At 41.1% G+C, this 72,089-nt stretch overlaps 1 long non-coding RNA gene across 1 annotated transcript; it reads right to left on the bottom strand.

Annotated features, from left to right (window-relative positions):
* Nucleotides 1-11,845: 11,845 nt before the first annotated feature.
* On the bottom strand, nt 11,846-44,476 carry LOC109461069 (uncharacterized). Its single transcript, XR_002139617.3, has 3 exons — nt 44,202-44,476; nt 42,777-42,958; nt 11,846-14,224 (listed from the first exon to the last, which is right to left on the bottom strand). It is a non-coding gene; the product is annotated as an uncharacterized LOC109461069 (long non-coding RNA).
* Between the last annotated feature and the right edge of the window lie 27,613 nt (nt 44,477-72,089).

Here is a 72,089-nt window from a genome sequence, read left to right as displayed (position 1 = left end):
GATAGTTAGATAGATGATAGATAGATAGATAGATAGATAGATAGATAGATAGATAGATAGATAGATAGATAGATAGATAGATGATAGATAGGTAGATATACAGAGATAGATAGATGTAGAAAGACATACATACATACATACATACATACATACATACATACGTGTGTGTGTTTTCTAGTTCTTTTCCCTAAAAATTCCTTGAAAACATAAAATAATAAGCCAGTAAGAAGGAGCCCCCAAACTCACAGGTTGTAGTCTTGAAATGCCATTTCTCACCAAAAGGGACCAAAATTTCTTTTTTTTTTTTTTTTAATTTATTGGGGTGCCTTTTTTTTTTTTTTTAAGTGAATGGACTGGGCTTTATTTACAGTTTTGTTTCCAGAAAAATCAAAGACTGCATCTCAGTTAAGACTGCTTTTAGTATTGTGTTCATTTTTCAGAGAAAGAATGCTGGCATTATGGAACAGATTGGATTTATAACAACTAAAACGATGAAGAAAAGGGAACAAATATTGTGAGACTGAGACAAAAGAACTTGGGATATTTAGTCAAGAAAAGACTTGAGGAGAAAGATGGCTATTTCAAATATTTGAAAGGCTGTCATGTGGGTGATGTGGTAGACTTCATTTGTTGTCACTCTGTCCAGTGGGCAGAACAATAAGTGCGTTGGAAAGTTCCAAGGAAATAGGTTTCCATTCAATGTTAGGAAAGGTTCTGTAAGATTCCCAGCTCTTTAAAGTAGACATGGACTGCTTTGTAAGATAGGAGGCATGTTCAAATGGAAGGTGTAGTCAATCGTTGAGGTTTGATGGTGGACAGAAATCCCGTATTACATGAGATAGATTAAGTATGATGACATCCTGTGTCCTTTGCTTCTATGTTTGGTTTCGACTAGAGGGTCACTTAGGACTTGTTCAATAACAACAGTATGTAACTTTGTAACGTTTAAACAGTGCAGTTCATTCAGGGCATTTCTTTTTCATATGTTATAAATAGTGGCAGAATTTAGAGGAAAAGCTAAAATACAATGTCTTTCAGTATTGTAGATGTTATCCTATAAAAACTATTGATTATGTACCAACGTCATTGGTACAGATGGCATAGCCCCGTGTTAGACCAGTAAGTGTTGTCAAGGTGAGGCTGCCAATCCAAAAATTGCAAACAGGTGGCAAAAGTTCCCTAGGGCACTTGGCATCTGTAAGTAATCAGTTACTGTTAAAGCCCTGGTCAGACTCAAATTAGCTTCATTGCTGATGACATTTTTAATAGTTGAAGGACCTCACAGCTTTATTTAATTAAAATTGTCATATACTATATACATGTAGCTGATCATCTCACAAGTGTTTGGTTCTCTTCTACTTTGTTAGCCTAAGTTGCAATATACCAGACATGTTTCTATAATGCAAAGGGGTCATAAACACGTGATGGAAGACGCACTGTCTATACTGCTCCAGTGTTTCTCTGTTGCTCTTTCTCTGGTTCTCCCATTCATCCATAACCAACCGTTAAAGAGAAATCAAATACATCTGTACTTGGTTTCTGCTCAGTGGAAATTAAATCCCACAAAACCCAAAACGTGGTTTGAACTGAAAATGCTCATTTTTAAAGTATGTTACTAGCCTTTCTTTTTTTTTCCTTCTTTTTTTTTTCTTTTTTATTAAATTTATTGGGGTGACAATTGTTAGTAAAATTACATAGATTTCAGGTGTACAATTCTGTATTACATCATCTATAAATCCCATTGTGTGTTCATCACCCAGAGTCAGTTCTTCTTCCATCACCATATATTTGATCCCCCTTACCTTCATCTCCCACCCCTCTTACCCTCTGGTAACCACTAAACTATTGTCTGTGTCTATGAGTTTCTCTTTCTCATTTGTTTGTCTTGTTCTTTTGTTGTTTTTGGTTTATATACCACATATCAGTGAAATCACATGGTTCTCCGCTTTTTCTGTCTGACTTATTTCACTCAGCATTACACTCTCAAGATCCATCCATGTCGTCACAAATGTTCCTATATCATCTTTTCTTACCGCCGAATAGTATTCCATTATGTATATATAGCACAACTTCTTTATCCATTCATCTATCGAAGAACATTTCAGTTGTTTCCATGTCTTGGCCACCATAAACAAAGCTGCAATGAACATTGGAGCACAAGTGTCTTTATCTATAAATGTTTTCAGATTTTTTTGGGTAGATACCCAGGAGAGGGATTGCTGGGTCATATGGCAATTCTATTCGTAATTTTTTGAGGAACCTCCACACTGCCTTCCATAACGGCTGCAGCAGTCTGCATTCCCACCAACAGTGTATGAGGGTTCCTTTTTCTCCACAGCCTCTCCAACACTTGTTACTATTTGTCTTGTTGATGATAGCCATTCTGACTGGGGTGAGGTGATATCTCATTGTGGTTTTGATTTGCATTTCTCTGATGATTAGTGATGTTGAGCATTTTTTCATATGTCTATTTGCCATTTGTATGTCTTCTTTGAAGAAATATCTCTTCAAGTCCTCTGCCCATTTTTCAATTGGGTTGTTTGTTTTTTTGTTGTTGAGTTGCATGAGTTCCTTGTATATTCTGGATATTAGCCCCTTATTGGAGGCACTGTTTGCAAAAATCTTCTCCCATTCAGTTGGTGGCCTCTTTATTTTGTCGATGGTTTCTTTTGCTGTGCAGAAGCTTTTAAGTTTCATATAGTCCCATTCGTTTATTTTAGTTTTTACTTCCATTGCCTTTGGAGTCAAATTCATAAAATGCTCTTTGAACCCAAGGTCCATAAGTTTAGTACCTATGATTTCTTCTATACAGCTTATTGTGTCAGGTCTTATGCTTAAGTCTTTGATCCATTTTGAATTAACTTTGGTACATGGTGACAAATAGTAGTCCAGTTTCATTCTTTTGCATGTGGCTATCCAATTCTCCCAGCACCATTTATTGAAGAGGCTGTCTTTCCTCCATTGTATGTTTTTTGCTTCTTTGTCAAAAATTATCTGCCCATATTTATGTGGTTTTATTTCTGAGTTCTCAAATCTATTCCATTGGTCTATGTGTCTGTTTTTCTGCGAATACCATGCTGTTTTGATTATTGTAGCCCTGTAGTACAAGCCAAAATCAGGAAGTGTGATACCTCCATTATTGTTCTTTTTTCTTAAGATTGCTTTGGCTATTCGGGGTCTTTTGTGGTTCCAAACAAATCTGATGATTTTTTGTTCTATTTCTTTGAAATATGCCGTTGGGATTTTGATAGGGATTGCATTGAATCTGTATATTGCTTTGGGTAATATGGCCATTTTAACTATGTTGATTCTTCCACTCCATGAGCACGGAATGTCTTTCCATTTCTTTGTGTCTTCTTCAATTTCTTTCAAAAATGTCTTATAGTTTTCAGCATATAAGTCTTTCACATCCTTCGTTAAGTTTATTCATAGGTATTTTATTCTTTTTGCTGCAATTGCGAAAGGAATTGTTTTTTGTATTTCTTTTTCTGAGATTTCATTGTTAGTACATAGGAAAGCAATGGACTTTTGTACATTGATTATGTATATTTTGATCTCTCCTCTAACTTCTTCTTTGACCCAGTCGTTCTTTAAAAGTATGTTGTTTAATCTCCATGTATTTGTGTTTTTTCCTGCTTTCTTTTTGCAGTTAATATCCAATTTCAAAGCCTTGTGATCAGAGAATATGCTTGGTATGATTTCAATCTTCTTAAATTTGCTGAGACTGATTTTATGTCCCAATATATGGTCTATCCTTGAGAATGTTCCATGTACACTAGAAAAGAATGGATAGTCTGATGTTTTCGGATGAAGTGCTCTATAAATATCAATTATGTCCATTTCATCTAATGTGTCATTTAGGGCTGCTATTTCGTTATTTATTTTCTGTTTGGATGATCTATCCATAGCTGTCAATGATATATTTAAGTCCCCTAGTATAATTGTGTTTTGGTCAATTTCTCCCTTTAGTTCTGTTAGTAGTTGCTGGGCTTGGTATATTTCGGTGCTCCTTGATTGGGGGCATAAATATTGATGACTGTTATGTCTTCTTGTTGTACAGTCCCCTTCACCATTATGAAACGTCCATCTTTGTCTCCTGTTATCTTTTTCACCTTGAAGTCTGTTTCATCTGATATCATTATGGCGACACCTGATTTTCTCTGGGTACCATTTGCTTTGAGTGTCAATTTCCACCCTTTCACTTTGAGTCTATGCTTGTCCTTGTAGCTGAGATGTATCTCTTAGAGACAGCATATGGTTAGGTTTAGTTTTTTGATCCAATCTGCTGCTCTGTGCCTTTTTATTGGTGAGTTCAGTCCATTTACATTTAGGGTGATTATTGATATGTGAGGATTTCCTGTCATTCTATCATAGTTTTCTGGTAAGGCTGTGTCTCCATTGTTTCTTTGCCTTTTTGTTGTTGTCTATTATTTCTGTGTGGTGGTATTCTATGATGTTTCCCTCTGTTTCTTCTTTTATTTCAGTATATATTTCAGTTCTGGATTCTTTTTCAGTGGTTACCCTAAGTTTATGTAAAAGAAAGTTTGATATTTAGAGTATTCCATTTTCTTCAGCACGCTTACTTTCTCCATTTCCATATTCCGGTTCAGGCCTTTACTCTCCCCCTTTTTGAGTTTTGGTTGCCACAAATTGTCCCTGTTGATGGTGGTCGAATAGCCTCCTTTAGTATTTCTTGTAGTGCAGGTTGTGTATTAGAAAATTGCCTCAGCTTCTGTATGTCTGGAAAGGTCTTTATTCCTCCTTCATATCTAAAGGATATCTTTGCTGGATATATTAATCTTGGCTCATGATTTCTCTCTTTCAATAGTTTGAATATTTGGTTCCTCTCCCTCCTGGCTTGTAGAGTTTCTGCTGAAAAATCTGATGATAATCTAATGGGCTTTCCTTTGTAAGTTACCGTCTTCTTTTCCCTGACTGCCTTGAGGATTCTTTCTTTGTCGTTGATTTTAGACAGCTTCAATACAATGTGCCGTGGAGAAGGGCTTTTGGATTGATGTAATTAGGTGTTCTATTTGCTTCTTGGGTTCGAGGGTCCAGTTCTGTCCACAAGTTTGGGAAGTTCTCATCAACAATTTATTTGAATATATTCTCTGTTCCCTTCTCTCTTTCTTCTCCTTCTGGTATGCCCATTATTCCTATATTGCTCTTTCTGATGTAGTCAGAAAGTTCTTGTAGAGTTCTTTCATTTCTTTTAAGTTTCAAGTCTCTTTCTTCTTCCATCTGTGTAATTTCCAGGTTTCTATCTTCGATGTCACTGATTCTTTCCTCCATCTGGTCAACTCTACTACCTAAGCTGGTTATTTCATTCTTAATTTCTTCTATTGAATTCTTAATCTCCAGAAATTCTATTTGGTTCTTTTTTAAAACTTCAATCTCTTTCGTAAAATGCTCATGCTGTTCTTTGATTGTGTTTCTGAGTTCATTTAACTGCCTGTGTTTTCTTGCATCTCGTTGAGTTTTTTCAGAACTGCAATCTTGAATTCTCTGTCATTTAAGTCACATATTTCTGTATCTTTAAGTGCCTTTTCTGGAGATTTTTCACTTTCTTTCTGAGCTATCTTGTTGCCTTGGTTATTCATGGCAATTACTGGTTTACTATTTCTCTTCCTAGACATCTACAGGAGTGGCTTCTGCAACAGGTCGATAGGAAGTGGTCTTTCTTTTGTTTTTCAGTACTTTTTGGTAGAATGTTTTATTTGTTCTATGACTGCAGCTTATTTTTCTTCTTCCACACAGTAGTGCTATGTTTTCTCTGCACTATTCCAGCTTCTCACACAATGGGGGGATTCCCTGGGAGATGGGCTTCTCCTCTGTTAATAGTTCGTGTAGGTCACAGGGCGCAGTGTCTCGGTGGGTATGCGGAGAGCTTTTGATGTTCCAAAGCTCTTCCAGCTCTAGATTCAGAACCCGTATGTTTCAGCAGTTCTGTTTACTCCTGCAGGAATCCACCCAGATAGGTGGGGCCAGGGGCAGGGTGAGCTGTGAGAGGTGCCCCAGAGCAATGGCGGCGACCACCACCACAGCCGGTCCTGCTTCCACAGCTCCCTCCCCTTTGCCGTAACTCTAGTTGGGCCGCGAATCTGTGTCTGTGGTCCACAGTTCTCAGAACAACAAATATTCTGCTCTTTTGATCTGACACTGCTACTGTTCTATTTCTAGCACCGGGCAGGTGGGGGGGTGTCGAGCTCTGGGAGGGTAAGGAGGGAGCGGCTAGTCTCAGTGCCTAAGGCTCCATTCTCTGCTCGGCAGTGAGGGCTTAAACCACCGTTTTCAGCCTTCTTCCCTCAGTCTTTTCTCTGAGGTCCCTGCCATGAGCGTTGGGTTCAGCAGTGTTATATGCTGCCCCCTCCGCCCTGTGGGCCACAAGCGGAGCCCTAGCAGTCCAAGTTCTTCCCTCTCCTGCAGCTGCGGTAGTTCCTGGAAGCAGCGAGCTCGGAGCACTGAGCTAGGTCTGCATCCTGCGTCCGGGTGGCTCCATCTCCGCACTTCTCCCTTCCCCCCTCCCCCACTCATGCGAATCTCCCACCTGTAGGTGATTTCAGTCGGTAGTGGGCATCTTCGTCTTGCCTGTCTGCTGTGCAGGGAGTCCTTTATGGAGTTACTGTTGTTCGATTAGTTGTAAATTTCAGGGGAGCTTTACAGAGGCTCACCTCACGCAGCCATTTTTCCTCCCAAAATTTCTTTCAAAATGATTGATTCCAAGTCTGGGGCAGGAAATGTCCAAGGTGTCCTTGAAATATCTTCTTACAGTGGATAATAAGAACTCTATCAAAGACTAGTAGGGTTATGTCTAAACAAATATGAAGTCAACCCAAGTTAAGTTTTATTGGCCCAAAGTGGTACAACTTGATCACTAAAACTAATTTCTGCTATGAATTTAAACATATCAAATATGTGTAAAACTTTAGATTCCAGTATGATACTAAAAGACAAAAACAAACAAACAAAGAAACCTTGGTCACCACTGGAAACTTGAAAATAAAAGGGAAGAATTCAGCATTTTATTACATCTTCCCATATTACTAGGTCATCAGGAAGTAGATGAGGCAAACTTTCTCTTTATAGAAATATTCTAGCTAATGAATAAAAAAAAAATGAAAGAATTAGAACATCATTATTGTGCAACACATACTGAATTCATTTATCTAAGAACTCCTCATTCGCTACTTCTAATATTACAAAAAGTGTCAAGCAAGCATTACATTCATCCTGGTGGAATGTACAAATCTATATGTAAACTAGTCTTGTCCTCACCCAAATCAATCCTGAATCTGCCAAGCCTCCAGATTCAATTTAGCAAAAATATAGATGACAGAACAGTATGTCAAACAACATACTATGTGTTAAACAACAGATGTTAAACAACCATAGTGCTATAATCAGCAAAATTCAGCTTGTGGGAAGCTGTACAGGACAAAATGATCCAGTTTCTTCAACAAACACATTGCAAGGTGGATGGAGAAAGATGGAAAAGAACTTTAAGTCTAAAAAGAGTCAAGAGACATAATGGCAAATTTTAATGTATAGAACTTATTTGAATACTGATTTAAAGAAACTTAATGACATTTATAAGAAAATTGGAATTTTAAACATTGCTTATTATTTTTTGACTTGTGATAGTCATTATTAGACTCTACATTTGTCAATATTCATAGAACTATACACCAAGTAGAGTGAATTTTCCTATATGTAAATTTTAAACTGTTCTAAACAAATGGTAGCAAACCAAATCTAGAAATATAGTGGAGGGAAAATACATCATGCCCAAATAAGTTTATACTATGAATACAAGGCTTTAAACATTAGAAAAATCAACAGTTTAATGTAGAGATTAATAAATGGAGAAAAAAACATGAACACTTCAAGAATATTTCACGGAATTTAACATTCCTGTCAAATTTTTTTTCCAAAATATGAATAGGACTTCCATAGTCTGATAAGGAAATCTATGAAACTCATATAACATACATCACATGTAGTGGTGAAATGTTGAAAGCTCTTTGAGCTCTAGAGCAAGACGAGGATACCCACTTTCACAGATAGAGTCCTCCTGAAAGCAGACACTGAGATAAAATCATAAGGAAAAACATGAAATAGAATAAAATGGAAGTAATAAGACTTTAGATACTTAATGAGGTTAAAAAATATTTCATGAAACTTATGTTTCAATTCTATGTGTGCCTACTATATTATGATGTAAAACCCATTTCTTGTTGCAGTTCACATCATAAAAGTATAAGGACCACCACAGAATATAGAGTCCAAACACCTTTGTAAGTTACAGAAGGCTCTCTTTAACCCTCACTCTACCTACCCCCACCCCCACAATACCCGTTTCACACCTCTTTCTTGCATTATTTAACTACTTGCAGTTTTAAGAATGCACAGTATAATTTCAGGTCCCGTGTGTTTGCAAATGAGAATCCTTCCCTCACTGATCCGCCTAGTGCATTTCTACAAGTGGTTTAATGCCCAGCTCTAGTGCATTCCCTGCAAAGTTGATTCACTTCCACTTCACTGTCCCCAACTCCACTATAATACTTAGCTCAATATGTTTCAGTGATTTGCTACAAGCTTCTTTATCTCTGCCCAGGGTGCTTTTTGAGGGCAGTTGTTGTCCCTCAACCATTGTTTTAACAGGGATAATAGATATTTGAAGAAATCAGGGGAGAAAGGAAGGGAGGGAAGAAGGAACTGAGCCCAGAGTCGCAGAAGAACATTTCCAGCAATGTTCTACTTAGGCTTGAGCAGTATGTGGGTTAGAAGGAGCCTTTGAATGGGGAATTGTCCCAACATTTCCTGTAACTCACTCACTGCCTGCCAAACCCAGTAGCAAACACACTGAGCTGTACTTTCCCACATGGACCCCTGTCACCCCTGTGCTACATACCTCATAGTGACATGCCCCCACAGGGCTACTTTCTTCCATAATGAAAAATGGGCCATAGAAGTATTTTGGCTAACAGGTAGCACTGAACTATCAAATTATCCTCTGCTCTTGGGTAGCAGGAGAAGTCCAGCTTCTGTTGTCATTTGCTTCTCACACCTCTGTTAGCTTTTTAAACTTCATGATGCTACAAAGACCATGATGATGAAAATCCACAGAGACCTGAACTTGAACTCTAGCACTTCCCCACCAAAGGCCCAAAGGGGCTTTGAATGAATTGGAGAAAGAACCTCTTTTTAGGGGATCATAGAAACCACCCTTTCTCTAATAATTGTGAAAACGTTTTCTGAGGACATGTGAGCCCAGAACTTTTCATGTGAGGATACACTGACAAATGAAACACATATCTTATCCTCAAGGAGACTAATGTTCTGGGGATCCATGCTGACCAGTAAAGAAAGAAACATAATAGTGTAAGTATAAAAATAGAGGTCTGATTGTGTGCATCCCACAGTTTAGTGTGCACACAAATTCTCTGGGATACTTTATAAAATGAAGGGTCTGACTCAGTAGGTCTGCAATGGGTCCTGAGATTCTGTGTTTGTAACACGCGCTTGCCTCATGCTGATGCTGCTAGCCCCAGGCACCATCCTTTGAATAACTAGGAGATAGAAACACAGAGAAGTAGAAGTTTATCTCCTCTGATGGTGTGTGAATAAAACAGTCTTCCCAAAGGATCCAAGGCTTGAGCTAAATTTCAACAGCTAAGTCACTGTTTCAGTGATGATCTAAGTGTTACAGGCATTTAGGTAGAGATGCCAGCATGCCAAATTCATTATGTTTAGGTAATTACAGTGGAGTTATGTGGCTGGAGCAGACCCATGAATGAATCAATGGCAGATGATACCAGGGAAGGAAGAGACCAGATGTTAAAGGGCATACTGAGAAGCATAAACTGTCTCTTGTACACATTGAGGAATCATAGAAAATTAAAATATATGAAAATATCTGTGTCTTTTTTATGCTGGGGAAAATGAGTGTTCAGTGTCTCCTGCTGTACCTGTAAAGGAATTTTTGAATAAAATGAAGGAAATGGTAGATTTTGTGTGTGTGTGTGTGTGTGTGTGTGTGTGTGTGTGTGTGTGTGCTAACCTATATGAGGTGTGATAAAAAATATGGTTAATGTTTAAATTAAAAAAAAAAATAGTACAGTAAAAGACACATTGCCATGAAGATCCCTCAAAATATTCCCCCTTGCTTTAAACACACTTATCCCATCATTCTTGCCACTTTCTGAAGCACTTCTGGAAGTTCTCTTTTGTGAATGTCTTAAGTTGCGCTGTTGTGGCTGCCTAGATGCCCTGAATCATTTCAACTTTGGGGAAGAGCCAGAAATCGCAGTGCCAGATCCAGTGAATAAGGTAGATGAGGACACACCATAATGTTTCTATTTGACAGAAATTGCTGCACCAGAAGTGATGTGAGACATGGAGCCTTTCCATTGTGATCAAGAAATATGTTGAATACTACTGCCCAGTGCCATCCAACACAAAGGCAGGCACTGGGAAGTAGTGTGTCAAATCTTAATAGCAGTGTGTGACAAGTTTCAACTTGCTTGGTGCAGTCAGTTGAATGTGAGCTATGGTTGAGAGAAGGTATGTTTTAAAGTGTGCTGTAAATCATTCTCCATCATGACAATGCTCCATGTCCTCCATTGCTTCTGGTACGGCAATTTCTGTCAAATAGAAATATTACAGTGTGTCCTCATCCATCTTAGTCACTGGATCTGGCACCATGCAACTTCTGGCTCTCTCCCAAAGTCAAAATGATTCAGAACATCGAGGTAGTGCAACTAAAGACACCCATGAAAGACGATTTCCAGAACTGCTTCAGAAAGTTGCAAGAATGATGGGATAAGTGTATTGAAGCAAGGGGCAGTATTTTGAGGGTATTAATGGCAATGTGTCTTTTACTGTACTAATTTTCTTTTTAATTTAAACATTTACTGTATTGTTTGACCATGCCTAGTGTACATATGTATGTATATATTTAAATGTTTATATATAATCATGTGTGCAGAATATTTTATGCTTTTCAAAATACTTTAGCCAAAATGGTTACAGAAATAAATAAATTTGGGACTAAAAGTGTCTATGAAGTATGACATGTAAGTTTGCGAACTCATCCTAGAAAAAGTGCTACATACCTCATTGCTGAATATCACTACAGTCACCTTCGAAGTACTCCCCTTAGAAGCTATACACCAATGCCAGCACCTAGTCCACACTTCAAAGCAATTTTGGAACCCTTTTTCTGGAATGGCAATCAGAGCTGTCGTCATATTACACTTGATGTCCTAAATGTCATCAAAATGGCTTCCTTTAATATTTCCTTTATCTTTGGGTAAAGAAAGAAATCAGTGGGGGCCAGATCAGGTGAGTAGGGAGGGTGTTCCAAAATAGTTATCTGTTTACTGGTTTAAAACTCCCTCACAGACAGTGCCCTGTGAGCTGGTGCATGGCCGTGATGCAGGAGCCATGAATTGTTGGTGAAAAGTTTGGATCGTCTAACTTTTTCATGCAGCCTTTTTAGCACTTCCAAATAGTAAACTTGGTTAACTATTTGGCCAATTGGTACAAATTCATAATGAATAATCCCTCTGATATTAAAAAAGGTTAGCAACTTCTTTTTTTTTTTTTTTAGTTTCAGGTGCACAAAACAATGTAATAGTTAGACATTTATCATTTATTTCCTTCACACTGTGTCAACCCCCTTCCCCCCATCCACTATCCCTCTGACATCGCACAGAGCCATTACATTTCCACTGTCTCTATTCCTAATGCTGTACTCTGCTTCTTGTAAGTATATGCATATATATATATATATATATATATATATATATATATATATATATATATATATAAACTTGTAGTCGACATTCATTATTGTTCAGCTTCATCTTCAGGTGTACAGTGTAGTGATCAGGCATCTACATCTTCCTAATGGGCATTTCGGTTGTTTCCATGTCTTGGCTATTGTGTATAGTGCTGCAATAAACATACGGGTAGCAACATTGTTTTGACTCTTGATTTGGACTAATGGAACATTTTTGTTCATGGAGAATTGGCTGACTTCCATCATGCACTTTAATGCTTTGCTCCAGGGTTGTATTGGTACATCCATGTTTCATCACCAGTGATAACTTGGCCCAAAACATTGTCTTGCCTCTCCAAAAGGTCTTGGCAAACTTCCACTTTCCTTTGGTTTTGCTCGTCAGTGAGCTCCTTCAGGACCATTGTTGCACACACCTTTCTCATGCCAAGATTTTCAGTTAAGATTTTCCTGTTTCTCTATTGGCATTTACTTGGTCTGCAATGCTTCTTGCAGTCAGCCGATGATTTTGACGTGCAATTCGACAAAATTTTGCAATGTTTTCACCAGTTCTGCTCATTACTAGCCGCCCTGACCTCTCTTCATCAGTGTTGTGTTCACTCTCCTCAGAAAAACATTTAATCCATTTGTACACTGCCATTTTCTTCATGGCATTAGCCCCATAAACTTGGACTAACATATCCCTGATTTCACTTCCATTCTTGCCAAGTTTAACAAGAAATGTAATGTTTGTTCCTGCTCTAATTCAAGCTCAGACATTCTTATGATGGCACACAAAAACATACAACAACGATAATGAATGCCACTCAGCAAGATACTGCCACAGGTCAACATGAACACAGCTGTGAGACACTGATATATTGAGGTTATGAAACCTTACCGAGCTCTTTGTATAGTGCTACCAATGTAAGCACACGTTCACGAACATAATTGTCAGATCTTGTATGCGGATTGAAGAAAAGGGTGATACTATTGTTGTCTTTTTTAAGTAAAATAAAGTTCATATAACATAAATGTCACCATTTTAATGTGCACTGAAAATTCAGTGGTATTTAGTACATTCACAATGGTTGTGCAACCACCACGTCTATCTAGTTCCAGAACATTATCATTCCAAAAGGAATTCCACACCCATTAATCAGTCATGCCTCATTCCCCCCTCCTCCCAGCTCCTGCCAATCACTAATCTCTTTCTTTCTCTATAGATTTACCTATTTGGGATATTTCATATAAATAGAATCATACAATATGTGACGTTTGTGATTGGCTTCTTTTGCTTACATAATTTGCACTCCATCCATGTTTTAGCATGAATCACTCATTTTTATAATCCGTTGTATATAATAGTTATAAAAAATCCATCCATCGGTTGATGGACATTTGTGTTGTTTCCACATTTTGGCTGCTACTAATCGTGCTACTATGAATATTCACATACCAGTTTTTCTTTGAATGTCTGTTTTTAATTCTTTTAGATATACATCTAGGATGAGAATCGCTGGGTCATATTGTAACTCTGTGTTTAACTTTTTGCACTTCCAGTAGAATGTACAAAAGTTCCAATTTGTCCTCATTCTTGTCAACACTTATTTTCCACTTAAAAAATTGTAGTCATCCTAGTGACACGAAATGGTGTCTCATTATAGTTTTGATTTTATTCCATGAAGAACATTGATGTTGAACATCTTTTCATGTACTTGCAGGACTTTTGTATAACTTTGGAGAAATGTCTATTCAAGACCTTTCCCATTTTTTAACTGGGTTGTTTGGTTTTGGGTTGTTAAGTTGTGTTGTATATTTGTATTTTTCTTTTTTTACATATTCTAGACACTGTACCCTTATCAGATATATAATTTGCGAATATTTTCCCTCATTCTGTAGATTGTCTTTTTACTTACTTGATAATGTCTTTTGAGGAGCAAAAGTTTTAAATTCTAATGAAGTCTAATTTATCTACTTTTTATTTTGTTGTCTGTGCTTTTGATGTCATATATAGGAATTCATTGTTAAATCCAAGATCATGAAGATTTACCGTCTGTTTTATTTTTTTTAATTTTGTTTTTAGTTTTTGCTCTTCTAGTTAGGACTTTTAAACATTTGGAGTTAAATTTGTATATTGTGTAAGATAAGGGTCCACCTTCATTCTTTTGCCAGTTGTCATCTAGCTGTCCCAGCATAATTTATTGAAGAGACTAGTCTTTCCTCTATTGGATAGTCTTGGTAACCTTGTTAAAAATCAGTTGACCATCAATACATGGTTTTATTTCTAAACATTCAGTCTATTCCATTGATCTATATGTCTATCCTAATTCCAATAACACATTGTGTGGATTACTGTAAAATTATAATAAGTTTTGAAACTGGAAAGTATGAGCCTTCCAACTTTGTTGTTCTTTTTCAAGATCAGGACCAACTTTTCCACTTCTGCAAAAAAATAAATAAATAAATAATAATAACAACAATAATAATAGCATTAGGGTATTGTTAGAAATTGCATTGAAACCGTAGATTGCTTTGGAAACTGTTGCTGTTTTAATGAGATAAAATACTATATGATCTCAGTTTGTATGAAGATATTTTGTATGATTTCAATATTTTAAAATTTATTAAAACTTGGTTTGTGGCCTAGCATATGGCACATACTGAAGAATGTTCTATGTGCACTGAAAATGTAAGCATTCTGTTGTTGTTTGGTTAATTTTTCTAGATATATCAGTTATATCTAGTTGATTTATAGTGTTGTTAAAGTTCTTGGTGTCTTAATTGATTTTCAGTCTACATGGTCTATCCCTTATTGAAAGTGTAGTATAGAAGTCAGTGACTATTATTGTGGAACTGTCTAATTCTCCCTTTAATTCTGTCACTTTGGTTTCATATATTTTAAGGTTATGTTATTAGAGGCATATATATATATATATATATATATATATATATATACACAATTGTTACCTCTTTTTGATAGCTTGACCCTTTTATCAATATATAATGTCCATGTCCTTCTTTATTTCTTGAAACATTTTTGAAGTCTGATTTGTCTGATGTTAGTATAGTCATTCCAGCTCTCCTTTGTTTACTATTGGCATACACTATCTTTTCCATCCTTTCACTTTTTTAAAAAAGCAAGTGTCTTGTAGACCAAATATAGTTAGATGACTTTTTTTTTTTAATCCATTCTGCTGATCTATGATTTTTAATTGGAGAGTTTAAGCCATTTGCATAGACTGTAATTACTAATAAAAGACTTATTCTGTCATTTTGATATTTGTTTCATTGTGTAATGTCTTTTTTCATTCCTATATTCCTCCATTACTGCATTTCTCAATGCTTTATTGAATTTTCTAGTATTTCATTTTAATTCATTTTTCTTGTTCTGTACAATTTTTTAGTTTTTTCTTAGTGGTTAACATGGGATTACAATTAACATCTAACTTTGAAACAATAAAGTTTGAATTTATATCCAAAATTAGTTTCAGTAGTACACAAAAACTTCATTTATAGCTTTGTTCCTCCTCCCTTTATGCTGTTATTATCCTAGTTAACATCTATATACATTGTATGTCCATACATAGATTTATAATTATTTTTATGCTTTTGTCTTTAAATTATATAGAAGAGGAAAAAAAAGAGGAGATACAAACCAAAAATTCAAAAATACAAGCTTTTAGTTTTACCTTTGCGCTACTAGCTATATTTACCAAAGTCGTTTGTTCAATTGGCTTTGCATTACTGTCTAAAAATGGACATTTCTTGTTGGCATTTCTTATTGGACAGCTTTACTAGTAAGAAATTCCATTTTTTAATTAATCAAGGAATATCTTATTTCTCCTGCATTTATGAAATACTTTTTTCTGGATATAAAACTTTTCATTGAAGTATTTTTTCTTTAAGTACTTTAAATATATCATCCCCTGTCTCCTGGACTGTATGGTTTCTGAAGAGAAATTAACTGTTAACCTTATTAAAATCCCTTACACATAACAAGGTTTTTCTCTTTTGTAGCTTTCAAGACTCTATCTTTGGCTATTGAAAACTTGACTATAATTTATATCATGGTGAAGAGCTTTGAGTTTATCTTATTTGCAGTTCCTTGACCTTCTTGAATATGTACATTCGTGTATTTCATCACATTTTCAGCCAATATTTCTTAAAAGATTCTTTCTGACATTTTTCTCTTTCTATTTTTCTCTGGGACTCTCATTATGCATTTGTTCATATGCTTAATGCTGTCGCATGATCCTGTTAGATTACATTCATTTTTTTTCTCATTCTATTCTTTGCTCCTCCTACTAGATTATCTAAATTGACCTATCATTAAGTTTCTGATTCTATGTTCTTCACAGTCAAATTTGATATGAACCATTTTAGTGAATTTTCAGCTCCAGAATTTTAATTCCTTTTTACAATTTCTACCCAATTATTAATATATTCTACTTGGTGAGACATCATTTACTTGGTTTCCTTTAGTTCTTTACCCATGGTTTTCTTTAGTTCTTTGAACATATTTAATACAATCTTTGTCTAGTAAGTCCAATGTCTGTGCTTTCTCAGGGACCATTTTTATTTATTTTTTTTCCCTGTGACTAGAACATATACTCTCTTTGCATGCTTTATTGTTTCTGTTTAAAACTGGATTTCCTGAATATTGTCCTCTAGAAACTGTAGAAATCATATTTCTTTTCTCTCCTTGAGCTTGTGTTCTTCTTTTGGGTGTTATTGTTTGTTTATGACTGTACTAAACTATTTTTCAAAAGTCTATATTATCTGTCATAAGTGGCCTCTGACAGCTCTGCTAGCTCAGTAGTCAACTAGTGTTTTCTCAGAGTTTCCTTAAATACCTGGAGCCAGAAAGAGAGAAAGAGAGAGACAGCGAGAGAGAGAGAGAGAGGGAAGGAAGGAAGGAAGGAAGGAAGGAAGGAAGGAAGGAAGGAAGGAAGAAAGAAAGAAAGAAAGAAAGAAAGAAAGAAAGAAAGAAAGAAAGAAAGAAAGAAAGAAAGAAAGAAAGAAAGAAAGAAAGAAAGGGAAAGAAAGAATATCTGTCAGTCTTTGTAGATTGGCTCTGTGTTAGGCCAATTCTTCAATGCCAGGCCATTTACAACTCTGCCTTAGCCTTTGCTTCCTGCTTTTCTGGAAGCTGAAGACCAGCCAGAGGTGAAAGCTTAGTCATTTCAGGTCTTTACTGAGAATACATCCATCCATGGGAATGAGTTTGGCCTTATTGCTTCTCCAGTGTATTCAGGAGATTTTTAAAGCTGTTATTCTCTAAACATATTTTGTTTCCCAACCTCTAAACATAATTCTTTCCAAGGAATTTTGGTCTGTCTGTTGCTTGTCCTGACTGTTTGTTCTTGCCCCAGGCTGCTGCTGTCAATACTTTTGCCTTTAAGTGCTTTCGCTAAAAGCTGCCTGGGAAGCCATCCAATCCTGGGAATGCTCCAAGTCATGCAAAACAAATGCCAGCCCTTGTTCCAGTCTTTGAGGGAGCTGTCAGACAGGTCGAAGCTGAAAACCACAATTTTTAATAATAAGGTCTTTATTGCTCCCTATGGTACTTGCAACCTGCACCACGTGTTCAGGCTGCCATTTTCATAGCTTTTGACATTCTGGAATGTGAGAGATGATAGGCAGGTGATTTAAAATGCCATAGCACTCTCTAACCATAGTGCAGCAACTTCTTTCTTCATTAAACTTTCCCCTGATTATTGTGAGCCCTTTACTAGTCTCCAGGATTCTATAAAAGTTAATTCTGACAGTTATTGCACCTTATTATTTATTTTTCTAAGTGGACAGAGTCCTGGAGTTCCCTATTCTACCATATTTATTGAATTCACCATGATATTGCTTTGCAGCCTATGCTTTAATTCATGTGTCTGCCTAATTTGAGCAGAGGAGGAAGTAATGTTGAGTATTAATAATTAAGGAGTATTATGCTACTTCCAGAGTAATCCCTTTTACTTCTGTATCCAAAAGAATTTCTGATCTTCCATCTACTTTGATTATATCTCATCCCGCTGACCTCACAGGAACTCAACAGCTCTGATCCCAGGAGAAAGAAGTCAACTATTGAGTGAGATAAAAGTTACTCTTATATTGATCTTGGCTGCATACATCTGTTGCCTCACCTTTGCCTCCCTCTCTTCCTCTCATATAGGATTTGTTAAAATGTGACTTTTAACATTCTAGATATCTCTGAGAGACCATTTTGGAGGTGGGTCTAGGGTATGCACATCATGTTTTATACCATTCATTCAATATTTAAAACAACTTCACACATAATCTATTTCAGGACAAAGCCAGGAACTGGAGAAACATGGAGGAATAATGTGTGGCCATATCCTCACTTAGCTCATAGGCAGCAGTCATTGGGTTCTAGATCAAAATATTGTATCACTATGTAATTGTGGAAAAGTGATGGACTATAAATCTATAGCTATGACTTCTGTTAAGAAGATAATTTTAGAAATTTCAGCAATATACATTTCTTTTTTTCTTTTTTTTTAATTTTATTAAATTTATTGGGGTGACAATTGTTAGTAAAATTACATAGATTTCAGGTGTACAATTCTGTATTACATAATCTATAAATCCCATTGTGTGTTCATCACCCAGAGTCAGTTCTCCTTCCATCACCATATATTCAATCCCTCTTACCCTCATCTCCCACCCCCCACCCCCCACCCCCCTTACCCTCTGGGTCTTTCTGTCTTCACTCAATAAGCTCATGGAACAATTTTCTAATCTGTGCCCTTAGTAAGTAAAAGCAGGCAACTCTGAAACCCAAATGGATATCTGAAAATCAAAGCAGATCTGTCACTGTATGTGATCAGACCCTCTTCATCCAATGTTTACATGAAAATTAATCACAACACATTATGTTTCTTCTTTTGGAAAAGAGTCGGAACTGTAATAATCCAAGTTCTAGTGATTATGAAATCTTATTTGTAATTAGGAAATGGAAGAAAATAATTAACAATTATTATTTTGTTAGTAAAATTGTTCATGAAATCCATTTGGGGAGATGAGGCTAAAAGGCAAAAGAGTGTATTTAACAAGATTGAGTAAATACCAGATTTACTCTCCTTCTGTAAATAAGTATAAAGTTAAGCAAAATACATATATGAAAAAACCTTCATGTGGTAAGGACAGGACTGTGATCTCTGGTGAAGAGAAACAAGTGAGGTGAGCCCTGCAATCATCACCCCAGATTTCTGAGCCACTTTCCAAAAAAAATAGCTTTCTAGTGAGAATGAAGGAGAGCTCAACCAGAACTGTGGTCTCACTGAGTTGAGGGAAGAGATCAGAATTTATGGAAGAGGCTGATGCAGCTAGAATTTCCAGGGCAGATAGCACAGAGGAAGAAGGCACAGAGAGATAAAGCAACAGGAATTTTCATAAGTTTCCCTTTAAATATTTGTGCATGTATAGGTTGATTCCCCAACAAGGCCAGGCAAAGAATGAACATGGACCTGTAAACTGAGCAATTGTCATAGCTCACACAAGGATAAGAAGCTTTCTAGTTTCAAGCAGCCAGAGTGGAGAGGCCTGATTGAACATAGGGCACGTTCAGTGAATAATCTAGTAGGGAATCTTACTAGTCAGTCTAAACTATTTAAATTCAAACCTGGAAAGATAATATTCAACATTTTTAAACAGTTTATAGAGATATAATTCACATACCACATATTTCACCTATTTTGATTGTGCAATTGGCTGTTCCTCGAAGTGCTAAACATAAGGTTACCATATTCCCAACAATTCCACTCCTATGTATATATCCAAAAGAAAAGAAAACACAAGTCCACAATAACTTGGACACAGGTGTTCATAGAAAATTATTCATAAATACTTAAAAATGGAAACAATCCATAGGCTGATGAATGAATAAACAAAATGTGTTGCATCCATATAATGAAATATTATTTGGCAATAAAAAGGAATGAAGTACTGACACATGCTGCAATATGGGCAACTCTTGAAAGCATGCTAAGTGAAAGAAACCAATCACATAAGACTACATATTGTGTGATTTTGTATATATGAAATGTCAAGAACAGGCAAATATACAAGGATAAAAATTAGTCTCAAGTTGTGGAGGAGCAGGTGGGGAATAGGGAGAGAATGCTAATTTGGGGTGTTATGAAATGTTCTAAAATTAGATTGTTATGTTGGTTGCACAATTCTATGCATATAATAAAAAACAGTGAACTGTTCAATCTAAATGGGTGAATTATATGTTATGTGACTTAAAACTCTATAAAGATGAGGTTTTTCTCTTGAGTTTTAATGGGAATAAAAATTGGATATAATACTTGGTGCTGCATGGATGTACAATAAATGAATTATTAAAGATGGTTAGAGAAATTTGAATATGAAATGGACATTATTGAAACAAAGAATATCAAATCTTGACATAGAAACATGGAAAGGTAGAGATTGCCCTTCCAAAATAATAAAATAAACATAGTAACAACATGGAAAAAACACAGGTTTTTAAAAAAATGTATGCTTTTATCTAATTTTGTTAAATAAAAGACAAATAAAATACAAATTGTGTGTGTATGTGTGTTTGGGTTTTCAATACATATATAAAGATTTGGAAGGACATACAATACAAGAATATAAATTCAATTGTGGTAAACTCAGGGTAGCTGGAATATGATGTTTTCATTGTTTCTTTTCTTTTTTCTTCAAATTTTTTATAGTATACCCCTTTCTTTTTCAATTTTAATTATTTCAATTAAAGTTGGGATTCAACATTATATTAGATTCAAGTGTACACCATCATGGTTAGACATTTATACAACTTATGAAGTGATTCCCCCGACAAGTCCAGCACCCGCTTGGCACCACACATAGCCATCACAATGTTATTGATTCTATTCCCCATGCTGCACTCTACATCCCCTTGACTATTCTGTAACTGCCAACTTGTTCTTCCCTAACGCTTCACCCTCTTCACCCAGCCCTCCAAACACCCTCCCGTCTGGCAACCATCAGTTTGTTCTCTATTCAATGAGTCTGTCTCTGTTCTGTTTGTTTATTTATTTTGTTTTCTAGACCCCACATATAGAGTAATCACATGGTATTTGACTTTTTCTGTCTGAGGTGTCACCCAACACAATACCCTCTAGGTCCATCCTTGTTGTTGCAAATAGCAAGATTTCATTCTTCTTTATGGTTGAGCAATATTCCATTGTATATATACACCAATCCTTTCCATCCAATTGTAGCTTGCTTCCACATCTTGGCTATTGCAAATAATGCTGCAATGAACCTAGGGATGCATATATCTTTTAAAATTAGTGTTTTGGATTTCCTCAGAAAAATGCACAAAAGTGGAATTGTTGGGTCATAAGGTAGTTCTGTTTTTAATTTTTTGAGAAACCTCCATACTGTTTCCCATAGTGGCTGTACCTATTTGCAATCCCACCAATAGTGCATGAGGGTCCGCTTTTTTCCACATCCTCACCAAAACTTGTTGATTGTTGATTTATTGATGATAGCCATCTTGACACATGTGAGGTGATATCTCATTGTGTTTTTAATGTGCATTTCCCTGTTTATTAGTGATGTTGAGCATTTTTCATATGTTTATTGGCCATCTGTATGTTTTCTTTGAGAAAGAATCGTTTTTTAAAAATTGGATTGTTTGGGATTTTTGTTGTTAATTTGTATGAATTCTTTATAAATTTTGGATATTTTCAATTATCAGATATAACATTGGAAAAGATCTTCTCCCAATCGGTAGGTTATCTTTTCATTTTGTTGTTTTCTTTGCTGTACAAAACCTTTTAGTAAGATGTTGTCCCATTTGTTCATTTTTTTTCTTTGCTTTGGGAGATATAGCAAATACATATCAAATATATAATATAATATAATATAATATAATATAATATAATATAATATAATATAATATAATTAATGTATATGTGTGTATATATATATATATATATATGTATATATATATATATATATATATATATATATATATATATATATCTCATATATACAGAGGGTGCCAAATGTATACACATTTTATGAAAGGAAAACTGTATTAAAATTGTAATACTTAATATATACTGATAACAAAAGATGAATACACGTCATGTTTGACTTCAGCAATTACAAGACGTGCTCAAAGTGATTACCATCAGTGTCCAGACACTTCTGAGTATGGCATGAACTATTGCTTGAGCAACACTGACCAAAGTGTCCAGTTGAATACATTTTTTTGGCACCCCCGGTATATATATTACTAAGGGCAATGTCAGAGAGTTTGCTGCTTATGTTTTCTTCCAGGAGTGTTATGGTTTGAGGTCTCATATTTAAGTCTTTAATCCATTTTGAGCTTATTCTCATACTGGATACTTTCTGTTATAAGAAAGTGATCCAGTTTTATTTATTTATTTATTTATTTATTTATTTATTTATTTATTTATGTGCATGTATCTTTCCAATTGTCCCAACAACATTTATTGAAGAGACTGTTTTTACCCCATTGTATATTTTTGCTTACTTTGTCATAGATTAATTGACCGTATAGGTGTGGATTTATTTCTGAGCTCTCTTTTGGTTCCATTGATCTATGTGTCTGTTTTTATGCCAGTACCAAGCCATTTCTATTACTATAGCCTTGTAGTATAATTTGATATCCGGTGGCATGATACCTCCAACATTATTCTTTATTCTCATGATTGCTGTGGCTACTTAAGGTCTTTTGTAGTTTCATGTCAGTTTTAGAAGTATTTGCTCTAATTCTGTGAAAATACCATTGGTATTTTGATAGAGGTTGAATTGAATCTATAGATTCCTTTGGGTAGTATGGACATTTTAATGATGTTAATTCTTCCTATTCATGAGCATGGTGTATGCTCCCATTTATTTGCATTTTCTTCAATTTATTTCTTTAATGTCTTAAAATTTTCCAAGTACAGATCTTTTACCTCCTTGTTTAAATTTATTTCTAGTGTTTTTCTTTTACTGATACAATAGTAAATGGGATTGTTTTCTTAATTTCACGTTCTGATAGTTCTTTATTGGTGTATAAAAATGCAACCAGTTTCTGAACATTAATTTTGTATTCTGCTTTTTAAATTAAATGTATAGACCAGTTATATTAATATTTTTTTGGAATTTTTAGTTTTTTTTTATAGTATGATATCATCTGCAAATAATGACAGTTTTGCTTCTTTCTTTCCAATCTGAATGCCTTTTCTTTCTTTCTTTTTTTTTTTTTTTTTTTTTTGTTTGAATGTGATGGGAAGACCTCAAATATTGTGTTGGATAAAAGTAGTGAAAATGTTCAAACTTGCTTGTTAGTGATCTTAGGCAAAACAATTTTAACTTTTCTCCATTCAGTATGATGTTAGTTGTGGGTTTGTCACGTATGTCCTGTATTATGTTATGTTCCCTCTATTTCCACTTTGCTGAGAGTTTCTATCATAAATGGATCCTGGATTATGTCAAATTATTTTTCTACATCACTGACATGATCGTATGATTTTTATTCTTCATTTTGTTTATGTGGTGTATCATGTTAACTGATTTGTAAATATTGTACCAACACAGCATCCCAGGAATAAATTCCACTTGATCATGGTGTATGATCATTTTTTAAAGAGTTTTATTAAAATATAGCTAACATACAATATTATATTAGTGTCAAGTGTTCACAATATTTATTCAACATTTATATACCTAAAGAAGTGGTCACCCTGATTAGACTAGCAACCATCTGACATCATACTATGCTATCACAATATTATTGACAATATTTCCCAGGCTGTACATTATATCTCCATAACTTACTGGTTTTATACCTGGGAATCTGAACCTCTTATTCCCCTTCACATTTCCCTTCCCTTTAAAAACGTTTCAATTACATTTTTCCTTCAATATTATTTTATATTAATTTCAGGTGTATACCATAGTGGTTAGACATTTATATAATTTAAGAAGTGGTCCCCTTAAATAGTCTAGTACTTACCTGGCACCATATATATATATATATATATATATATATATATATATATATATATATATATATATAGTTACTAACATATTATTGGCTATATTCACTATCCTTTATTTTGTATCCACATGACTATTCTGTAAGTACTTAATCCTTTCACAATTTGCACCTTGCCACCCAAACTCCCTCCCATCTATCACCCAAATAAATCAAGTGCCCATCTGACACCATTCATAACTATTATAATATTCTTGACTATATTCCTCATGCTATACCTTACATACCCATAACTACTATGCAACAACCAATTTGTACCGCTTAACCCCTCCCCCCTTTTCACCCACCCCTAACACCCTCTCCATCTGGCAATCATCAAAATGTTCTCTGTATCTATGAGTTTGTTTCTGTTTTTTGTGTTTATTTTGTTCTTTAGATTCCACATATAAGTGAAATCACATTGCATTTGTCTTTCTCTGTCTGACACTCCACTCAACACAATACCCTCCAGGTCCATCCATGCTGCCGCAGTTTGCAAGAACCCATTCCCGTCCATGGCTGAGCAATATTCCATTGTATATATGTACCACCTCCTCTTTATCCATTCATCCATCAATGGAAATCCAGGTTGCCTTCACATCTTGCTATTGTAAACAATGCTGCAATGAACATATGAATGCACATGTCCACTCAAAGTAGCATTTTGGATTTTTGGATAGATACCTAGAAGTAGGATTATTGGGTCCTTCTTTGCCTCTTGTTATAGCCTTTGTTTTAAAGCCCATTTTGTCTGGTATAAGTACTGTTATACCACCTGCTTTTTTCTTTTTCATTTGCATGAAATGTATTTTTCTTGTCCTTTTACTTCCAGTCTGTGTATGTCTATTTATCTGATGTGAGTCTCTGAAGGCAGTATATGTAATGGTTTTCTTCTCTATTCAGCCACCCTATGTCTTTTGATTAGAGCATTTAATCCATTTACATTTAAAGTAATTGTTGCTAGATATGTAGTTATTGCCATTTTATTCATATTTTGGATCTCTCTCTCTCTCTCTCTCTCTGTCTCTCTGTCTCTCTCTCTGTCTCTCTCTCTCTCTCTCTCTCTTTCTCTCTCTCCATCTTAAAGAAAGCTCTCTAAGATTCCTTGTAATTCTGGTTTGGTGTTGATGATCTCCTTAATCTTTTTCTAGTCTGGAAAGCTCTTTATCTGTCCTTCAATTCTAAATGATAGCTTTGCTAGGTAGAGTAATCTTGGTTGTAGCTCCATGGTTTTCATCATTTTGAATATTTCTTGCCAGCCCCACTGGCCTGCAAACTTTCTGTAGAGAAATCAGCTCACAGTTTTATGGGAGCTCCCTTGTATGTAACTAACTGCTTTTCTATTGTTGCTTTTAAGATTCTCTCTTTGATTTTAACTTTTGGCATTTTAATTATGATGTGGCTTGATGTGGGCCTCTTTGAGTTCAATTTGTTTGGGACTTTCCATGCTTCTTGGGCTTGTATGTCTATTTCCTTCACCAAGTTAAGGAAGTTTTCCATTATTATTTCTTCAAATATATTTTCAATTCCTTGCTTTCTCTTCACCTTCTGTTATTCCTATGATGTGAATGTTGGTATGCATGATGTTGTCCCAGAGGCTCCTTAAACTACCCTCCATTTTTTAAAATTCTTTTTTCTTTTTGCTGTTCCAGTTGGGCATTTTCTACTACCTTATCTTCTAAATCATTAATTCAGTCCTCTGCTTCATCTAATCTACTGTTGATACCCTCTAATGTATTCTTCATTTCAGTTACTGTATTCATTTCTGACTGGTTCTTTTTTATGGTCTTTATCTTCATTTTTTTGGTTTCATATCTCTTTGTTGAGTTCTCTCTGAGATCACTGAGCATCCTTATAACCAGTGTTTTGAACTCTGCATCTGGTAGATTACTTGTCTCCATTTTGTTTTGTTCTTTTTCTGGAGCTGTGTTCTGTTCTTTTATTTGGGACACGTTTCTTTGTCTCCCCAATTTAGCTGCCTCCCTGTGTTTGTTTCTATGTATTAGGTAGGGATGCTATGTCTCCTGGTCTTAATAGAAAGGCCTTATTTAGTAGATATCTTGTGGGGTCCAGTGGCATAGTCTCCCTGATCACCTGAGCTGGGTGTTCCAGGTGTGTCCCTTGTGTGGGTTGTGTGTGCTCTCCTGTTTTAGTTGAGCTTCAGTTGCTGTTTGCACATCAACCTGGATTGACATTCAACCTGATTGGTTGTGAGTACTGGCTGTGACTACAATGGAGGATCTCTTGTGCAGGGGCCTGACTCTATGAGGCAGGATTTGCTTTAGCATATCTGTTGAGCCTTCCAAGTTTACCCTTTGTGTGTGTGGTTCTTGCATGTGGCCAAGTGATGCTCCATCTCAGTCCAGAGCCACCAGGTCAGCCAACCCTAGGGCCTTCTAGGAGGGGCCCAGTCACAAGCCAAGTTGAGCTGCAGCCTGTGCCCTGCCCAGGGCCATCTGTCATGAGCCACAAAGCAATCTGCAGATTGCCTCCACCAGCACTGAGCTTCGAGGTGCCTTAAGAGGCCAAGCTGCAAATTCAGGCCAGCTCTCTTTCATGCCAGATTTAGGGCTGATCAGTCAGTGGTACGGGACATGCCAAAGCCATATGCTGCTTGTTTGGGTTTTATGAACCTTTAAGAGATTTCAGGAAAGTCCACAACATGAGCAAAGAGAGGCCATTTTTATGGAAAAGATGCTGGAAATGGCTAGGGTTGGTCTGCAAGTTGGATGGGACAGGTTCTCAGGGAATCACCAGGACATGGTAAACAAATGGTATTATCCAGGTAATGGAGACTCAAATACAACAGCCACCTATTTCTGCCTGTGAGGAGTGGGGAGGGCTCAACACCAAAAAAAATGTCTTCTGCCAGCTCCTCCATTTGGAAGAAGGCTGCGCCTGCAGCCCTTGCCCTGAAGTCTGACAACTCAGTCCTCCCCGTATATACCTGGTGCCTTTTAAAAAAATTAATTTAATTTTATTATTAGTTTCAGGCGTACAAAACTACATAATGATTAGACATTTATACCCTTTACAAAGTTATAACCCCAACAAGTCTACTACCCCTCTGACATGATATGGTGTCTGACAATTAAGTTCACAAACTCACCCTACAAAAAGTACTACATACCTCATTGCTGAATATCGGTATGGTCACCTTCAAAGTACTCCCCTTGGGAAGCTATGCACCAATTCCGGTGCCTAGTCCATGCTTCAAAGCAATTTTGGAACTCCTTTTCTGGAATGGCCATCAGAGCTCTTGTCATGTTACCCTTGATGTCCTGAATGTCATAAAAATGTCTTCCTTTCAATATTTCCTTTATCTTCAAGTAAATAAAGAAATCATTGGGGGCCAGATCAATGTGTAGGGAAGGTGTTCCAATACAGTTATTTGTTTACTAGCTAAAATCTCGCTCACAGACTGTGCCTTGTGAGCTGGTGCATTGTCGTGATGCAAGAGCCTTGAATTGTTGGCAAAAAGTTCAGGTTACCTAACATTTTTGCACATCCTTTTCAGCACTTCCAAATAGTAAACTTGGTTAACTGTTTGTCCAGTTGGTACAAATTCATAATGAATAATCCCTCTGATGTTAATAAAGATTAGCAACATTGTTGGAATAAGTTCATGAACTTAATTGTCAGACCATTTAAGGCCATTGTTTTCTTGTTGATTTTCTATCTGAATGATCTAGTCACTAATGTCAACAAGGTGTTAAAATCCCCTCCTATGACTACATTCCTGTCAATCTGTCCCTTTAGGTCTACCAATATTTGCTTTAGAAATTTAGGTGTGTTATGTTGGGTGCATAAATGTTTACAAGGGTTATAGCCTGTAGTTGGATTGACCCTTTTATCATTATATAATGTTCTTCTTTGATTCTTGTTATGGCCCTTGTTTTAAAGTTTATTTTGTCTGATATGAGTATTGCTACCCCAGCCTTTAAATTTTTTTCATTTGCATGAAATATCGTTTTCCATCCCTTTAATTTTGGTGTGTGTGTGTCTTTCAATCTGAAGTGGGTCTATTGTAGACAGAGTATGTATGGGTCTTGTTTTTTCTTATCATTCAGTACCCTATTCTTATGTATTTTGATTGGAACATTTAATTCATTTATATTTAAAGTGATTATTGATAGGTACGTAGTTATTGCCATTTTATTATTTACATTTATGGTGTTTTGTTTTGTTTTGTTTTGTTTTGTTTTGTTTTGTTTTGTTTTGTTTTTTTCTTCTTACGAAAATCCCTTTACGATTTCTTGCAGTACTGGTTTGGTAGTGATGAACTCCTTTAGCTTTTTCTTGTTTCTAGCTCTTTATCTGTCCTTCCATTTAAAATAATAACCATGTTCGGTTGAGTAGTCTTGATTGTATGTCCTTGCTTTTCATCACTTTGAATATTTTGTGCCAGTCCCGTCTGGTCTGCAAAGTTTCCGTTGAGAAATCAGCTGACAGTCATATTGTAGCTTCTTGTGGTTAACTGACTCCCTTTCTCTTGCTGCTTTTAATATTCTCCCTTTGTCTTTAATTTTTGGCAATGTAATGATGATGTATCTTGGTGTGGGCCTCTTTTGATTCATCTTGTTTGGGCTTTCTGGATTTGTATATCTATTTCCTTCACCAGGTTAGGGAAATTTTCAGTCATTATTTCTTCAAATAGGTTCTCAGCCCCTTGTTCTCTTTTTTCTTCTTCTGGTAGTCCTATGATACAAATGCTGTTATGCTCAATGTTGACCCAGAAGATCTTTAAGTTACCCTTATTTTTAAAAATTATTTTTCCTTTTTACTGTTTTTATTGGGTATGTTCTGCTGCCTTATCTTCTAAATCACTGATTGATTCTCTGCTTCATCTAATGTGTTACTGAATACTTCTGGTGTATTTTTCATTTTAGTTATTGTATTCTTCATTTCTGACCGGTTCTCATGGTTTCTATGTCCTTTTTTAATGCTTATATCTCTTTGTTGATGTTCTCACTGAGTTCATCTATTCTTTCCCTAAGTTTACTGAACGTCCTTATAACCATTGTTTTGAACTCTGTATTTGGTAGGTTGTTTGCCTCCATATCATTTGTGCCTTTTTCTGGTTTTCTCCTGTTGTTTTATTTGGGTCATGTTTCTTTTTCTCCTCATTTTGGCTACCTCTCTGTGTTTGTTCCAATGTATTAAGTAGATCCGCTTTGTCTCCTAGTGTTGGCAGGGTGGCCTTATATAATAGGTGTCCTGTGGGACCCAGTGGTGCAGTCTCCCTGATAACCTGCACTGGGTGCTCCAGGAGTGTCCCTTATGTGGGTTGTGTGTGCCTTCTTGTTTTAGTTAAGCCTTGACTGATGTTGGCAAGTCACTGGGTGGGGTTAACCCTGAGGCTGACTGGTTATGAGAATTGGTCATGACAACAGTATATGAACTGCTGTGCAAGGGTTGATCCCACAGAGTAGGATTCACCCCAGCATGGCTCTGGTGCCTGCTAAGACCACCCTTTGGGTGTGTTACTTCTGGAGCTAATCACATGGTGCTCTGTTGTGGTCTGAAGCTGGCCAATGGGTTTGTTGGTTTTTAGGAGGGACTCTGGTGTAGGCCAAGATCAGCTGCTATCTCTAACTGACCCAGGACCACATGGTTAGAGCTACATAGAAATCTGCTTTGGGTAGAACCCTGTGTTCAGACTTGAGTAATGTGGGAGAGGGCACTCTGTCACAGGTACCAGTCCTGGAGCCATTCAGCAAAAGGCACAGGGCATCTGGAGGCCAACCACCACCTGCCAGCTGTCTGTAAAGCACACCCAGCTGCTGAAAAATCCTTGGGCAGTAAGTGAGTTGGTTTGGGTGGGGTCTCAGGTAGTCACCAATGTGGAACAAGTGGTGTTTACTAGGTTAATGCATTTTCAGGTTTGGCACCAGTGCCAAGCCTGAGGCTCCACAGCAAGAGGCAAAGGGAACACCAAATCCAGCCTCTGCCTGCCCGGGGCCTGTGGATCCTTGAGAGTTTTTAAGAAAGACTGTATTGTGGATGGAGGCAGGCTGCCTGCCACTGTAAGAGCCTCTGCTGGAGAGTGAATTTGGTGGGACATGCTCTGAAGGAGTCATCAGGGTGGGGGCAATTGGTGTTAACCAGGTTAATGCAGATTTGGATTTGGCACCTGCTTGTGCCTGAAGGACCTGCGGGGGGAGGGTGCAACACAGGAAAGATGGCACCTGCCTGCCTGCTGTATTGGAAGAAGGCTCAACACAGAAACAATGGTGGCTCTCCTTCCAGCTCTCACCCTGCGGCCACACAATTCAAATTTTTTTTATTTTTCCTGTATGACCCAGGTATCTTTAAAGCTGCTGTCCTTTTACCGGAGCCCAGGGTGAGTGTTTGTGAGCAAATGAGTCTCTGCACTGACACTTTAAGAGGACAACTGGGTTTCAGTAGCCTTCCATTGTACCCAGATGGACATAATCACCACTAATTTTCACAGCCAAATGTTGTGGAGGCTCCTCTTCTGGGCACTGGTGCTCTGGACTGGGGAGCCCATTATGGGACTGGGTCCTCTCTCCTTAGAGGGGACCTCTGTATCTGAGATATCCCTCCAGATTCTCAACCACCACACGTGGGTGTGGGACCAACCCATTTCTCATCTCTGCCCCTCCTATCAGTCTTGACGTGGCTTCTTCTTTATATCCTTAGTTATAGGAATTTTGTTCAGTTGCTCTTCATATGGTTCTCCAGGTTGACTGTTTTATAATTTAGTTGTAATTTTGATGTGCTCATGGGAGGTGTCAGCACAGCATTTACCTATTCTGCCATTTTGACTGGAAGCCAGTGTATACACCTTCTTATTTTAAGTTTTATTTTTATTTTTGTGTATTTTGTATATGTGAAACATAAGCAAAGCATAGAGAATAGAGTAAGAAACTTTGATGCACCCATCCTGCTTTTTCAACAATTATCAGCACAGTATATTCTGTTTTTTTTTGTTTTGTTTTGTTTTGTTTTGTTTTGTTTTGTTTTGTTTTTTCTGAATCCTAACAACTGTCTTCTCCCATATGGTCTGTATTATATTTTTTAATTCAAAGATTATTATCAACTTGATACTTAATTAACTTTATATGCATAGAAGGTCTATTAGGATACATACCAAACTGACTGAGAATGGAATAAGAGTATGGTGGAGTGGGTGGATCTTTTATGATGAGAATGTATTTATGTAGAATTTTTTTAAATCATAAAACATAGAAAGATAATTGAAAAAAAAGAAACGTTCCTCCAAATATACTAGAGGCATAAGGTTTTCATCAAATTAGAAAAGGTCCACGTAAAGTAATTGAAGGAGCACTGAATTAGAAATCAAGACATGAGAGATTTACTTCTATTTCTGTCACTATAACCATAATATCTCTGAGTCATTGCTTATAATTGCTTGTAAAGAACAAGCATATCATTCAGTCATCCTAATAATATCTTTGAGCATCTACTCTATGCCCTGTATTGTCCTCATTGCTGGAGACACAGAATGAGTTCACTTCCACATTAGTCAGAACACTTTTGGTTATAAGTAATCACAACTCCAACTCAGACGAGCTAAACCAAAGAGAAGATGCAATGGCTTACACAACCACGGAATGCAGGGATGGACCTGACTTCATATGCACCTGGATTCAGAGGTTAATAGAATTTCTTCAGGACCTAGTCTTCCTATGTCTCCATCGTAGCTCCTCATCACTGCTTTCCTCTGTACGGACTTCCCTTTCATGTAGGGTCTCCCAATATAGTAATCTCTGACAGCTCACTGATTATACCCTCATTGCATCAAGTTCAAGTGTTCTGGGTAATGCCTTTCCTCCTCTAGATCCAGTGTGACCACATATCAGTATTCCGTTGTGTAAAATCCAATCAATGTATACCAAACACAATGTCTGGCAGATTAGTTCTATGTAAATATTTTATCTCCACCTTCTATCTACAAGGTTATATTCCTTATGCTTTCATTTTACTATTTTTTATTTTTAGAATTTTTTTTTATGTTTTTATTTTTATCTATGATTTATTTTTCTGAGGCCACAGTTTGGAAAAGATTCATGGCCCATTTACTCACGAAAATATTCTGGGTTGATTTCCAATTAATCATCATTGAATGCTTCCCCACTGAACCATCAGAGATTCTGCATGAGGTTGCTTTGCCAGTATAACACACATTATTCATACTTACCACTGATGAGAGAAGCTGTGCTTATGTTTTCACTTGAGAAAAACAAAATGCACATGATTCCTACCTCTCTTTTCCAGAATTACTTATAGTTTCCCAATGTGAAGTTGAAACAATACCACAATTCTGTTTTCTAGAGCCAATGTAAATATCTTTCCTCTGTATTTTCTTTCTCCTTACAGTCAATGAGGTCATCCCGAAAGAGCAGAACTTAAGAGTCAGATCCCTCTTGTTATCTGCTTGTTGGGGATTCTTGGAAAGTCACTTGGTCCTTCTAACTCAGTTCTTACAACTATTAAATGGGAATAGCAATAGACCTACCTTGTAATGTAGTTGAGAGGATTATGGGAAATAAAATTTGTAAGATTCTAACATAGTTTCTGAGACAGAGTAGCCATTCAGTAAATACAAGTCACCTTTCCTCCTCCAATGGCATGGCATTTTAATATTTCTTTCTCTAGGTCTCACTTTACTTCCTGTATAACCATTATTTTTCTTATATCCCCTACTCATTCATTATCCCTTGAGCTTATGAATTATGCTTTGTTTCTTTTTATTGCTCATGGAGCTGACACAATGTCTTTTCATGGAGAGGAGCTCTAAAAATGATTCATAGCTATATAAAATATAACTTTGATTGATACTCCTATCCCAAAACTATAGGTAAAAATATGTTGGTGATACAAGCATCTAATTATCCTACTACGGGTCAGACACATTATATGATTTCCATTTATTTTCTCATTTAATCTAACCTTGTGAACATAGGTTTGACTCCTTTCTTATTTTACAAATGAGGACACTGAGGTTTGTAAATGCTAAGAATTTGCTGTAAAATCATTCATCTAATGTGTGTTGGGCTTCATCCTTAAGCCCAGGTTTGGTCCCTATGGACACCCAGTCCCTCTGACCCAATGGGACTGCTGCACATCTTGTACCTTCCAGATAGATAAGTGCCTGGGAAGTTGGCATCTTTCTATTTAGTGCAGTCCTGGCATAATGGAAAGACCAGGCTATGTCTTGAAGAGACTTTAAGAACTCATATCATGATACATGTGGACACCACTGTGGGAGTGGAGACATGAATACTCACAAAGGCAATCTTAGGAGAACCCGGGCTACAAGAATTCCTCTTCAGCCTTAGGCAGTTATGCATAAATAACCTGTTGTCCCCAGGCTCAGGCGTGGTACCCATTCCCAGTTCTGTCTCCTCCTTTAAGAATCCTTTCTATGTCACGGTCCCAGGCTTCACTAGGATTCTCCACAGATACTTTCTTTTGGGCCTCAACTCTGTGCTCCACAAGGACACCTCCTCCTCTACCTCCCAGTTACATTCTAAGGTCTCTGCCCTCTTCTCAGCTTCCACCTTGCCAGATGAACCTGTCAAAGTCTAAGTTGAGGGAACCTGGTTTCCCACCTCTCTTCTGAAAGGTAACATCAGACCTCATTCTTGAGATCTAAGATTTAATAGCATGCAAATTTGTACAACAGGAAGATACCTTAGCTCCCCGTCCACTGGCTTTTTGCTACTTTAAACCTTCAAGCTTTCTCATCTCAGTATCAAATTTGGTAAGCTCAGTGTCATATGGGAGATCCTGCTCGCTGCACCATGTGTTGTGCGGGGCGGCCTGTGGGGTCTCAGCTCCCGCTCCCCACATAAGAATGCAGGATGTGGCTAGGCCAAAAAGGAACACCCACGGAGCTATAGGTAGGGGAGTCATACCACTATAGTCTCACTGGAGGCTGGATTCACACGTGCGACCTGCTGTCTGCTTTTCTGCCTGCCAACTGACAGACTCCCCTTGCTAGCTGCGGTCTACCCTGCTAACTGCAATCCGCACTTGCTAGCTCCGCTACCATCTTCTTGCTAGCCCCCAATTTTCTGCTAGCATAGCCACGGCAGTTAAATTAGTGGCCAATGGCTCACTGGTTACAGCTGACGGCCAACTAGCCACAGCTGATGGCCATCCAATCACAGTTGATGGCCATTTACTACCTGAGCCTGCACCTCTCCACATGAGGCCGAGAGCCTGGAAACTGCACTCCTGGCTCTGTCCCCACACTCAGCCTGGGTACAGATGGGTAGAGCTTGATGTAGGGTTGCAAAACAAGAGTGGACCCCAAAGTGCTGAGTGGAGATGCTAGAACTACCAGGCATTTGTTTATTTGATCCAAATTCAAAAGGAAGCAGGAAAAGTTCTCCTGGAGCCAGCCACCAGGAAATGGTTGTGGAAGGAAATGAAACAGGACACTGAATCTAGATAATCAGGAGAATCAGGTAACAGCATCCTGACTCTGGGAGGCAGTGATGGAGAAAACCTACAGATGTAGGTAAATGGGGTTAGACAAGAAAAGGTCTAGGGTGACATTTAATACTAATGAAAATATTTGCTCTCACCTTATAAATGTCACTTCTATTTCTTTTCCCAAATAGGTCTTTGGTATACATTCTTCTACCCATTTTGAAGATGGGAGATTTGCGATTCAAGGTTAGATAATTTGTCCCACAACCTAGAGCTAATGAGTTGTCTAGATTTGAATACAAATTTATCTGATTCCAGAACTCATGCTGATGTTTTAGGAGACTGCACTCAATATTAATCCTGGAAATCAATATGGTCACCAAACCCAATGAACTGATGTACAGCTCAGTTAGACGTTTTTTGCAATGATATTACTCAAGTGACTTAGGTCCCATATAGCCAAGGCTGGAGTCAATGAGAACCCATGTATGAATAAAAGGGTAGCACTAGTGGTCTTGTCCTGGGCTGAGATGTTCTACTCAGGAAGTCTTACAGCTGACACATAGCTTCACCCTCCTCATTCCCTGCTCATTGACATTTTACTCCACTTGCAGGCTTTCTCTCTCAAGTCCCCATAATATGTCTGCAGTAATTTGAGAAGTCTCATGTGCTTTTCCTTGTCCCTCTAAGCATGCAATTCCACAGGGCATGTTCTAAAAATAAAATAAAGTTATTCTAAAGTAGGAATGTTCATTTATTCGGAGCTAAACTTCTGGGGAGCTCCAGGCAGTCACTGACACATTTGCAGAAACCTACCCCATCTCTTATCAGCACTGAGATCTACTTCCTTAACATGGAAACATTGCAGCCTGGTTTTGTAACTGTGTATGACTGGTGTTGGTTGAGAGAACCAACAGCGTTCATTTCATTAAAGATAAAATATAGATTTAGTGAGGATCAAAGCAGATAATGCTTTGAATAATTTGGGGTGGGGTTGTAGGCTAAATGAGCTGGTAGCACCAGAAATCATGGGCAGAAGTTACAAAGAAGTATATTGTGGTCATATGAGGACATTGTAATAGCCAGAATTGTTGGAAGATAAAATAGACCACTTTGGAAGGTGAATTTCTCATCACTGAGAGTGGAGCTGGAGTAGCACTTAAGATTGTTGGGGAAGGACTCACCCCTGAAAATGTGCCGCCCAAACAGGCTAAGATTTTCATGCAGCACTGCAGCATCAAGAGAGTAGCCAGGCCCAATGGGGACAGGACTCCGGGAAATAGCTAGTTCTGGTGCCTGACTATAAAGAAAACGAGCCATTAGCTCAACAGCATCATCTCCAGGGGGCCATCTCAATCTGGACTGGTGTGGGAGGAGGGTGGTAGTTTCTAGTATCAGGTATCTAGGTAGTGATAGCAATCCACTTTAGCAGGGAACAGATAAATGAGTGAAGCAAAGGAGAAGATTTGCCAAAATCTGAAGGAGTGGGGCCAGCTTGGCATTCTGAAAGGAGTACTAGATCAGGTCATAAACCCAGCCAAAGGGGCTCTAAGGTCCAGGTAGCAATCCGGAACACTGGGAAACCAGGATGACGTTCCTTGGACACAAATGGTGTGGAAGAGGTTAGGAGGAAGTATTGAAGAGCAGGGATAACTTCATTGCTCAGTGTGCCTGCCAGTGGGCATTAGATTGTTATAGAAGGAAGATCAGCATGGCACTGCACAGGAAAAGGCTTGCCTGTGCCAAGTGAGGCAGGGCAAACAGGAGCTGATTCTTCCAGCAGGGTCTGGGTGATTGCTCCTTACACTGCCTTCAACTCTGAGACCGCATGACCTGAGGGAACCTGGGATTCAGCCAGAGTTGTGTTAAATTTGCTCAGTGGTATCAGTCATTGATCTAAAGCTGTGATTCTCAAAGTTTGGCTTATGGTAGAATCACCTGGAGGGCTTTTAAAGCCCCAGGTGGCTGGCCCCACTTCCAGGAGATTTTGATTCAATGAGTTTGGATGGGGCCGAGAATCTGCATTTCTAACAAGTTCCCAGGGATGGTCTAGGGACTACCCTTTGAATAGCTCTGGTCTAAAGTAATGCTAAGTCAAAGAGCACTCAGCAAAATGATGCTCAGCTTTCCTCCATACCTTATTCAAAAACGTAGCACCTTCTTGATTTCAGTTACCATGCCAAGTACTAGAGATATTCCAGTAAACAAGATAGAATCCCTGATGTCAAGTGGCTCACAGTCTAAAGACACAGAAATGAGCAGTTACAAGACAGGGCAAGTGTCAAGACAGGAGTAATTACTCGTGATGACAATTTGTGCATATGTGTACTGAGAAATACTCTTGAGGACACTAGAGGACGTTTCTGGACCATGTGACCTTGAAATTAGAATCTGACTTTAAGGTCAGGATATCCTGAATCAACTCTTGGCTCTGCCACTTGATAACTGGTTGATCTTAGGCAAGTTAATTAAGTTCTTTGAGCCTTAGATTCCTTGTCAGCCAAATGGTCCTGGGTCACTTAATACCATGACCATGGACATGTCCTAGGCACAGGGCCACAGGGTGAATAAGCCTGCTATTCTGTCAGTCTTGTTCCCAAGAAGCTCACACTCTGCTAGTGGCAGTAGGATTGGAGATAGGACATTTCCACGCAGAGGCAGAAATAAAATGAGCTGAAACAAAATAAAAATACAGTGACAAGGAAAGCAGGAGATAGAGTTGGGCAGATGATTTTAGAGAGGATTGTCAGGGAAGGCCTCCTTGAGGAGGTAATATTTGAACTGAGATCTGGGTGAGGAGAAGGAGGCAGTATTTTCTACACAGGGTGAAGATTTGAGTAGATATGTGAGTTAAATAACCGTGATGGTCAATTATCAACTATCAACAAAATAAGCTTATCGTCCTCCTTATTGTACTTATTACTATTATTATAATTATTACAATTATTGTAATACCAGGAAGACAAGTTCATGAGCAAAGTCCAGAGGGGCATGGCCTCCTGGCACATTTGGAAAGGTCATAGGTGAGCAGAACTGAAACACAGAGCCTTTAGGGGTATGGAAATGGCAACACTTGAAAGCCTAGCAACAGATCAGGCTGCGCCCTGGACATTGTCCTCAGGAACCACTAGAGAAATCTGGGGAGCGATGTGATGTGCTAACATTTTTGTTTGAGGAAAAACATGTCATTTCCTTCTTTTCTGCATGCAGCCCGAGGAGTGGGTGGAGGGGAGAAAGACTGAGGGCAAGGGGGAGATGTGGCAGTCTTCACCTGGAGAGAATGATGGGCAGGCGGTGATAAAGATATTTAGGAGGAGCCATGAAGAGAATGCAGCTGTCGATTACATTGGAGGGTGATGGGGCTGGGCAATGGAGGCAGCCCGCCGTGGGGACGGAACGTGCGTCACCCCCACTTCCCTTTGAGCTACAACCCCAGGAAGACAGACCATAGGGGCAGAACTTTGGCAAACTTGCTGTAGGATTAGGGGCCGGGGACTTTGCCATACAGTGCTTCTTTCTCTTTCAAATAAGATATTTTTCTGTTTTACGGAGAAGGGTGCTGTGAAGACTGAGTCAGATGACAGGTATGAAAAGCACTTGGCAATTGTAAAACAGTTTCCAAATGTGAGGTGCTATTTTTATTACCCTTGGTTTCCTTGTACAGAATGTGACCCAGTAACTGGACGAAGGTGTCTGGCTGCTCTGGAAAAAGCAACAAAGTTGGAGATGGCAGACCGGCAGCCTCATCTGCCTGGGTCTCCGGACAAGGCCTGAGTTAGTCCCCTGGGCCCATCCTTTCCGCAATGCCCTTCATGTGTCTCTCATTTAGAATGATCTGCTAGGCTAAGCTGTGGGCATCACGGAGAAAAAAAGGCAGCCTTGGATGATTCAGTGGCTGCGAGGAAGTAATCCCCATCCATGGACTTGAATGGGAGCTAAGACAGCAATGATGAGTGGCCACGCATCCAAAGCTGTGCAGGGCAGCTGGCTGCTGATGGAGGCTCTCCCAGCAGGGGCGTTCCCGGTGCAAAGCATTAACAAGAACCTAGATAAATTCCTCTTCACTGGGCTTTGGAAATGGAAACCTGTTTAGGACAACACTTGGCACACTGCGCCGTAAAAGTCATTTTCTTGTAGCTGGTTTCCTCCTTTCTTTTCCTCTTTTTATTTCTTTCTGCCACTTCTATTTCCTTTCCTCCTCCTGTGACATCAGAAAAGAAACCCTGTGGCATCAGCCCTGATGCATTTGGAGCCCAGCCATTGACCAAGGGGCACGTCCACGGGACCGCTGAACTCCTCCCTGTAGGGGTTCACTATGTGGGTGACGTGAGTGAGAATCATGGGAAGTTGCTTCCGACTTTTGGAATGTGATTGCACAGGTGGACATGTGGCTACTCCTGCCCTTTATGTGTGTCCAACCAGTTATCAAGCATGGCCTCCTGTCCCTTCACCCCAGCCAGGCATCTTGCGGACTTGCTCAGAGTATAGTGACTACTTGCGCTGTGAGTCTCCCCGGGTTCCAAAGGAATCTGCAAACACTGGCAAACGCACTTGCTGTGAAGGGTGTTATATCAAGACTCCTACAAGGGCCAGAGCAAAATAGTTCAATCCCATATTGCGGAAGTACTTGTGGGTCTGTTCAGTGCTCTCTTCTTCTCTCTCCCAGGATGAGCAGTCCTGTCTGTCCAAGCCCAGCTCCTCAAAGCTCTGCTCCCACATTCTCTCAGACTGAAACCTTCAACCTTCTAGGAAGCGATGGATCTCTGTGGGATCAGACCCTGGGCTGGCTCCCCCTTTCTCAGAACTGCTTTGCCCTTCTCCCAGAGCATTGGTTGGAACAGGTTATCACCTCCTCCAGAACATCCATTAAGACAGCAGCCATTTAAGGCTGCACTGATTTGTGCAATAGGGGTCAGTGTTCTTATTTGAGCCTTAGTACACAGCTGACATTTACATTAGTTCAATAAATGTTTACTGATTAGTGTTACTGGGGATACAAATGAAAATAACACATAGCTCTTGCCTGTAAGAAACAGTTTGCGAGAGAGAGCGAGAGAGAGAGAGAGAGAAAGAGAGAGAGAGAGAGAGAGAGAGAGAGAGAGAGAGGTAAACAAATAAGCACAGTAGATTATTTCAAGTGTCCTTTGTAATTTGGAGATGTTTGCATTTATTGATATTTGTTCATCTTTGGAGAAACCAGGGTGGAATAGAGCATCTGACTCATAATTCCTGGGGATCTCATGTTGTTACTAAGATTGGCAGTAATATTACAGCCTTGCCATGATCTCATAGTGTCAATAAGCACTGGCTCCATTATACAGCTGAGGGAACAGAGGCATAAAGCAGTAGGATGACTTGTCCAAGACCGGATATTAGGAAGTGGCAGGGCTATAAACCTACTTGATTCCAAATGTCTCACTCTTTACCCTGCCCTAGGCTCCCTTCCTCTGACGCCCTCCTTTTTGGATCGGGGCTTGCTGCCAGCCTGCAAAATGGTGAAGAGTGATCATTATCCAGCAAAACCATTTTGACATCTGAAACCAGGTCCACATCAGAACATGTGACGAAACAAAGGAACATTTTTCCCCATTCAGAGGATCATTAAAGAAAATGAAAGTTGGTGGATCGTTGTTATGCACGAGGAAATAACATAAATGAGAAAATCTGTAAACAACACATCTGAAAGTCTCTGGAAATTTGCAGCGGAAACGAATGGACCAGAGTGTGAATGAATAATGCCTCACCAATGGGAACCTGGGAACCATGGGGCCAAGCTCAAAGCAAAATGATCCATTCTGTTCAGCATGAAATGAATTCTCTGGCAAAATGGAGGACCAAAATTAAGCACCTGCTCCTCGACTGCAAGATTTATGGATCTTGGTTTTGACTTCTGGAAGATGAAGAAATGCTTAAGCATATTTCTCTGTATTTATAGGCAGATGCTTGGTGGGTTCTTTTGTAGGTGAAGCCCTTTGGCCAGTGCTTAGGGATCAGGGATTGTTCCATATTCCCCAGGTTCTTTCTAAGGTGAGAACTGGGAGCTAAGGCCACCCCAGGGAGTTGGAAATGGCGTCCAGCACAATGCTTCTTAGAGCAAGCCCCTGTCCTTTCCGACAAAGGGACAGTTCCTAGTTGAGTGGGAGGATGTTGATCATCAGGCCCAAGTTTCTATTTTGTCCCTACTTGGGCATATTCTGAATTTCCCCCAAGTCCCCGTCTACTTTGGAATTCCATTCTATTTTTCCTCAGAAAAGTGTCTTCCTCATGAAGAATTGATTGATCCATTAGTGGCCCCTTCTCCTCACAGTCCTTATGCGTCTACTGGCAAGTGTGAAATGTATGCAAAGCACAGTGGAATCTGTTTTTTCCTGCCCAGCACCCATGCTCACTTTGTATAATACCACTGAGCACTTCCAAGAGGAATCTTCTGGACAGATTTATGTTCTCTTCTTAACATTCAGTAAATTTACAGAAGAGAGGCTTTGGAAAACTTCCATGAAATACTATGATTCCATCTCTTTTTAAAAATAAGAATAACGATAATTTAAGCTTTCTTGAATATTTAAGTGCACATACAGTAGTAAGCACTTTTCATATATTATCTCATTTAAATCTCACACATACATCTATGAAGGAAACCATTTTATAGATGCAGAGGCTGAGCATCTAGAACCAGGTATTTGTACCCAGGTGCCTCTGACTTCAAAGTCTATACCCTTGGCCACTATACTCTGTGATGCCTCATACCTTCTTTTTTCAGATTTACAATAAAAATTGGAGGGTTGAATGTTCTGAGATGTACTTGGTAAAGAACCCTATATAGTGTTGTTTAACATTAAACAATACGAAGAGATATGTGAAGCTCTGCAGGTATCATTGCCACAGTTAGCGGGTATATCCCTTCCTGACCTATATGCTCAATAAAGGTCAATTGTGTAGAAGTTGGAAAAGTAATATTGGTGGTGATGGTGGTGATGATGAAGATAGAGATCATGATGATGGTGATCATGATGGTGGTGGTGGTGGTGATAATGACAGCATTTACTGACAGACTATTATGTGCTAGGTGCTCTCCATGTATTATCTCATCTAATCCTTATAATTTTGCTAAAGAGTGAGTGCTATTATTTTCCCTATTCATAAGAGATGAGAGCACTGGAATACTGAGAGCGATCTTGCCAAAAGCCACACTACTAGAAATGGTAGAACAGGGAATTGAATCCAGACCTGCTTGAATTCTCAGCCTCCTAGCATTTGCAACCTATCTTCCCTCATTGGAGGACCAGCTTTCAACCTAGCAGAGCCCCACCCATCCTGATAGCTTAAACTCTAAAAGATCTTGATGATTTTCTTTCAAGCACACCAGAAAGGGCAGGGTCCCTTGTCTATCTGTCCTTTTGCTTTCTAGATTGCAAGACGTTGGAGCCTGTTGAGGCTCTGCTCTCAGCCCGAGAGCTTTCCTGCAGGAGCCTGGCAAGGGTAAGGCAGTCCCACAAGCCTCCTTGTAGCAGCATGGGCATCACGTTATAGGGAACCCTATAGATTAGGAGTAGAGTAGGCTCCAAATGCACGAATTTCAAAATTGAAGCAATAAAGCATATTTTTTTCTCAGCTTGCAATTGCTCCTTAATTGGACCATGAATAGCAATTATACTATAAAACCTAACAGGGATTTGTGAGTAATTAGAGAATATCTTGGGGCTTTGGGTTTTAATGGAAGAACCAGGCTAATCATTGAGTTACTTTCACCTTCTACCAATTGATAAAATCATTATGAAATGCCTATCAATCACTCAGAGAAATTGCAAATGTAATTGTAATTCCTGCTAGTGTAATACTAAGAAGCCTGGAAAATCACCCTACACCTAAGGCTTTGTCTGTATTCTTAAATAGATGGAAGAAGCAGAAGCAAAGGTGTTCCCATCATCTGGAAATTGACAATGTCCTGTCTGTAGCTCCTTTGAATACATTGCTTATTTCAACATTTAGCACAGCTTTGTGGGGAGTATATCTTTACGCCCATTGCACAGATAAAGGCATTGAGGATCAGAGTAATTTATCCAAACTCATATAGCTAGTAAGTGACAGATGCAGAGTTTAAATCCAGATTTTTAATACGGGTCAAGCTCAAAGTTCATGACCTTTCAACTCTATAATTGCTGAACATTAATTGAGCACAACTATGCACATCAGCTTTCCATGCATCATGCAATTTAATACTTTCAACAGCTATGCAAGGCAAGTATTTTTATCACATTTACAAATGAAAAAGTAGAAATCTGACAGCAGTGGCAAGTCTCATCTTGGACTATCACCTTCTCTCACCCTTCTCATCACACACACACACACACACACACACACACACACACACACACCACACTTCTTCAGTCCCTTCATCTCTAAAGCCACACATTTGGGGAGTTCCTTCAAAATTAGGCCATGAGACAATAATGTGAAAGATAAACTAAGAAGCACCACTAGGGGGATGGAGAAATGGCACAAGAAAGTGAAGACAGCCAAAAAAGGATAAGTTAGCAAAGCACCTACCTATGTCAGAGGTGGGGTTTGGCCTCAGAAGGGTGCTGGGAAACAGTATATGCAGCACACACCTTGCCTCACCAAAGAGCAGCAGAGTGGATATTCATCTACCAACTTCATTAGTCTTGACTGGGCAGTCATGGAGGTGGGAGAGTTAATTCTTCCGTACTTCCAGCTTATAGTGAGGACAGCTAAGTGGGTTCCAGAGCAAGAGAAGACCCTCAGTGAAAGAATCCAGGCAGTTACAGGTGGTAAGAATAGGAACAGGGCACCAGTCCAACAGCATAGGAACAAACTGGTCTTCAGTGAACCATGTAGCAAAGGAGAGGCAACAGAAAGCGTGGCTTTGGAACCAGACAGACCTGGCTAGCTATGCTTGCTATGTCATCCCCTGGAATGACTGCCTTGGGCTAATGTGCTTGCCATTTTTTATTCAGTCCAGGTCAACTCACTTGTGAGCCAGGGGGACTGATGTCCACTTCACAGAGTGGGTTGGAAGACTCTAGGGCATAAGACCTGTCAGATCCTGACACTGCATTTACCTGACATACAGTTGCTGTTCAAGATACTAACTCACTTGAACCTGAAAACTGCCTTAAAACCAAACAATAAGAGGCAGTTTCTAGTGTAGCCAAAATATCAAATCATTATATATACAGGTCCTCTAAGGAAGTAAGTTGAATTTGTGACTTCTATCATGAATTCCTTTGAAGCTCTATTAAAATTTCAGCTCCTGTCCCAGAAATACACAGAAGACACACACAAAAAACAGTCTTGCAGAAAACAGAAGAGATACATCCACAATTATCTGGGGGAATCAATATGTAAGCACAGGTATATTTAGTGAATTTGTTGGAGTTTTTTTGCCCAGTGTGAGCATTCCCAAGTCCTAATCCTGGTGGTGATGTAACCAGTGTGGACTCTTAAAAGAAAAGCATTCTGAGTGGTGTCTATGAGTGTCATAAGACCCTTATTTTGTAACCTGGTTCCCAAAAGCATCAGGGCCACATGCTTCAGTAGGGACAAAAGCATTTTGTGATTCATTTGCTCCATTCAGCTTTGGCCCATGGATTTCCCTTCATGTTAGCGTCTTTCTAGAAAATGATTTAGGTCAAGCTCAAGGGTAAATGCTGACCGGTTTACTCTGAGTCCTCAAGTATAAGAAAAGGAGTGGTGGAAAATAGAAGCCAAGAGTGGATGGAGTTACTTAACCTGGCTAAGGGACATCAATCTTTCATTGAGAAAAAGATACCAATCTGCTAACATCTTGGCTCTATCTTGGCTTGCTCCTTTTAGGAAAGGAAACCTCCACATGGGGATGATATGTTTCACTGCATTTTTATAATTAAATGCCTAATTTTTTCTAGCCAAGACTCCTCTACCCTATCAAGCAGCATAGGTCAGAACTCCGCAGCACCAGCCCCCATAGCTTACTTGACATTGTGCACTGTGTCCTCACTTTCTTCTCTTCTTCTCTCCCGCAATATTCCAAGACAGAGAGACCTGTTATGAAACTTCAGAAGAGGAGTCCTACTATTTCTAGTTTGTGCAAAGCGTTCTCCTATGTAAAAATAGACTCTCTTCCACTTGGACGCTGAGTGACCAGAGGGATCACTTAACAGCAAGTTTAATGCAGAGCAATCCCCACGCGAGGCTCCCTTTCCATGGAAGACAATCTGCTACCATTTTTATGTGACAAGACCAAATGGCTAGGGGACTGTTTGAGTCACTGGATAAGTATTTATTCCTCCTTCTAGAATAAAACAGAGGTATATTTTATGTCTTTCCCACATCTTTGCTCTTTCTTTCTTACCTTTATTTGTCCTCCATAAAGTATATAGTTATTAACAGGCCTCTCAAATGTCAGGCAACAAGGGAAAACACTGGCATCACAAAAGTGTCAGAAAAACAGCAAGAGCTTACTCCCTCCTCACACTCCGCAAGCTCCTCATGTGCCTCACTAGAGAGCAGCGTGCTGGAGCTACGGGCATATGTGCTTGGGAGCCAGGGAGCATCGGTCAGAGAGATGAGCCTCAACCTACCTGCTGTGTGACTCTGGGCAAATCCTCTGCGTGTCCATTTCCTCACAGCAAAATGGTGACACTCGCATCTGTTGGGGTTGTGGAGAGAATTGCATGAAATCAGGTATGTGAAATATTAGATGAATTGTAAGTGACCAGTAGATATGAGGGATATTCCTCTTGCTCTGGGTTCCCAGAAGTCTGTATCGCCTTTTCTATGCTACATGTTAAATAAAATCACATTACTACATCTGACAAAAGTAGGAAAATAGACACAATTTTTAAAAGAATGAATACCATAGGAAACATGCCTAGCTTCCCTATACCTTACTGAAACTTATAATAGAGTTGTCAGGTAAAGTACAGAGCATCCAGTTAAGTATGTTTCTAGTTTAATATGTCCAAACATTAAATTGGATATGCTTATACTAAAACAGTATTCATTGTTTACCTGAACTTCAAATTTAACTGGATGTCTTGTATGTTTAGTCACTAATTTCGGCCACCTACTTGTGCATGTATCTCACAAATCTAAGTTGCCTTACTGGGTTGAGGAATGGAAGCGCTCAAGAGCACCAAGTCAAATGTTGTTGCCCTAATCTGGATCCCAAGTCATGATGAGTCTCCTGCACAATCTTGATCATGTGTTAGGCAACTTTGGAAAGACATTAACAAGCTTCAGGCAAGCAGACACACATATATTTTTATGATGTGTAGATTTGCTAAAAGCAATACAATAGCATAATGAAAGCAGAGCAGCTAGAACCAGATAAACCATGTTAACTCCTCATTCAGAGGCATCAGTCCACAAAAAAAAAAAATTAAAATTTTTGTTGTAAGAGTGTGGAGATATACTTTTATATTATGTAGAAGATTTGCCAAGAGCAACATAAAAGCAAAATGAAAACGGAGTGGCTAAAGCCCATAGCATGGCCCCAACCATCTCCTTTATCAAACTCTCACACAACAAGCCAATATTCCCTCTGCCCTAAATCAACCCAGGGAGAGATACTGGACAACTAGGGACTACTCATGTAGCTTAGAGCCCACAAATCATTATTCAAATTGTCTAACCCTAGACTTACTCACCATAGCTACCCTGCCTCGTACGGTCCTTCCTATGAAAACCCCAATAAAGGTTTTGGGTCATTCTCTCCCTTCTCACCCCCTCTCTGACTCTTGACCCCTGACCCTTCCCCATATGGTCCCGCATGCCATGGCGTGTTTCCTGCTTTTAGGGATCTGCGAATATAAACATCTTCTTTCGTGAGAGGCATTTCTGTGTTACCATACAGGATTAAAACAAATCCTGCATACATTATAATACGTCTCCCTTTACATAAGAAATGATCTATATTTGTAGTGAGTAGCATTCTCAGGCTGCTTTCTACCTAAAGAAGATCGGGGGTATAGAGGACTCCTCATTTCCTATTAGTTAGGGTTCAATCACGAAGAAGATCCACTGTAAGTACAGTGGAATAAGGGGCTTTTTACAGTACTTAAGCATTCCACAGTTGTGGGAGGAGGTGGGTAAGTCAAGGTCTAGAAGGGAAAGGTGTATGAGCATAGTAAAGTCACAAACTGGGTGTCCTGGAGACATGAAGAAGGTGGATAATTTGAAACTTGCTGAGAATGTATGTAAACCAGGAAGATGACCTAAAAGAGCCATCTATGGAAAGTTGTTGCTTTTGAGTGGCGGCTGCCTGTGGTGAGACTGCAAACAAGTGTCTGATGATGGCTGAAGACTTGGGACTATTGGTTTGCAGAACTAACATCTGGAAGAAGATCTGGACACAGAACAAATGAACGCAAAGATTGGCTGGAAGCCGCTGGGCACTTCTGTGTCTAACATTCATTTGCCTTCCCTTCAGACATTCAGCTTTCTTTTCTCCTTTGCTAAGGACAGGGATTCTCACAACCTATAACTGGAGACTTAATTTCTCCTTTCCCTGACTCTATGGGCAGAGTTGATTTGTAGAGTCTGAATCACTTACTGTCCCAGCATTATCCAAACCCCACCTTTGCCCTATGGTCCAAGAGAAAAAACCTAACTGAAGGGACTGTCATAGAGTTTAAACCCTGACCTTGCTTGAGCTCATTCTTCCCTTTATCCTTCCTTCTTCCCTCCTTTTCTTCTTGCCATCCTGCCTTTTACCCTTTCCTTTTGCAAGTCCTATGCATTGAGTTCCTATGATGTACCTAATGCTGTATTAAATGGGGCAGATCACAAATGAATAATTGAGTAAAGGTGAGTCTTTATTTACCTGTGCATGCCTACCTTATTCATTCACCTGAGAGTTATAATTTGAGTTAGTATTTGCAGGATTTTGTGCTGGGGTGAGTGAGGCACTTATCTCATTCCCTAGAAGAGGACAGAAGACACAGACACTAATAGGAGGCAAAGTAGTTCCTGAAAATACACAGGGGAGTTAAGACAAACTGCTGAAAGGCATTGAGGTTGAAAAGATACATTAAAGTCAGATTATGGGAGCCTTTCAATGCTCATCTAAGGACTTGGGCGTTTTTCTGAGCTTAATGGAAAGTCATTAAAGATTTTGAACTGGAGAAGGCCAGGGAAGCTTAATGGGAGACGCCGTGGAAAGACTAGAAGGTGGGGAAGACTGGAGTTAGGCACATCAGTTGGGGGCCGAGGAAGGAAGAGCTGTCATTGAGTCATTTATTAAATGAACCTTCCTGGTGCTGGGCCTCCTTGGTTGTGTGCATCGTGCTGGGATGACCACAGACATCTTTGTGCTTTCACAGCTGTGGGTGTTGGGAGGTACTGGAGCACGGTTCTGCCATCCTGGTGGTGGCAGTGGGGTATCAAGATTGTAGAACCAGGATTTAAGGCCCGCAGGAAGGCAGGGTATATGCAGGATTAAGGAGACCAGGATTTAAGGCCTGCAGGAAGGCAGGGTATATGCAGGATTAAGGAGACCAGGATTTAAGGCCTGCAGGAAGGCAGGGTATATGCAGGATTCTGAAGACAAATTCACTTGGTCACACAAAGGTAGTAAACTGTTCTCTTGGCCACGGCCCCTCTGACAAATGAAACTTCTCTTGCGACCAGATCAATAGTCGCTGGGGTAAAGAATTATTGGAGATAATTTTTAACTCAGTGGAGCCTATTTCCTATTAATCATATTTGTTTTCACATCCATTTATTCACTAATATTGGCTAAGCATGTGCTCTGACACCAGGATGTTTAATCCATTGATGGCGATGAAGGTGGGGGCATGTCTGTCCTTTCTCTTATGAACTGATGGTGATGGTACATGGTGATATTTTTCTTTTCTTTCTTTCCTTTTTTAAATAAATAAATAATGTCCTTACTTGTCATGGAAAATACAAGAAACCCAGTTGGTCTCACTACCAGAAAAAATAAAATCCCCCAAATATTAGTGTTGACCCCAAATAGGATACATTGTTGCTTTGTCTGCTTCCTCCTTCAATTTATTGCACCTTTGATGACCAGAGTTGGTCTGGGAGCTCTTGGTAAATCCCCAGTTCTGCAGCCAGTGCGGTGCCTGGCTCCTATTGGGGGAACGGGTGTATGTTGAATTGAATTAAATGGACTCACTACTTCAGTGTTGATTTGTGTCCGGTATGGCAGTTTCTCATAAAATTCTTTTGGGGCCTACTCAGCATAGTTAATCTACAAGTAAGGACTGCCCAGCACACTAAAATCTAAAGATATAAAGATAGGATATTTTATGAAACTATCCCTTCTGCTATTGTTTGACAATAATTGAGGCTCAACAGAGCTGGGCAGAAACAGCAGGGAGCAAGAACCATAGGCTGCTTGTGCAGGTCAGGAAAGGTTTCTCAGAAAAGGCTGTATTTTTGCTGAATTTGCTAGGTGGGCAAGGGCGAAAGGGTTGAGGCAGGATAGAGTGGAGAGCATGGATGGAGCCAAACTGAAAGTGTCAGGGACAAGATGGTTTGAGGAAGCTAAAGATGTGACTCAATATGATGTAAGCACAGCTTATGAGAGAAAGGTGGAACTGACAAGAGACAAAGCTACACAAACAGTTGAGGGATCATGATGGTCTTATAGGGCAGCCTAAGGGGTTATTGACATCCTGCGGTTAGCTGGGCTTCTCAGGGTGGTCTAGTCTGTGGACTATGGAGCCATCTGATGATGTTATTTTCCCATCTTTAACCCACATCTACTTAGATAATCTTTAAGGTATGATGTATCTAAAGAAGCTGCCAAAAAATGACTGATTTCTGGTGTGTTTTCTGCCGTCATTGAGAGGGAGCATCAGTTATCATGTTAAAAAAAATCTTTATTTTCCCTTTTGAAATAAACATTTTCTCTGCTCTCTTTTCCTCTGCCTGTTTCTCTCATTTTGTTAGCAATAAGAATCACAGATTTGACAAATGAGCAGGTGAGCTGCCTTCAGCCTAACAGCAGAGGCAGTTTTAAAAAATTATTATTTTATATTTTAAAATGAGCTTGGCTTCTGCGAGTTTTCCTGTTTTATAAACCTATGAAATTTCAGGTGGGCCTGCATTGTGAAGAGTAAACACTCCAAATTACCCCTTCTCCTAGTAGGAGAAGCGAGACTTAAAGCTGAGACTATGTGTACGTGAGCACCATGTTTTGATAAATACATTTTTTAAAGCAAAGTTCCCTTTGCCTCACATGCATCAGCAGGTATTAAAGCTTCACTGAAAATTGACATCAGACAGTAGGAAGATTGTCCTGAGGCCACCAATATAAAAGGCTTAAGGAACCTGAATGGTTTTAAGAAGATAATTAGAAGCCAAGGCCTGAGTTGAGGATTAGATTTCTTTCTCTTGTCTTTTTCAGTAGAAAACACAATAGAAATAATGATTCTTAAAGCCAGCAGAGCAGAAAAGGATTTTCCAGAAGGGATGAAGGTTTGTGTGGATGTGTGCTGAGTCTGGGGGTGGGGGCTGGGGGGAGGGATGCCAAGCAGAAAATGTATGACTATTTGAATGATAAACACCCCCAGGCTCCTGGCCCACTACACATGCTAAAGGGGAGGGCTGGCTGGTCAGACGGGAGATGGTTTGACATCTTGATGAAGCAGAAATGGAGGTGGAGTCCCTCAGCCAGGTCAGTCTCCAACCATGCTTAAGCCCTGCCAGGCACCAGGCGTATAACACTTTTCGTAAGAAAATGACCCTGCACATAAAATAAGACTGCGTCCTCTCCTTTACATCACCACTGTCCCAGTTCTGGGAGTTCATCACCTCGCTCTCGGGGCCCTACCCTCCTAGGAAGGTTCCCAGCAGCCTCCTGGGCTAACGTGATTGCACACATGGCAATGGGGTCCCACCAGCATTTTCAAGCATCCTCTACCAGCTTTGCTGTGTTGTCTCCTGTTCCTTTCCTTCCCTTCCCACCTCTCCTTTCCAATGGTGACTCTAAACAATTCCAAATAAATGTGATCCTGAGAGCAAATTGCTGTTGACAGTGAAATGACTATGGTGACAAGTACTAGTTATTCAGCAGCCAGTACTACTCCTAGGACTTACCCACGCACAATAAGCAGGCTACTAAATGCTGCAAAACAGGGTCTCCTTTTACCCTCATAAGAAACCTGGGACAAAGCAAGTTCTGATACCCAATATAGCCGCAGCTGAGGAAGCAGAAAGTCCAGGTAACGTGTGAAGTCCCACGGCTAGTGAGTGGTAGAGCTGGGTTTTGGAGCCCCACACGATTGTCACTCTTGAATACTGACAGTGAACGGGTTACAATCCACCCTCCCCACTGATCACTAACCCGCATGAACATAAAACCCAGGTGCCTCTTTGCTGTCCTCTCACCTTAACAGTTCTGACAAGTATGATTTTCTGAATTTAGTTTCTGTGCCTCTTGATGAAAAGCCCCCAGGTGCCCCAAGGCCTTATGGAAACCAGTGAGGATCCCCAGGACTCAAGCACCAGTGAACATGAAATTTGGAAAAATACGGGGGATTTTGCCCGCCTCCCAGAAAAGCTGCTCTTGGGCTGGGTACACGCTCTGAGCGTCCTTACAGAAATAATATCTTCCTCATGGAGCTATGGTGGGGGCTAAATGAAATCTTGTACATAAAAGATTGAGTACAAAACCTTTCACAAAGGATGTACGTAGTGTCCCTGCCCTCGGTCCCTCTCCTCTGTACCTTGTAGGATCCTGCCAGGCAGGGCATAGACAGCAGCAGCCCCACGGCACACGTGAAATGTTTCCCAGCAGGCGGTTTCCAGAGAGACAGGTTGAATATCCCCTTCCTAGAACCTGCACTGATGGCAACAGGGTGAGTCTGGGTGATCATGAAGTTGGGGTGTGAAACAGGCTGGGGGCGACCTAGGTTAAGTCACTTACTTGTTTTCAGTTTGTTCATAGGGTCACCTTTAAGACCCTACCTCCGTGGGTGTTTCAAGAGTTATATACCATAATATCTGAGGAGTATTTGGGATGACGCCCGATGGAGAGGAAATGGCTAATGTGTGTAGGTTCTCTCCTCTTTCCTTTATTTCCTTTCACTTTCATATTCAGGCCACTGCAAAGGGTTGAGCTCTGGCCTGAAGGATTTGGAAGGTTAACAAAACCAGCTCTGACTGTAGTCGGACCCAGACTCTGTCCGGGTGAAAGATGTGCATTACCCTGAGATGAGTGCAGCCCTCCTGCGGGGAGGAAGCCTTGTGAAGGATGGGCCTTCTCCCTTTTCAGCACCTGGACTGGGAGACAGGGAATCACGCTCACCTGGAACCAGTCTTCATTTCCTACAATGGAACTTGAAAAGATCATCTTCAGTCAGAGTCATTCCCAGGAAGAGAGGAGCCACTTTGTGTGTTCACTGATTTCTCACAAAAAGAAAACCTTCATTAGGCCATCTGTGGGGGCAGAGCCCCAGAAAGTAGTTTCCAGGCTCTTGGCCTCACATAGACAGGTGCCTGGCTCAGGTAGTAAATGGCCATCAACTGTGATTGCATGGCCGTCAGCTGTGGCTAGTTGGCCGTCAGCTGTAACCAGTGAGCCATTGGCCACTAATATAACTGCTGTGGCTATGCTAGCAGAAAATGGGGGCTGGCAAGCAGATGGCGGCTGGGCTGGCAAGCGCGGATGGCGGTTTGCGGACAGTGTGGATCCAGCCTCCAGTGAGAGTATAGTGCCGCCAGAGAGAATATAGTGGTATGACTCCCCTGCCTATGGCTCCATGGGTGTTCCTTTTTGGCCTCACCATATCCTGCGTTCTTGTGCGGGGAGTGAGAGCAGAGACCCAGCAGTGTCTCCTGCACGACAAATGGCGCAGCGAGCAGGGTATGGTGCCGGCCAAAGCTCTCCAAAAGACGGTGGAGCAGTTTGTGTATATGAACAACCAGTCTGAGGAAGACCAGGAGGAGCAGCTGCCGGAGAGCTGGACCCCCGTGGAGGGGTGGGAGGACGTGGACGGTTCTCCCACCAGCACAGGAAAAGCCATGCAGCTGCTGGAGAGATGGAGCCCCGTGGAGAGGTGGAAAGATGTGGACGGTTCCCCAACCAGCACAGGCCGGAGAAAGCGAAGGTCGTTGCAGCCCTGTGGGCCGGGAAGTTCCTGCTCAGGCAGCCCGGATGCGGGACTTGTCCCAGGAGGAAAGGCTTGCTGAGTCCTCCATGGGAGATACGGGTGAGGTCAAGGTTGTCCCTCACCCCCAAGACAGCCCTGGCAAATGACTATGGACTATGGGGAATTGCCTTCCATTCCTAATTTAATGGACAGCTTGACTGTTTGTTTGGGAACATACCACCATGTAGTGGAACTGGGGGATATTTGCTTTTGTGTCTTGACTGGCCGTCATTGAGAATATGTAAGCATCTTGATTGTGAGTCGCTGTTGTTCCAGCAGGGTACCCTGAGAGGCCCAGAGAGAGTGGCAGTGCCCTGAGAGCCCTGGCCGAGCCCAGGAAGTGTGGCTGTGCCCACAGAGAGTGGCAGTGCCCTGAGAGCCCTGGCTGAGTCCAGGAAGTCTGGCTGTGCCCTGAAGATGCCCTGGCTGTGCCCAGGAAGTCGGGTTGTTCCCAGAGAGAGTGGCAGTGCCCTGAGAAATCCTAGCTGTGCCCAGTGAAACTAGTGGTACCCTAAGAAGTCCAGGAAGTCTGGCCGTGCCAGAAGTACTGGTGGTGCCCTGAGAAATCCTAGCTGTGCCCGGGGAAACTAGTGGTACCCTAAGAAGTCCAGGAAGTCTGGCCGTGCCCAGAAGTACTGGTGGTGCCCTGAGAAACCCTGGCTGTGTCCGGGAAGACTAGTGGTACCCTAAGAAGCCCAGTAAATCTGGCTGTGCCCAGAAGCACTGGTGGTACCCTGAGAAACCCTGGCTGTGCCCAGAGAGCCTGGCTGTGTCCAGGATATTGCATTCACCTCCAGGGTCCTTGCACAGGGCCCCTCGCGGAAGATGTTTGTCGCGTAGATTGTGAGGCGAGAGCCTGTAGGGGTGGAGTGTGGGGGCAGAGCCCCAGAAAGTAGTTTCCAGGCTCTCGGCCTCACATAGACAGGTGCCTGGCTCAGGTAGTAAATGGCCATCAACCGTGATTGCATGGCCATCAGCTGTGGCTAGTTGGCCGTCAGCTGTAACCAGTGAGCCATTGGCCACTAATATAACTGCTGTGGCTACGCTAGCAGAGAAGAGGAGAAGAATAGGGGCTAGCAAGAAGATGGCGGCTGGGCTGGCAAGCGTGGATGGCGGTTTGCGGACAGTGTGGATCCAGCCTCCAGTGAGAGTATAGTGCCGCCAGAGAGAATATAGTGGTATGACTCCCCTGCCTATGGCTGTTCCTTTTTGGCCTCACCATATTCTGCGTTCTTGTGGGGGGAGTGGGAGCAGAGACCCAGCAGGGTCTCCTGCACGACACCATCCCTTGGCATCTCGTGTCCTCCCCCATTCCTACCTCCCCCACCTACACCACCCATCACCCCCTCCCGTCTGCACAAAGCTCAGCCCATTGACCTGGGTGAGACAACCACATTTCCACCTTGTTTCTTGGAGGCGTTGCACTTCTGACACCCTCTCTCACCCATGAGGTTCCTTGAGGTTTCTTATTTCTGCCTCCTCCCCCACACTAGACATGTCAGGGGGCTCTGTAACCCCCACAAACACAGGTCACCACTGTCGCTCTTGTCCTTGAGCCATAGCACTCTCACAGATGTCCCTTACCGCTCTCATTTATTCATTTATTTATTTGCCTCACTTTTAGGGCTTGAGGAATTATAAATGTGTCTTCTCACTCATGATTCCAACATTAAACTTGGCTAAAACACCTTAAGGTCCTTGACCTAAGGCCCTGTCAATTTTATTCAAGTTTTTTAGAACTTCTCTTTTGGGTCTTTTATAGCAGAATGACCACCTGTCTACCTAAATCTGTAGGTGAAGCCAGAGCACAATCTGAAACATCATTCTGTAAGTCGGCCATTCCTCATTTTCTCCACTATTCCCATCTGGTTACTTACCTGGTCTGGCTGCACATGTCTTACTCCCCCTCACCATGTGCCTCCAGAGTCTATTCTCAGAGCAGCAGCAATAGAGGCCTCAGACATGAATGAGAGCTTCTCAGTCTATAGATGGCTCCTTCTCTCTGGGAGGAAAGGCTTTGGGCATTCCAGCCTTTTTCCTCCCCAGCCTGATCACTAACCCGCATGAACATAAAACCCAGGGTGCCTCTTTGCTGTCCTTTCACCTTAACAATTCTGACAAGTCTGATTTCCTCAAACACTACCTATTCATTGCAGTCTTCAGTAAACACCCTATTTTAAATTGCAATTGTCACTTCCTGCATTCCAGCATCTACCATTCTTATTCCCCTTCCTTGCTTTATTATCTTCTTCACATTATGTATCATTTTCTAACATACTATATATTATATTTTACTTATTTTTTAGTTGGTCTCCTCACAATCAATGTTAAGCTCCATGAGGATGGAAGTTTTAGCTGTGTTCAGCACCTAGAACACTTCCTGGCACATGGTGCTTCCTCTATAAATGCATGTTCAATAAATGGATTCTAATAACTGCAGCCAAGACAGGGACATGGTCATCTCCCCATCCATTCCCTCACAGTTGCAGTTACATTCCTCACTACAATGCACATGGCCTTTAACTGGCCCCATAGGTTACCCATAGCAGGAAGATTATAAAGGCATAGCCCCTTTCTTCAGAAGAAATCTATCCAGACTTTTTTCCAGTCATTAATTATGCCTTAACTCTAACTAGATTTTTCATTACCAGTGTCACCTTCTTTAAGGAACTCTTTGGAGTGTGGGTGACCTTGTACACACCTATTCCTCATTTGAAGGCCAGCATGGAGATAAAGAATGGCCCTGCTATTATTACAAGTTGTCAATAAACCTTATTTACTTGATCAATCCAGACAAACTTTATTCTGAGGGAAGAGACAAATCAGTCAAATCAGTTATTTGACAAGGTGACAAAGACACACTCTGGCTGAAATGAAATATTCTATCAATGAGGTTGATTTTGTTTAGAAACATGACTTTGCTGTAAGATTATATACAATACACATGTCCTGCAGGGGACCCTGCTCACTGCGCCATTTGTCGTGCAGGTGGCGGCCTGTAGGGTCTCTGTTCCCGCTCCCTAAATAAGAAGGCAGGACATGGTGAGGCCAAAAAGGAACACCCATGGAGCCATAGGTAGGGAAGTTATACCACTATAGTCTCACTGGCGGTTAGGTTGGAGACACAGGAAGCAGGAACCACACTGTTCGCAACCCTCACTGCTCTGCTTGCAGGCTCAGCCACCATCTTCTTGCTAGCCCCCATTTTCTGCTAGCACAGCCACGGCAGTTATATTAGTGGTCAGTGACTCACTGGTTACAGCTGACGGCCAACTAGCCACAGCTGATGGCCATCCAATCACAGATGATGGCCATTTACTACCTGTGCCAGCACCGTTCCATGTGAGGCTGAGAGCCTGGAAACTGCACTCTGGCTCTGTCTCCATACTCCACCCCCACAGGGTCTTGCCTCACAATCTATGTGACAAGCATCTTCTGCGAGGGTCCCTGGGCGAGGAGCCTGGAGGTGGATGCAATATCCTGGACACAGCCAGGGCTTCTCAGGGCACTGCCACTCTCTCTGGGCACAGCCAGAGTTTCTCAGGCCACCACCAGTACTTCTGGGCACAGCCAGACTTCCTGGGTTTCTTAGGGTACCACTAGTCTCCCCGGGCACAGCCAGGGTATCTCAGGGCACTGCCACTCTCTCTGGGCACAGTCAGACTTCCTGGGCTCAGCCAGGGTTCTCAGGGCACTGCCATTCTGTGGGGACAGAGCCCCAGAAAGTAGTTTCCAGGCTCTCGGCCTCACATAGAAAGGTGTTGGCTCAGGTAGTAAATGGCCATCAACTGTGATTGGATGGCCATCAGCTGTGGCTAGTTGGCCGTCAGCTATAACCAGTGAGCCATTGGCCACTAATATAACTGCTGTGGCTACGCTAGAGAAAAATGGGGGCTAACAAGAAGATGGTGGCTGAGCCTACAAGCAGAGCAGTTAGGGTTGAGAATTGTGTGGGTCCTGCCTCCAACCCAGCCGCCAGTGAGACCATAGTGGTATGACTTCCCTACCTATAGCTCCGTGGGTGTTCCTTTTTGGCCTCACCATATCCTGCGTTCTTATGTGGGGAGCAGGAGCAGAGACCCCGCAGGCCGCCCCGCACGACACATGGCGCAGCAAGCAGGGTCTCCTTCATGACACACTGTCTCTGGGCCTCTCAGGGTACCGTGCTAGAACAACAGCGGCTCACAGTCAAGGTGCTTACATATTCTCTATGGTGGCCGGTCAAGACAGAAAAGCAAACATCTGCCAGTTCCATTACATGGTGGTATGTTCCCAAGCAAACAGTCAAGCGGTCCATTAAATTAGGTATAGAAGACAATTCCGCATAGTCCATAGTCATTCGCCAGGGCTGTGAGCCTCACAATCTGTGTCCCCTCTGCAGGGCAAGGGCTCCAAATCCTCCCCAACCTGGGGATGAGGGGCTCAGCAAGCACTTCCCTGCCCACAGGGTCGCAATGACCTTCGCTTTCTCCAGCCTATGCTGGTTGGAGAACCATCCACATCTTCCCACCCCTCCACAGGGGTCCAGATCTCTGGCAGCTGCTCCTCCTGGTCTTCCTGAGACTGAGTGTTCACACGCACAAACTTCTCCACTGCCCTTCGGAGAGCTTTGGCCGGCACCGTACCCTGCTCGCTGCACCATTTGTCATGCAGGAGACCCTGCTCGCTGCGTCATTTGTCATGCGGGGTACAGCCTGCGGAGTCTCTGCTCCTGCTCCCTACATAAGAAGGCAAGACATGGTGAAGCCAAAACGGAAAACCCATTGTGGGGACAGAGCCCCAGAAAGTAGTTTACAGGCTCTCGGCCTCACGTGGAGGAGTGCTGGCTCGGGTAGTAGATGGCCGTCAGCTGTGGCTGATTGGCCGTCAGCTGTAGCCAGTTGGCCAATTAGCCGCTAATATAACTGCTGCGGCTACAGAGGGAGAGGAGAGAGAAGAATGGGGGCTAGCAAGGAGATGGCGGCTGGGTTGGCAAGTGTGGATGGCGGTTTGCGGACAGTGTGGATCCAGCCTCCATTGAGAGTATAGTGCCGCCAGAGAGAATATAGTGGTATGACTCCCCTACCTATGGCTCCGTGGGTGTTCCTTTTTGGCCTCACCATATCCTGCGTTCTTATGTGGGGAGCGGGACCAGAGACCACGAATGACACCCCGCACGACAAATGGCGCAGCGAGCAGGGTTTGGTGCCAGCCAAAGCTCCCCGAAGGGCGGTGGAGCAGTTTGTGCGTATGAACACTCAATCTCAGGAAGACCAGGAGGAGCAGCTGCCGGAGAGCTGGACCCCCGTGGAGGGGTGGAAGGACGTGGACGGTTCTCCTACCAGCACAGGAAAAGCCATGCAGCTGCTGGAGAGATGGAGCCCCGTGGAGAGGTGGAAAGATGTGGACGGTTCCCCAACCAGCACAGGCCGGAGAAAGCGAAGGTCGTTGCGGCCCTGTGGGCCGGGAGGTTCCTGCTTGGGCAGCCCGGATGCAGGACTTGTAGTCCCAGGAGGTAACGCTTGCTGAGTCCTCCGTGGGAGATAAGGGTGAGGTCAAGGTCGTCTCTCACCCCCAGGACAGCCCTGGTGAATGACTATGGACTGTGGGGAATTGCCTTCCATCCCTAATTTAATGGACCGCTTGACTGTTTGTTTGGGAACTGTTGTTAGTGGAACTGGGGGATATTTGCTTTTGTCTCTTGACTGGCCGCCATTGAGAATATGTAAGCACCTTGATTGTGAGTCGCTATTGTTCCAGCAGGGTACCCTGAGAGGCACAGAGAGAGTGGCAGTGCCCTGAGAGCCCTGGCTGAGTCCAGGAAGTGTGGCTGTGCCCACAGAGAGTGGCAGTGCCCTGAGAGCCCTGGCTGAGTCCAGGAAGTGTGGCTGTGCCCACAGAGAGTGGTGGTGCCCTGAGAAACCCTGGCTGTGTCCGGGAGGACAGGTGGTACCCTAAGAAGTCCAGGAAGTCTGGCCGTGCCCAGAAGCACTGGTGGTGCCCTGAGAAACCCTGGCTGTGCCCAGAGAGCCTGGCTGTGTCCAGGATATTGCATTCACCCCCAGGCTCCTCGCACAGGTCCCCTCGCGGAAGACGCTTGTCGCGTAGATTGTGAGGCGAGAGCCTGTAGGGGTGGAGTGTGGGGACAGAGCCCCAGAAAGTAGTTTACAGGCTCTCGGCCTCATGTGGAGGAGTGCTGGCTCGGGTAGTAGATGGCCGTCAGCTGTGGCTGATTGGCCGTCAGCTGTAGCCAGTTAGCCAATTAGCCGCCAATATAACTGCTGTGGCTACAGAGGGAGAGAGAGAGGAGAGGAAGAATGGGGGCTAGCAAGAAGATGGCGGCTGGGCTGGCAAGTGTGGATGGCGGTTTGCGGACAGTGTGGACCCAGCCTCCAGTGAGAGTATAGTGCCGCCAGAGAGAATATAGTGGTATGACTCCCCTACCTATGGCTCCGTGGGTGTTCCTTTTTGACCTCACCATATCCTGCGTTCTTGTATGGGGAGCGGGAGCAGAGACCCTGCAGGCTTCCCCACCTGACAAATGGCGCAGCGAGCAGGGTCTCCCGCACGACACCTATGGAGTCATAAGTAGGGGAGTCATACCACTATATTCTCACTGGCGGCTGGGTTGGAGACATAGGAAGCAGGAACCACACTGTTCGCAACCCTCACTGCGCCGCTCACAGGCTCAGCCACCATCTTCTTGCTAGCCCCCATTTTCTGCTAGTGTAGCCATGGCAGTTATATTAGTGGCCAATGGCTCACTGGTTACAGCTGACGGCCAACTAGCCACAGCTGATGGCCATCCAATCACAGTTGATGGCCATTTACTACCTGAGCCAGCACCTTTCCATGTGAGGCTGAAAGCCTGGAAACTGCACTCCTGGCTCTGTTCCCACAACACATATGTCCAGTCATTAAAATTCTTAGAGAATAAGCCCAAACTTACTTCACTTACTTGTCTTAAAAGTAGGAACTACTGTTTGTGGGGAGACCTGGAAGGGGCGCTCCTACCCACTTCCCTATGCTAGTATCTGTGAGCTTCAATAGTGAGAGCCAGATAGTTCGCACCTGAGGTGGGGCCGGGAACTGATATTTATAGAGTGGCTACCCTGGCTGAGCACTGTACATGCATACCGCTACTTATTTCTCAAAATAGCCCTATGAGATAGGTTTTATCATCGCATTTTACCGATGAGAAAACTGAGCTGCAGAGAGATTCAGTAATTCTCCAATGTCATTTGACATGTCGTGTCAGAGCTGAGATTTGAACCAAGTACTGTCTGATTCCAACACCAGTTTCCCTTAATGTTCCAATCGGTAGTCCTAGTCTCATTCATTCTCATCTAAGCTACTTGGATAAAAGCTGTTTATAAAATTGCCAAAGGTCCAGAAAGAAAAGCAGATTATATAGCCAATGCCTTCCCCTTGCACGATCCTTGGAGTGTAACTGCTCTGCAGCTATGTACACACATGTTGAGGGGTGAGCCATTCTTTAGTTATTATTCAAGGTCAACCATTACATATTTAATCTCTATTGAGACTCATCCAATTTCTAGAGAGAAATCCACCTTAAACTGTCTTAAGAAATAAAGAAAACATATTGGCTTCCTAAAAACTCCCATGAGCAGCACTATTTCAGCAATGGTGGAATGCTGCTGCTAAAACTACGGCATCAGGAATATGTCTCTTTTTATCATGTCTGTATTTTTTTTCATATTAGCATTTTGTCACCAAGCTCTCTCTTTGAGGTGGCAAGTTTATCACAATTAGTTACACTTAGCTTATCTGAGCAATCACAAGATAAAGGTATTTTCTTTCTTGATATTTCCAGGTAAATCCAGGAGTTGAGTCTCACCAACCTGGCTAGGGCCATGCGTTGATGGTGACCTCAAATAAATGACCAAGATAATGGAACAATTTAGTTAGCCAGACATAGGTCATGGAATGGAGTCAGCTCTGCTCAAACAAATATACTAAAAGTTGGGGGAAGGGTTCTCAAAGGCAAATCAAAGTATGATCAGAATAATGGCAGATGATGCTGGACAGACAAAAATAATAAATATCCACCAAACCAACTGTGTGATATAGGACAGCTTGTATATCCTCAACGTATATCAGTTTCCTCATCTGTAAAACAAACATACTGTGTACCTCACAGCATTTGGTGAGGATCCAATGATATAATGTCTAAAATTGCTTAGCATAATGCTTGATACTTTGTAAGTCCTCCAAATGGCACCTTATTGTTTTATATCATATTGTCCCAGGCTTGATGACTATCTTCTTATCGCTTTATGCTCGCAACTGGATTGCTGTATTTTCCATATGCTTCCAGCTTCCTAACTAAATGGATCAGATTTCTTAGAGAATCTTTGCATTGTTGATGGCTGGATTGTCCATGGGAAGCCAGAACTTTCAGAAAGGCTGCTACTAAAGCTGTTGGCAGCCATTATTATTCAACAGGGGTTGTGTGTGTTTGACTTGTATGGACACAATGTGAGGCAAAGGTACACATCTCATTATCCTATGAGTCCTCTAACATGTTGCTGTTTGGTCATAATCTCCTATCCCCAAAGACGAGGAGGGACAAGGAGACAAGAAAAGTAATGCACAGAACAGATTGTGCTTTGATACACATGAAAGATGTGGGGCCGGGGGAGAATAACTTCATCTGTAAAAAATATTCCATAAAGTTTGGCCTCAGTAGCAATTAACTGGCTGAGATATATCTTTTGGGAGACTCATATTAAATAAGCCTTGGAGATGAGCTTCTAGGGACAATTTTGCCTTGTCTTCCCTTTCTTCAAGTCTGTTCTGTAAATATTTCATGATAGGTGCTGAAAGCTGACTTTGCCTCCCTGGTGGCAGCTATCATTGTTCTAGAAAACGGTTTTTAAGCAAAATTCTTTGGAATGCTTAAAAAAAAAGGTCAGCTAAATTTGTAATGTTGGAATATGAAAATGGCACAGGAAGCAAAGGAATGCTGGGGAGCAACTGACCATGACAAGGACAATTCAATTTTCTCATTTTGTTTTCGATACGTTCTTTGTCTGAACATATTTTTTTCCCCGCAATTCAGAAGAAGAAAGTGAGTCGCAATCAATATTCACTCATCAACCAGAATCTCTAGATTCTAGAGATGTATGTATGAGCAAAACAAACAAGATTACTGCTCTCAAGATCTTATACCCTATTCAGGGAGACAGAAAATCAACAAATAATTAAGCAAGAAAAATATCAGAGAATAAAAGTAAGCCAGAGTTGAACTAGGTGTATGCAACAGGGCACAGGTGGCAATGTTGGGCCAGCCTGTTACAACAGGTGAGCTGATGCCCTGCTAGATCTCATTTCCAAGCCAGTGCACGCACCCTCCAGCTGCTAGAGAATGATTCTGTGGCATAGTTTAAACCTGCAGTCTTTTCAGGAGAATTGTCCTTGGCTGGTAGGAGATGCTTATAAGGCAGTCAATGACTGATTGATACAGTGGTACCAAAACCTGGCTCCTTACTTCAAACCTGGCCACCACCTTGATTTGTGCTGCAGACCCCTCACCACCACCACAACCCATAGATCACCCCAAGGCTAGACTTTACTTAAAATCACATTGAAGACCACATCCTTGCTCTCTTCTCCTGCATGCCACCTTCACTTCTTTACAGGTTTTCCTGAGCATATAATTTAAATAAACCATGTGTTCTTAAACGCATCTCTCAGGCTTTGTTTCTTGGAAATCCAACCAAGACAGTGGTCCTGGAAGGCCTCTTTTAAGTTATTCTATTTAGGCTGGGAAATAAGTGACAAGAAGGAGCCAGAAATATAAACATCTGGTAAAACAAGTTGGACGTGCTCAAAGAACTAAGAGAAAGTCTTGGGTGGAGAGCACTCAAAATGGGGGAAGTGGGAGGAGGTAGAGTTTTTAGCCGTTGTATGTCCTATTTTTTGTTTTAGAAAGAATTCCACTGGAGAACAGATAATGTGGGAGTCAGTACCAAATAGGAGAATGCAAAAGATGACCTTGGCTTGGACTAGCAATTATTGCATGCGTGTTATGGGCTAGACAGTTCACGTGCACATTCTACATTCTAATAATTCTGTGAGGTAGGTATTATTTAGCCATTTTAGAGATAAGCAAACTGAGGCACAGATTGCTTAAATAGCGTATGTAAAGCCACACAGCTATTAAGTGGTAAATTTCTGATTTAAACCAGACTATCTGGCTCTAAAATCTACATTTTTGTTACTTTAATGTTTCCTTCATCTGATTTTCTTGTGCATCGTTTTCTCTGACAATAACTTACTCACTTTGGCTTGCCATGTTTGGTTTGTCAGAGGTGTTGAAGTGTCTCTCTCCCATTGGGGATATGAGTCCCTTCTTAAACATCAACCTATTGGGCCCCTGAAAGACTGGTTGCCATTATTCAAGCACATCTGTTTGTAATTACGAGATGCCCCTACACTTTCCCTTTTTGTCAACATAATTACTCTCAATTATATGAACGCTCTGCCCTGAGCAGCCCAGAGATCCACTCCCCTGCCAACTACAATGGTTGATCTCCAAGGTCCCTGCCCCTCCAGTCCAAACATATGGACTCCCTTTTCAGCTTCAAGCACAAAAGGGTTCAGGTCCAAAAACAGTGGGAACAGAAGCTACTTCTTGCTTTGTCTATATCACTATGGTAATGCAGGAGATGGTTAAATTACCTAGAGCCATGTTTGGAATTGTAACAAAATCAATGACTTTGTCAACTAGAGAGACATTTTTAATGGGGATTTAATTTCAAAGTGGTTTTCTTGCCTTGAAAAGCCATAGCAATCCCCAAACTCCTTCTCTCAACATGATGCAGACAGAAAAAGAGAAGCCAAATCCATTTCAGTAATCAATTTAGAATTAGAGAAGAGACCTTCTAAACTCCACACCGTACACAGGTTTGAAGAAGAGCAAATTAGGGATAGCAGTAGCTAAAACTTTTTACATGGTTGAAGAAGGTTCTAAATTAAAATCTAAACTGTGAGAAAGGGCAGATTGAAAAGTTCTCCGTAGTTAGTGTAAAATTACAAAATAAATACAAGAGGAGTCCAATGTGCAGTAGAATACAGAAGGAAAAAAGAAACAGACTTATCATTTACTTAGCCTCCCTCTTGCTGGGCATGTTTTAAGGTGTTTTACCTCTATGATGACACTTAATCCTACACCAATCCTATGGGAGTGATTATGGATATTCTGGTTCTCTGTGGAGGAAATGGACTCAGAGAGTTTAACAACTTGCCAGAGACTATACACCTAATAAATGGCACAGATGGCATCTGAGTTCTGGCCTGTGGTTTCAAAGCGTCAAATAACTTTCCAGTCTGCAACAGAAAAATGGAAAAGTGAGTGAACAAGGGAGAAGTGGAGAAGAGGACAAAAACATGAATAGGACAGACAGGTTTTCTTTGGAGATACCTGACCAAGAGGATCAAGCAGCTCTTTCATTTGGTGTTGAGGGAATGATTAGAGATATACAGAATCCCAACGTACAGTAATTGCAGTTTGAGGAGTGTGTGCAACAAAAATAACTGTCTATAATTTCCTATTATTGAGTCCTTAATGTATGGTTTGGTTGCTCTCAAATAGTCCTCTTTGACCCTATTTAATACTCAAGAACCATTGAAGTCTTTGTAATCTGTGGGTCATGCAGCTTGCTCTGTCTTCCCTCAACAGAAGTCAGAGCTAAACACGTTCCATGTCCACTAGAGTAAGGCAGAGCTTAAACTTGGACTGCTCAGAACAGGGTCATTAGTTGTCCCAGATCTAATCCCAGACCAGAGAGATCCCTGAAGTTAAATCCACATGGAGGATGGAGCTATTGATAGGACTCTTTCCAAACAATTTCCAATGACCTACTTGGTCTCTCTGTCCTATATTTTGGTCAGTTTCTTTAAGCAATTCCTCATGTTCTAGTGGATGTACAGGCCCAAGGTTTACATGCAGGTGGACACTGCAGACCCTCTGCCAGAGGATAAGCAGTTGCTGTTGGGGGAGCCGCAGCCTCCTCTTTGTCATATCCTATTTGGAGAAACCTCTTGGGAGACTCTTAACTTTAACGTGACTCTCCCTAATTGTCCCCATTAACATGGTCCTGCTTCTTTTCAAGTACTCGGATACTGTCTGTCCCTGAAGGGAAAAAGTACATGTTCCTTTTTTTTCACTGTCTTTGTTCATATATTTGGCTCATCCTTTGCATTTTTTTTCCTTGTCCACCTAGAACTCAAGCTGATCTCTTATGAACCCTTTTCTGAGTAATACACAGCAAACTACAATGATAGTATTTTCCTTTATCCTCTGAGATGTCCTTTGAGAATTGATAAATGCAACTGCCAATCTTAGCAGGGTTCAAAGAGAACTGTATTCAGAAAGGATAAGCAGAAATATGATCAAGAGAGCATTTTCAAGTCTCTGTAAAATGCATTTTGCTGAATTGACAAGGCTGAGAAGCCAACTAACAAAAGACAATCCTCTAGCTAAAACAGCATGGGATGTTCTGGCTTTTAGGACCTATCTTCTCACTGGAGAGGCAGCCATCTAGCTCATTCAACTATTAATATATGTGGTACTAATAGAATATTTGGAATATGTCAAATGCTGGGTCCACTTTTCATAATTCCTTTCCCATGAATGTCTAATTAGGTCCCTGTGGTAAAGATAAATATAATAACAACAACCAGCAATTTCTGACTATCCCATGTTGGGGACTGGTCTAAGCGCTGCTCCATGTACTGTCAGTGGCAGCCCTCTGAGGTAAATAATATTAACCCCCCCCCCTTTCCAGGTGAGAAAAGGGATGTTTATTAGAGATAAAGTGTTGCCATGGTCGCACTCTAGGCAGATTTGACATCAGGTTCAGTCCTCTTAGCAAGCTGTATCCCTCTCAAGGTTAATGGCAGGTTAGAGCCCAGGCACGGTAGGGAGGCCTCGCCACTCTCGGGTACCGCAAAGAAGAGAAGAGGAGATCTGGAAGGCATGGGGTGCTGCCAAATGCCAGGCGCCATGCGAGGCTCTTTATAGACTCTTTATGATATAATCCCCACCACAATCACTCTGGCAGGTCACATTCATTATCCGCATTCTGCACATATGGGAATACAGGCTCAGAGCTGTGAATGTGGCCCTAAGGACGTTCATTTACTCATGCATCCATTCACCTGGACATCTGTGAAGCATCATGTCCTGTGCTGGATGCTGGAGTGAACGACAGAAATGAAGTTACAGCTCAGGGAAGGCATTGGACACTAACCTGAGAGCCACATGAATGGATACATGATCACAAGGGTCACAAGGATGAGCCATGGTGCTCTCAGAGGGAGCCTTTCCTAATTAGGGGTCAGAGAAGACCTCCCTAAGGAAGGAGCTAATGATTTGAAGTCTAAAGGGTGCAAAGAAGGTAGTGAAGAGGAGAGGGAGGATCATTTCAGGCAGACAGAAGACAAGTACGAAGATTCTGCAGGGAGAACAGGGGCACAGGGAGTTAGAACCTTAGGTGGCCATGCTGTCCAGTGGATCCAGACATTATAGCCTGTCTGACCTGCCCCTAGGGCTGAACCCTCACAAGCAAAGGCCATATAACACTTGTTTGCAAATCTCATATTCACTAACCTGGCATCTGGGTCCTTCCCAGTCCTTCCAGTTTCAGAATATTCTACTCTACAGAACACAGTCTTCATAAGCCCTTGTCTCTGATATAAGAATCCCTATCCATCCAACCTTATTGAACACAGGTTTGGATAGCAGAGAATTTGGATAGTGAGAGATAATTGTGCTTTTTGGTGGGATTCCACAGTGCTTTCTGAATGCCAGGTCATCTTGTGGTGCTCTCTCTCCATTCACCTGCGCGTCTGCTAATCTCTGACCTCATCAGTGAGTTTCCTGGACCTATTGTAAACCGTGCTCACCTGTTGCCAGCTGTCTTTCCACCTGTACTTCTGGTAATCAGTAGATGCCATCTGGCTCCTTACCTGTATGAACTCTGGGCGACTGATGCCACCCATCTGCTTTTGTCTGCTCATCGTCTGCTTGAACGGTCACTGTGGATACTGGATGCCATCTTAGCCTCTTGCCAGGACCATTTGCCTGCCACCTGTTCTCCCCTCCCTGGGACAGACAGCTTGCTTTTGTGCTGACCTTTGCATGCTGTGTTGGGTACTGACTCAGCAATTATGCTGCTCTGAGTCCTTGTGACCTGGAACCTTCACAAGCAGGCGATCCAGACTCTGAGTAAAGCCGGCTGAGTTTCAGCCAGTCAGGCCGTTTGCAAGTGGGACTGGATTTGTTTGGCTGCCCTAACCCTGGATCATTTTCACCAGTGGTAGATTGTAGGCTTCCACTAACCCCCAGCACAGGTTCCCAGTGTATTCGTCCTTCTGCTTCACTTCTTACTTTGCTTTCTGGCTCACCACACTTGTCTGGGGTCCCAGTTTCTTGCCTAGTCACTGCCACATGCCTTTTCTTAGGGGAAGTTCTTAAATCCAGTTTCTGGCAGGGGTTTTCTGCCAGACTGAATGGACTGTGGTGAGCCACAAGCCACTTGACTGGGAGCCATCCACTGCCCATGTCCATGTTCTTCTTCTAGAACAGCCTCCATCTGCTTGTGGTGTTTGGACTGTGGTTCCCACCAGTGGGTCAGTCCACACATGTTGTCTTGAGAGAGTTATTTAATTTTTCTGAGTTTCAGTTTCCTCATTGGTGGGGTTAATAACTATGTCTATATTATAGATTTGTGGTGAGGATTAAAAGCTTGACATTTAGTTCATTTGAAAGACTGCCTGAGAGAAAGTGCCCTCTGAACCAAGCTTCGGTATTACCCTTGCTTCCTGCCTTTCTCACTAGTGTGCTGCGAATGGGGACCTGGTTAGGTGTGGCTGACATTTCAGACCTACTCTTAGCTCTGGAGTGGTTGGCCACATTAGCAAGACCACATAGGATCCTTGCTTGGTCTCCAAATCACAGACCCTGTAGGAATCAGAATGTGCAAAGGGAATAAACTTGTATCCAACCATCCATTCATTGTTTTATTCATTCATGAAATATTTAAGTCTGTGTTCAATGCAAGGCATTGAGCTCAATGCTTTCCATGCCTTGTCTCCTGTACATAGCTCCTTGGATTGGGCATTTCCCTGGAGGTGGAATCCCCATGGAAAGCTAGACCCATATACCCTGCCCCAATAAGTTCTGCTTTTTGAGCCAATTAATTCCTTGTCAGATAGTATGTTCTGAACAGGCAGAGGAAGCTGAAATGTTCCACATATGCCACATGCTCCCCATCCCTGCCAATGTCACCGGATCCAGACTTGATGTGGGAGAGGAGATTTAACCTGAATCCACAGAGCCACCCCTAGAAACCTATGGTTTCCAGTATCCATGGGTCTCTGACCCATTTTCCATGCTTTACTCCCTACAGACCTCGCCCCTCGCTGTCCTCTGGCCCTGTTTGTCTGCAACTATGGCTGTGTCGTTCTGTGCCACTAAGCCCTTCATGGCATGGGCCCCATCTGTCTGAGTTATCCATGTCCTTCACCTATCCAATGTTCCTGATTGCCATTATGCTAAGTAAGCACTCTGGGCAAATTGAAAGCAGACATTTGTTCCTTCTAAAATAAAATATAAAGCCATGGCCCAATGTCCTGGGTACTCTGATCAGATTTGGAAATATGTCCTTAATTAAGACTGCCAAATTGAAAGTTATTTCTAAAAAATGGTTTTATTAGTAATAGGGGAAACTATTTTCATGCATGAGATTATTGACAGTTTTGTTGCTTTAAAAAGAAATGAAATGTTAAAAGAAGAATCGAATAAGAGGCTGGAAAATAACCTATCCCAGGCAATGAGTAGGGAAGTTCCTCTGTGGTTCTCATGCGTGTCTCTTCATGCTTCTTTTTTTTTTTTTTTTTATGTTACAAATTGTCCCCAGGGATAGCAGTGCTAAAAGGAACGATTGGGAGATAGGCATGCCCTTTGGAAAATTCTGTCTTGCTAATTTATAAAAGTTGGTTAATCAATTGATTGATGGAAGGATTGATGGTGCTTAGGAAGGGTGAAGAACTATTCAGAGTGGCCCGCCAGTTGATCTGGGTTGGCAAACATCCACCTGGTGCTTAAGTGGATAGTAATCTAAACCCATCTAAGTGCAGCTGAATGTCTCAGGGACATAGTGGCTGTTGTGGACAGCCCAGTGAGAAGAGAGGTGAGTTCTCTTCTAAATGTAGACTCAGTTACAGGCTCACTGAGGATCAAGGTTGAATGGCTTCACCTCACTTGGTCCTGTTAATTCAGATGGAAAACTGAGTGAGAAACATATCACACACATGGAGAAGGGTTGTAGCTACCAAGGGCAGCTTTTATAGGATAATGTGGTCCACGAGGAAGGAAGAATAGCTAAGGTCGATGGGTAGACAGGGATGAGGAAGTGGTGCAGATGCCTTGGGGATCAGGGATCTTCATTACCATCAGGAGCATCATGCTGGAAATTTTTTTTCCACTTCCTACCACCAATTGTTGCCAAAAGTCCCTGCTTACTCTTAGATCCACAGTGAGAATGGCTGCCCCAACTTGGGTAGGGCCTCTGTGGAATGTAGGAAATATAGTGGGCATTCGGGGAATGAGCAGGGTTCTTGAGATGAAAGCCACTCAATGTATGTGTACACCTGGCCCAACAAGAGAAAAAGCAACAGCCATATTTAATCTTCCCTCTGTCTCACCAATCAGCTCCAGCTTGAAGCTTTGGTTTCCTGGCTCTTGCTGGAGTGGCTCTGGGCTCCTCAGGTTAAAGTTTGCTCAACACTGATTCTGCCTTCACAGATCTCCGAGCCTGACAAGCAAGTGTAAGCTCTGGCTGTCACTCAGCACCTTTTCTTGCACCTTTCACACTCCTTTCTGCCCAAGTGTTCTGCCAGCCCAAGTCTGAAAGGAATAACCATCAAAACTTCCTGTAGAAAGCAAATACACTGCTGGATATTTTCCTATGGTGAATTTATCAAATTCTTTGCCATGAAGCTAGTGATGGAAGAGCCTAAGTTAGGTGTGCTCGCTCTCTGAACCTCCAGTCAAGCGTAGCCTTTGAAAAGAGAGATAAATCGGTGTCCTCCACTCACCGTAGAAAATGATCATTTTCTGCTGGGTACCCAGAGCCAGACAGGAAACCATTGATCATCCTGAACAAACATCCTTCTATAAATCTTTATTTTTTCCAAAGATAATTGGGAAGACAATGGTTTCTGAATTTACTCTCAGCAGTTGCCTCCCTTTTACTTTTCTGGGTATATTTGTTTTCAAAATCAAAATGTACTGCATGGTTCCATCCATCAAGGTAAAGGAACCCCAAATTATTTCCTATTTCAGCTCCTATGTGTCAAGCTTGAAAATTCTCTTAACTCACTGGCTTTGTAAAGTGCTTGGCGTTCTCCACCACAGGTGAGCACGTCGTGTTGCCTCGTCCTCACAAAGGATGTGTCCACACTACTAGTCCCATCACTCTGTTTGGATTCAAGTCTTCCACACCTTCTCTTCTTTTAACTCATTTATTAATTTACTCATTTCACATGCAACAGATTTTATGGGCGTCACTAGGCCAGGATACCCGGTTATTAAAATAGACCAGATGACAGATGCATGTGCCTGCGGTCTACCCAAATGAAAGTCTTCTGGGCCTTGGCTTCCTTATCAGTGCCCTGTGAGGTGTGCAGCTAACGCAAATAAAATCATTTCAGTCGGTCACATTCATAACTACACCTATTCCTTTTCAGTTCTAAAAATCATTTGAAACTTTCAAAGTCTTGAACTTGGCATTTTGGATTTTCCGAACTCTTAATTAGCTGTGTTGCTGCCACATCAATATACTAAGACCTGTATTCATATTTTTAAAAAATCTAGGTTATTATAATGTATAACTTTTAATAAAACCTCCCAACTATAGTAATGCAAATCATAGCAGCCTTGAACGGTAGATGAATCAAAGCCGCCACCTCATACCCAGCTGTGGTACTTATTCAGTATTTGCACAATAACCTTTACTTTAAATAGAAAAGTGTGCTCTCACAATCTGGGCCTCTGCAAGGGGCCCACCCACATGAGTGACAGGCGCAGCCTCTGTGTTGTACTGTTATGTGCAAATATAATGGAAATAATTTTTAATGTGGCAGAAACAAATGTCGACTCTTATAAGATTTCACAAGCATCTATTGAGTTCAGATGTCACAAATACGATGCAGATGGTTCTTTTTGTATGTGTATCAAATGCACTCTCATGAACAGAGGAAGATGTCAGATCTCACTATAAAGGCTGGTTGAATAGATTTGAAAATAATAAATTAAGAATGATGAACCAAGTTACCTTTACAGTAGGGCAATCTGGAAAATCCAATGTTGACCCTGTGATCAATGCTAACCTCACCAATAGTAAAATAATTTGGCATCATATGTCTCCTGAAGTGATGTGCTAAATGGGACAGAATATTTCTTTTATAGAAGTTCTATCAAAAATGCATAGCATGAATCTAATCCTGAAACAAACACAAATTGAGGGATAGTCTATAAAACAAACAAATAGCAGTTTGACTCTTCAAAAATGCCAAAATCATGAAACAGAAGGAAAAGAGGAGAAACTATTCCCCATTAAAAATACTGAATAAAAGTCATGACCCTGGATTAGAGCCTGGGTCAGACAAAGAAAAAAATGTATAGATTAAAGATCTATCTATTCTCTCTCTCTCTCTCTCTCTCTCTCTCTCTCTCTCTCTCTCTCTCTCTGTCTATCTATCATCTATCTATCTGTCTGGGTATCATCTATCCAAATTTCCCTTCTATCTCTGTCTCTTTCTGTGTGTATAGCTCCTAAGAAGAAGGACATTTACTTACATAACTATCACAGTTATTTGATGTCAGGAAATTTTACACTGACAAAATAAAATATTATCTAACCCTCTGTCCATATACAAGTTTTGCCAGTTGTCCCAATAACGCCCTTTACAGCAGGGTTTTGCAAACATAGCCCACCCACCATCTGTTTTCATAAGCAAAGTTTTAATGGAACAAAATCATGCCCATTTGTTTACATGTTGTCTATGGCTGCTTTCACTTTACAACCACAGAGCTGATTAGTTGCAACAGAGAACATATGTTCCATAAAGCCTAAAATATCTATTATCTGTCTCTTTACAGAAATAGTTTGCCAACCCCTCACTTAGAGCTATTCTACTCCAGTCCCATCCACTGTTAGGTAAAGCACTCAATTGTCAGACCTTCACAGCTTCTTTAATCTGGATTAGTTCTTCATCTTTTCTTTGTGTTTCTTAACTTTCACATTTTTTAAGAGTACAAGCCAGTTATTTCGTAGACTTGAGTTTGTCTGTTTCCTCATGATTATGTTCAGGTTATTCATTTTTGTCAGGACTATCACTGAAGCGATGTTACATCCTTTTCAATGCATCGTATCAAGAGACATGTGATATGTATGTTAGTTTTAATTTTTTCCAGTTTTATTGAGAAATAACTGACATACGTCACTGTATAAGTTTAAGATGTACAGCATGATGGTTTGATTTATGTATATTGTGAAATGACTACCACAATAGGTTCAGCTAATGTCTATCTTCTCATATAGATATAATAAAAAGAAAAGGAGAAAAGAAAACAGGAAGAAATTTTTCTCCTTGTGATGAGAGCTCCTAGGATGATTTTATCCCTATATTGATGATATTAGCTTTGGTCAGTTGGCTAAGAGGGTAC

The sequence above is a fragment of the Rhinolophus sinicus genome, chromosome 15 (genome assembly GCF_057876585.1).
Source record: "Rhinolophus sinicus isolate RSI-liver-muscle chromosome 15, RSI-T2T, whole genome shotgun sequence".
In the NCBI taxonomy this organism is placed as follows: Eukaryota; Metazoa; Chordata; class Mammalia; order Chiroptera; family Rhinolophidae; genus Rhinolophus; species Rhinolophus sinicus.
This window is presented reverse-complemented; position numbering and strand designations above follow the sequence as displayed.